The following is a 72089-nucleotide window of genomic DNA, read 5'->3' on the forward strand; positions in this document are numbered from 1 at the left end:
AACCAGATGGCTTGTAGCAACTGCCTCGGTACCCCATACTCCTGCAGTAACCCCCACAGAGTGCCCCGGTGTACACGGTCATAAGCCTTCTCCAAGTCCACAAAACACATGTAGACTGGCTGATCAAACTCCCATGCCACCCTCAGCACTTCTGCAAGGATAAAGAGTTGGTCCGTTGTTCCACGGCCAGGACGGAATCAGCATTGTTCCTCCTGAATCCGAGGTTTGACAATCGGTCGGAGCCTCCTTTCCAGCACTCTAGAGTAGACTTTCCCAGGGAGGCTGAGCAATGTGATGACCCAATAATTGTAGCACTCTCTCTGGTCACCATATGGATTAACATCATGCTAGTGATGTTAATACATATCGCCCAGCACTATTTGCTCCAGGTCTGAACCAGATGTACGACATCCAGTTTAACCGGGTTGCAGCTTTAAATTCTTAAGTGGTTCATGTGGCAAGTTTCACGCAAAGACATATCGACACGTAATTCATCCCAGACTGCCACACTGAGTCTATAAAGTTTATGTGCCATTTGTTTTACAACACCTCAGAATCAGATGATGGTGTCGATAAGGCTTAAAGGCCATTATAAGAATGGTCTATTCTGTTGCCTACCAACACAGCGATCGGCAGTTCAAATCCCCATGTTGCCTCCGGCTTGGTCGGGCGTCCCTACACACAATTGGCCATGTCTGCGGGTGGGAAGCCGGATGTGAGTATGTGTCCTGGTCGCTGCACTAGCACCTCCTCTGGTCGGTTGGGGCGCCTGTTCGGGGGTGGGGGAGACTGTGTGATGTAGTGTTATCCTCCCATTCGCTACATCCCCTTGGTGAAACGCCTCACTGTCAGGTGAAAAGAAGCGGCTGGCGACTCCTCGTGTATAGGAGGAGGCATGTGGTAGTCTGCAGCCCTCCCTGGATCGGCAGAGGGTGTGGAGCAGAGACAGGACAGCTCGGAAGAGTGGGGTAATTGGCCATGCACAGTTGGGGAGAAAAAGAGGGGAAAAAATTAGACCACTGTTAGTGTGTGTGTGTGTGTGTGAGAGAGAGAGAGAGAGAGAGAGAGAGAGAGAGAGAGAGAGAGAGAGAGAGAGAGAGAGAGAGAGAGAGAGAGAGAGAGAGAGAGAGAGAGAGAGAGAGAGAGAGAGAGAGAGAGAGAGAGAGAGAGAGAGAGAGAGAGAGAGAGAGAGAGAATGAGAGAATGAGAGAATGAGCATGGGGTTGAAGTTCACAGTGTTGTGCTGATGAGGGAGTTTCATGGTGTTGTCTGTCAGCCTTGTTGCCATCAACTGTCAACATCACACACCATTGGCCAATACTGTGTTCTGTTTCCACAGTCTTCTCAAATTTTCCAAATATAAGCAAAACAGATGGTCATTGCAAGAAATGGATGAGACATATGTAGGTCAAGGATACTCACCCAAATACTGTGTAATGCAAACCTTCAACCAGACAGGGGAGGACCAATAAGTGAAATCTGCTGGTTTAGTGTTGGGTTGGTAAGAAAACTTGCATACACATGGCCTTCTATAGCACATGGTTGAGTATCATTGATGTCGGTCCAGAGGTGAAGAATGTCCATGTGGACTGGCGGTCTCTTCCATTGCCTACTAACATGGGGATCGCCGGTTCGAATCCCCGCGTTACCTCCGGCTTAGTCGGGCGTCCCTACAGACACAATTGACTGTGTCTGCGGGTGGGAGGCTGGGTGTGGGTATGTGTTCTGGTCGCTGCACTAACACCTCCTCTGGTTGGTCGGGGCGCCTGTTCGGGGGAGAGGGGTAACTGGGGTGAATAGCGTGATCCTCCCACGCGCTACGTCCCTCTGGTGAAACTCCTCACTGCCAGGTGAAAAGAAGCGGCTGGTGACTCCACATGTATGGGAGGAGGCATGTGGTAGTCTGCAGCCCTCCCTGGATCAGCAGAGGAGGTGGAGCAGCGACCAGGACGGCTCGGAAGAGTGGGGTAATTGGCCAAATTCATTTGGGGAGAAAAAGGCGGGGGTTCGGTCCTCCTGGTTTCTGCAAGCGAATGATCAACATTTGAGGTGACGTACCCTGAGCTGCTGCATCATTTACACATCAGGTTCATGTTAGAAAAAGGGTCAGGGTGTCCTTTATCCAGTCAGATCAAGAAATAGAAATACGGCAGGGAAATAGGGTCAGGGCTGGCCGGGGGGAAGGTTAGCCCAAGGTCACTGTGTCAAATTTTGATCCAAGAACATCTCTCACTTGCAGAAACCGGGACGTGTGCGAAACTAATCAGGATTTTGCACCCTTGGGTAAATCATGACAGATCAGCACATTCATAAGCTCAAAATATAGGCACGCGTTTCATTTCTGCTTTCTTTTACTGCGAATCATAATCCTCTAATGCCAATGTAGTTATCAGTCACACATGCAGGCGTTGTACCAAAATGCAGTTCTTAGTTTGTGTCTTTTGAGAAAATATAGTATTTGAACAAAATGCTAATATCACAATCGATTAATATCAACATCAACACGAAGGCAGAAAAAACACTGCATTGAAGTCTTAGATTGCTATTCTCTCCTTCAGGAAACAAAGTGAAGAAAAGGGTTCATCTGAAATTGATTTTCACATTATTTGTCTCCTGGGCTTCCGCGGCGTTATCTGGGGCAGCCTGACAGTGATTAGATCAGTCACGGCCTCTCACACGGACGCCAGCCTGACGCCAGGCTTCACTTCTTAGGTACAAGTTCTCCCTGTTGCAAACTGAAGCGTGTTCAGCGAAGCGGCTTTCAACAGCCCACCTGAGTCATTATTACCAAGGGCTGCTGGGCACTCCGCCGTGGCTTTTCATCTCTGGGTGCTGCACACGGCTCCAGCGATTGTTACACAGGGTCACGTGTGGCCTGATGGGTAATCAGTCCCCTGCGTACTTACTTCCATGTCTCCTGCATCCACATTTAAGAAGATCATTGGCGTGATGCTACGTTCCCATTAAGAGTCTCCTGGAAATGGGGGTGTCCGGGTAGCGTAGTGGTCTATTCCATTGCCTACCAACACAGGGATCGCTGGTTTGAATCCCCATGTTACCTCAGGCTTGGTCGGGTACAGGCACAATTGGCCATGTCTGTGGGTGGGAAGCCAGATGTGGGTATGTGTCCTGGTCACTGCACTAGCGCCTCCTCTGGTCGGTTGGGGTGCCTGTTCAAGGGGGAGGGGGAACTGGGGGGAATAGCGTGATCCTCCCACGCGCTACGTCCCCCTGGTGAAACTCCTCACTGTCAGGTGAAAAGAAGCGACTGGCGACTCCACATGTATCGGAGGAGATGTGGTAGTCTGCAGCCTTCTCTGGATCAGCAGAGTGGGTGGAGCAGCAACCGGGACGACTCGGAAGAGTGGGGTAATAGGCTGGGTACAATTGGGGAGAAAAGGGGGGGCAACCCCCCCCCCCAAAAAAAACAGTACTTGTGTTAAACAAGGCGTTACCACACATTTCACTAAAATATAACCACACCTTTTAGTGTAACACATTGTCGTTACTGACATTTTAACATCCAGCTGCATGTTACGTCCCCTGCATGCAGGGTGTCTCTGGACGTGTCCTCTCGCGTCTGCAGCGTTTGCTGCAGAGTTGGTGGTTGATGTTTTCTGCTGCTGTTAGCAAACGCCTTGAACTCGGTGTCGTGTTGGTTCTTCAGTTGTTTCATCAAATTGCTTGTGTTGCAAGAGCTAGTTTTTTTAGTCCGCGGTGGTGTTGCGGTCTAAGCATCGGTTTTGTGTCGATGCGGTTGCCCACTGGGGACCGGGGTTCGCGCCTCGGTCTCGTCAGATCCGACTATGGCCGGACTCGATGTAGCAGCAATAACTGGTAGCGCTGTCTTCGGGAGGGGACGGAGTCGGCTTGTGTTCATCACATGAATGTGTCTTTGTGTGTGTGTGTGTGTGGGGGAAAAGCAGTGGTTCGGCCTGGATTCGCCTTGTCACGGAAGTGGCGAGGCGTCTCCTTCGAGACTGCCGGCCGGAGAGGTGCAGTTGGGGAACGCATGCAGTACGAGGGTGGGTGTTTGAACTAGAATAGGGAGCGATTGGCCACTAAATTGTGCTGAGCATAATTTGCAGTCAGCTTTACTTTTGTCACCATGGTTTACTTTGAAATATCTCCACACGGCTGACATTGCTCCTCCTCTACCACCTCCCTGCTCAACTGAGAGGTGAATGTCACGCTGCTGTAAAGTGGTATCGGGTGTTGTTGTATTGGAGTACACGTGCACCGTATCGGACCGATACCCGATGCTGGTATCGGTGCATCCTTAATTGCTGGTATCGGTATCGGTGCATCTTTGTTAAGCGTAGTCAGTGGCTACGCTTAACAAAGAGCGAGCTTTAAAGAGCGCTAGTGAACAGCTGACCTCTACATTCAAAATGGAGGAACGCAGACTCGACAAGTGGCCTCGCGTGGCACAGAGGAGGGGAATGAAATGTTCAGACGGGGTTTCCTCACCGTTTCATTAAGGCTAGCTCAGTGTTGATGCAGTAAAAAAACAATACAATCAAGTGAAGTGTTTGAAATGACCACAAGCGCAGTGTGTGTGTGTGTGTGTGTGTGTGTGTGTGTTGTACATCTTGTGAGGACCAAATTCCGTTTTTAACCATCACACACAGTGAGTGAGGACATTTTTTTTTATCCCCCACCCCGTTTCTCCCCAATTGTACACAGCCACTTACCCCACTCTTCCGAGCCGTCCCAGACGTCCCGGTCTCTGCTCTGCCCCCTCTGCTGATCCAGGGAGGGCTGCAGACTACCACATGCCTCCTCCCATACACGTGGAGTCACCAGCCACTTCTTATCACCTGACAGAGAGGAGTTTCAGCAGGGGGACGTAGCGTGTGGGAGGATCACGCTATTCCCCTCCCGAACAGGCGCCCTGGCCGATCAGAGGAGGCGCTAGTACAGCAACCAGGACACATACCCACATCCGGCTTCTCACCCGCAGACACGGCCAATTGTGTCTGTAGGGATGCGCGACCAAGCTGGAGGTAACACGAGGATTCGAACTGCCAATCCCTGTGTTGGTAGACAGTGGAATAGCCCACCATGCCACCTGGATGCCCTCCTAGAGTGAGGACATTTCTGCATAGTGAGGACATTTTGGCTCATCCTCACTTCTTACATGTCTATTTCAGTATTAGGACTTGGGGTTAGGATCAGGTTAGGGTTAGGATCAGGTCAGGGTAAGGGTTAGGGTTAGGATCAGGTTAGGGTAATGGTTAGGGTTAGGATCAGGTTAGGGTTGGGGTAAAGGTAAGGAATGAATGTGGTCAACAGGGTGTCCTCGCAATGCTAGAAGTACAAGAAGAACAGTGTGGCCAGCCTCATCCGTTTTAAAAAGCGTTGCTTTGTCTTACAGACATGATGCAACAAATTCAATGAGCTGTCACCTTATGATGTAAGAGTACATTTACAAAAGGTAGAAAATTGGAGATTTTATCTTTTTTTCCTGCAGACAGGAGGAGCTCCTTTATGGCACAACGGGCGCAGTGTTCTTTGCCAATCCAGAGAGATTCCAATTTCACGGGGGAACAAACACCAAACAAAACATTTTCTGTTCTTCGCTTACGTCTGCACCGTAAGGTATGGAGGCTCATGGATGCTACGCCGGCCTTGGCTCAGGGAAAAGCTGGAGCGGTGTGAAATGGGTCTTCTGGTTTCCTTGGGAACGAACAGGAGGGCTTTGTATCTCCAAGGCTTATCAGCAGCTGAGCGCCAGAGAAGAATGACACCGACCAATTAACAAGCGAGGGGCCTGGCGCCGCCGTGCCTCTTAACGGCCCGAGTGAATGACTTTCAAGAGCCTTTTTCAATCACACTGGTAAGGAAATGTAATTAAGAAGAGAAAAGGGTCCACGTACAGGAGGGGAGTGACATGTATGGGAGGGGGGCGACACGTACGGGAGGGGGCGACACGTACGGGAGGGGGGTCGACACGTACGGGAAGGGGGGCGACACGTCCGGGAGGGGAGCGACACATATGGGGGGGGGCGACACGTACGGGAGGGGGTGACACGTCCGGGAGGGGAGCGACACATATGGGGGGGGGGGGCGACACGTCCGGGAGGGGAGCGACTCGTACGGGAGGGGGGAGCGACACGTACAGGAGGGGAGGGGGGAGCGACACGTACAGGAGGGGGGGGGGGGGCGACACGTACGGGTGGGGGGGGCGACACGTCCGGGAGGGGGGGGGGCGACACGTACGGGAGGGGAGCGACACGTACAGGAGGGGGGGAGCGACACGTACAGGAGGGGGGGGGAGCGACACGTACGGGAGGGGGGGGAGCGACACGTACGGGAGGGGGGGAGCGACACGTACAGGAGGGGGGGGAGCGACACGTACAGGAGGGGGAGCGACACGTACAGGAGGGGGGGGAGCGACACGTACGGGAGGGGAGCGACACGTACAGGAGGGGGGGGGAGCGACACGTACAGGAGGGGGAGCGACACGTACAGGGGGGGGGGGAGCGACACGTACGGGAGGGGAGCGACACGTACAGGAGGCGACATACGGGAGGGGGGGCGACACGTATGGGAGGGGAGCGACACGTACAGGAGGGGGGGAGCGACACGTACAGGAGGGGGGGAGCGACACGTACGGGAGGGGAGCGACACGTACAGGAGGCGACATACGGGAGGGGGGGGCGACACGTATGGGAGGGGAGCGACACGTACAGGAGGGGGGGGGGCGACACGTCCGGGAGAGAGTGACATGTATGGGAGGGGGGGGGGCGACAGGAAGTAGTCGTCATGATATTGGGGGATTTGGGGTGGATGAAATGTGCGTTTGGGTGAAATAAGTGAAATGAATGTTCATGACAGTTGCTAACTGAAGGTTCATGTGGCGGCGACAAGTTGCACAAAAAAAACTACAAAAAGAAAACAAAAACTACAAAAAGAGCCCTGATGAAAACACAGTGGCATTGTCGGGGTAATAAGACAAGTGGCGTGTAAATCTTTAACCCTAAAACGGCAGGAAGAAAGTGGAGAAGGTTGTGTTGGAGAAAATTAGGAGGCTTTCTGCTTGAATTACACTGGAAATATTGAATTTCCTGCCAGTGTTCATTCCCAAGATGCAACATGAACACACAGACGTGGTGCGGTTTGATTTGATTGGTGTCGAGCGTGTTTACTCAACCCCCGTTCATGTCGGCTTGTCTTGGTGAAATAACGCTGCCAAAAAAGATCAAGAAGTGCCAACAGTGAGAAGGATGAAGAAAACGTCGAGCATCGAGGGTTTTTTGCAGTTTGGAGTCAAACTTTTCATAATGTGTTGATTTGGATTTCTAAAATGAATATGTGTAACTGAAGAAAACGACGTTTTAATCCATTTAATCCCAGGTGATGCTGCATTTTGAGCATTGTGCGTTAAGTCGTGTGATGTTTACAGTGCGGTTTAAAGTGTACTGTTACTGTAATGTGTACTGTTACTGTAATGTGTACTATCGCTGTAATGTGGACAGTCAGGATGTGTGTTTGGATGGTTGCAGATACTGGTGGATAGTAGCCCGTCACACTGAACGTCATGCATGTTGGTATGTAGTATGTGGCAGTACCTGCGTGTCTAAGCTGGATGTGTGTGTGTGTGTGTGTGTGTGTGTGCATATATATATATATATATATATATATATATATATATATGTATGTGTGTGTGTATATATATATATATAATATATGTATGTATATATATATATGTATGTAAGTATGTATGACGATGAGAGAAGGTTGACTCAGTTCATCTGGACAGGTTTATTAAGAGAAATGTTTCATCATCATCTAAGTGACCGCTTCAGTCTGACCTGGCTGCAGGTGTCCCACCCTTATAAACAGCAGGCGTCCTCCCGGAAGGATCCCACCTGAAGACCCACAAGGACCTAGAAGGAGGTCAGTCATACTCGACCCCGAGTGACCGCCAATGATGTGTGTATGTATGTACTGCTAGGACGTCGGTCCTCAAGTCACCTTGTAATGAGGAGTGGCAATTTTCTTGCGTCTAAGTAACAATCATGTCATTTTATATTGAACTATAGGTTCGTTTCTAATTCTAAATTTTGACGGTGTTGTTTTGGGGTGAGGTCATAAAAAACACAGGATTAGCAGATGCTTCAAATTCCCCCTTGTGAATGTGGTCCCATTATAATGAAACTAACAAAAACCAGACCCGGTCCACTGTTATTCCCCTTCAACTCCCGTTTAAAACAATGGTTGTAACACACTTCTAGCACCGTTGAAGAGTTGAACAATTCTTTGTTGTCAACATGTTTTAGTTGTATGCCATCAATAGGACCCCATCTCTGTCCCTGACTGGGAGACATGTCAAAGGACAGACATAACCCTGTAGATAAGAACTTGAATGGGGATGTTTCCATCAAAGAGCAGCATAGATAATTTTGGATATAGGAGAGGGGGCGTCCAAATCCTCCATCCAGTTGACTTATGAAACCTTGCCCCACACCGACGCATCAGACCTGTCTGGTCAATTCCACTTCATCATCTTGCACCTTTGCACCCACTGTGCTGTACATTGGAATTATTGATTAAATGACCGAGTTCAGACTTCACACACACCAGGCTGAGCCCTCGGCACTCGCTCCATACTTCCAAGGCCTCAGTGGCATAAACCCAAGAGATTGTTTTGATTTGTACTTCTGAGGTTTAATCAGAAGTGTCAAATATTTGTGAAATGGGCCAGAGGGAGACGTGTGATATTTGGGGTTGGCCAGCTGAACGCTGTGAGGTAGATCCAGAGTCAGGCTTTAATGTCCAATTGTGCTTTTACACTTATAAGGAATTTTCCTTCAGTTGTCAGAACTCACAATGGACTTTACATATAAATATACTACATACAAACATGCACACATACAGTGCATCCGGAAAGTATTCACAGCCCTTCACTTTCCCCACATTTTGTTATGTTACAGCCTTATTCCAAAAGGGATTAAATTCCTTTTTTCCCTCATCAATCTACACACAATACCCCATAATGACAAAGCGAAAAAGGTTTTGTAGAAATTTTTGCAAATTTATTAAAAATAAAAAACTGAATTATTGCATGTACATAAGTATTCACAGCCTTTACTCAGTACTTGGTTGAGGCCCCCTTGGCAGCGATTACAGCCTCAAGCCTTCTTGGGTATGAAGCTACAAGCTTGGCACACCTATATTTGGGGTATTTCTCCCATTCTTCTCTGCAGAGCCTCTCCAGCTTTGTAAGGTTAGATGGGGAGCGTCGCTGCACAGCTATTTTCAGGTCTTTCCAGAGACGTTCAATGGGGTTCAAGTCTGGGCTCTGGCTGGGCCACTCAAGGACATTCACAGACTTGTCCCGAAGCCACTCCTTCGTTATCTTGGCTGTGTGCTTAGGGTCGTTGTCGTGTTGAAAGGTAAACCTTCGCCCCAGTCTGAGGTCCTGAGCGTTCTGGAGCAGGTTTTCATCAAGGATCTCTCTGTACTTTGCTCCATTTATCTTTCCCTCGATCCTGACTAGTCTCCCAGTTCCTGCCGCTGAAGAACATCCCCACAGCATGATGCTGCCACCACCATACTTCACTGTAGGGATGGTATTAGCAAGGTGACAAGAGGTGCCTGGTTTCCTCCAGACGTGACGTTTGGCATTTCACAGATTATTAATCATCCTCACTTTAATTCTGATGCCTCTTTATAACCGAAATAACCCAATGAGACCATCAGCAAGAAGATGAGCTGCTTCGATACGATGATTCCATATGTTCCACATGTCTGCGGGTCGGAGTCCCTTCAAACCTAACAAAATGATTTATGGCAAACAGATGGGAGGCGTCACCACAGTGAGAGACACATCACTGCATATCTTTCTTTCACTCCTCGCTCCACAACGCATGCACCAGCAACGGGAGGGTGACTGTGGGTCTTCCCTACGAAAAAGCAACCACTTCTTTTTTTCCATTGTGTCACACAAATTCATCAACAGTCCAAAACACCTTGTAGCAGCTCTAAGCAGGCGTTCTTAGGGGCTAAAACCCCTTAAAAAGTTAAGACAAGGTGCTCATGGAGTATATTTGGGATGCACCGACATCACACACTGATCCGATCCATTACTGTTCCTGAACAGTGTGGACCTACTAGATCAGTAGTTTGGGTTCAATGGGCAATATGACTGAGATAGAATCTGTTTTTTCTTCACCATTTGGCAAAGAGGGAGTGGGTCAAGGTAATTTGTTGTTATTTATGATGCATTACTCGTGGCTTTTGGTGTTGGGTTTTGCTCCTGGGTAAAATCTCCGACACGATACTCCATGTTAACCTGGTATCGGCCCAACGTCCCATGCCAGTATTGGTAATAGGTGCATCCCTACATTGTAAATCTATCTCCAAAACCCACGCTTCTCATGTAGCATTAGCATCTATTTAGTCTTTAATTCAGAATCCAATGTGTTTTCTGTGAGGAAAGCTTCTCTTAGACTGGCAGGGTTGCTGCAGATACCCAGCTAAGACTGACACTTGGCCCTCTGACCTTTCGCCCACGTGCCAAACGAAGACTTTGCTCAACACCAGTCAATGATGTTAAATCATGCTAGGTATCCATCCATCCATTATCCGAACCGCTTATCCTGCTCTCAGGGTCGCGGGGATTCTGGAGCCTATCCTAGCAGTCATTGGGTGGCAGGCAGGGAGACACCCTGGACAGGCCGCCAGGCCATCACAGGGCCCGCACACACACACACACACACACACACACACACACACACACACACACACACACACACACATTCACACCTAGGGACAATTTAGTACGGCCGACTCACCTGACCTACATGTCTTTGGACTGTGGGAGGAAACCGGAGCACCCGGAGGAAACCCACACAGACACGGGGAGAACATGCAAACTCCACACAGAGGACGACCCGGGACGACCCCCAAGGCTGGACTACCCCGGGGCTCGAATCCAGGACCTTCTTGCTGTGAGGCGACCGCGCTAACCACTGTGCCACCGTGGCGCGTGCTAGGTATTCTTTAATTAAATGTTAAACGGGGCGGCACGGTGGCCCAGTGGTTAGCACTGTTACCTCACAGCAAGAAGGTCCTGGGTCCTGGGTTTGAACCCCAGGCTGTCCCAGGTCCTTTCTGTGTGGAGTTTGCATGTTCTCCCCGTGTCTGCGTGGGTTTCCTCCGGGTGCTCCAGTTTCCTCCCACCATCAAAAAAGATGTTAGGGTTAATACTCCTGCCTGTGCCCCTGAGCAAGGCAATGGAAAGAAGAAGTGGAGTTGGTCCCCGCGCGCTGCAGCCGCCCACTGCTCCTATACAGTAGATGGTTTAAATACAGAGAACACATGTCATTGTAAGAATACAACTCGTTGTGAGGTATAATGACAAAATAAAGTGGCTCCTGTTCTTCTGGTCCGCTGCTGCATTTGGTGTGGTGCAGTCTCTGTTCCTTACCCTGCGCTGCCACAGTTTGGACCCTGCTGGACTCTGATAAACGCTCTCGTGGTGCTGAGAATCAACGCCAACTGTCACCAAAGCAAATCAAGTGTGAGTTGGGGAGGAACCGTTGATGTTGTGTTGAAGTGCAGTCTCAGGTGTGAAGCCAACAAGGCTGGGCAGGTACAGCTGCACACATGGAAGGGATCCCACCGCTGTCACGGTGGCCACACACATCTTGCTTTGGTGCCCTGGTGGCTTTTCACCAGCAGTTTGAAGTCATGACTGGCTGTCATTTGTCAAACCGGCGAGTGAGCATCTTTCTCCCACGAGGGGGAATATTTCACTCCCCAGTGAAAAGCATTTTGCTCTCAATGACACCTTGCTGGACGTGAGATATATATGTATGTGTGTGTATGTATGTATGTATGTATGTATGTATGTATGTATGTATGTATGTGTGTGTGTATATATAACTTTGTTAAACGAAACAGTCACCGGTAGGGAAAGTGCTCAACAAATAAGGAGCAGAATAAGCCAGTGAGTCAAGTAAATTGTTTATGTGGCAGTGCAAGCTGTTTCATGCCATCAGCATCATGAGAGGTCAGTAAAGCTGCTCGGGAAAGGACACACCATCTACTGCCTCGTCCTGCACATCACGTACACAACGTCCAATGGGGAAGGGGGGGGGGTGCGACGTTCAAAAACACGTGATCGCTAACGGTCCAATGGGGGGAGGGGGTATTTGTCTATTGTCATGATTTATTTATAATTACGAAATAGGTGTTTATATCTATGTCTGCAACTGCTGGCCAGTTCAGTCCCGTTATATCTAAATATGGTGTAACGTGCATGGATAAGTAGACACGTTGGTCCTTGACTAACGGGTCGGACCCTTTAGTCGACTGGTTAACGTTGTCGCTTGCGGAGTGGGAGACACAGGTTCGAGTCCCGGCTGTGGCGACGGTCTCCCAAACTGCCCTCCGAATTTGCTACAATATGTCTGTGATGGCCTGGCAGCCTGTCCAGGGTGTCTCCCCGCCTGCCGCCCAGTGGCTGCTGGGATAGGCTCCCGCATCCCCGCCTCCCTGACAGCAGGATCAGCGGTTCGGATACTGGATGGATGAGGATGCCGAATCCACTGGATAAACTAAAACCAACTGCACGAACGCAACACGATAAAATAAGCGAACCCCCGAACCCTGACCTGGTTTTAAAAAGACAGGATAGCACAAGATGTGGGACGTCTTTTTTTCTCAATGAAAACGATAAAAGAAGGGGAAATGAAGAATCGTGATGAAATAGATTAGGCCCGATAAAATGCTGGGTCTCTAACCGTGCATGTTGTTTTTTTCATAGGATGGGGAAGTCGTGTCCCGCCCTACTCTGACTCTGATTGGCTCACGTTGATATTCTTGTCCTACTACTAACCAATCAGAAGCAGAGTAGGGCGGGTCATGCCGTCGCTATCCTAGGAAAAGAACTTACTGCGATGCAGGGATGGGAAACTATTCGTGTTATGTAATACCTTTAGCATTTACACTGGGGCTCGAACACTAACTCCCAGTTTATGAACTAAATATCGGTCCCTGTGACCGCTATTCTGTTCAGCTATTGGACAAAACTATGACTCAGGACTTTAGAATTTGGAAGAAGAGATTGAAATAGAAACATCAAATTAATTTCATCTCGTGTCTTCTAGAAGGCCTCGAGCGTTGTTAGTACGTCAAGTGAAGTTTATCAGATCGTTCGTGGTTAAAAATAGAGAAAACTGATTGATTTTTATCTGAGGTTGGCGATAATCCGAGATTCTGTGTAGTGCAAAGAAGATGCTCATAATGAGCTACTTCATAAAATTGTACATGTTTGCAGGCTCTGTGAGCAAGCCTGCAAAGGCGTAAAATGGGATGTAGGGCACCATTCAGAATGTATTGAGGATGCATTCATCACAGAGTAGAAAACCCAGAGAAAACATGCAAGACTTCAACACACATTTCATCATCCAGTCATTTCCATGAGAGTTCGTTTTAAATCAAAAGACATCTTCCTGCATTCCTGCAGTGGCTTAAAACTGGAATTCATCCGGAGAAAATAATTTCGGTGAAAATCATGGGAAATAGACGATTTTGATGACAGGGTGGCATCCCATATAAGTATAATATGTGCTGTGCAAGTTTAAAGGAACTGGAATGAACGAAAACAAACAAAACCAAACATCCTGAGTCTCTTCCAGACCTCATCCTAGTTCTTATTGTTGGTGACAATAGCGAGGTTTTCACACACTTGTCGGGTTCCCCTTTCAAGACGCGAGCGGCCCCAGCAGGAAACACATACCCTACTCTGCAGCCTGGAGGAACTGGAGCCAATGTAACAATGTAACAAAGTAACAATGTAACAACGGCTGCGGTCAACTGAAGGGTTTTACACCGCTCATGATGTGATGGGTGCTCCCAGTTTCTTCACGTTTCGCACCGACTTCAACATAAACCTCACCCTGTTCTTCACGACAAACGTAAACTGAAGCGCTGTTAAAGACACAAACGTGCACAGTCGAGTTTTATAGTAGTGTTTGTAATAAGAAATCACTTTTTTGAGGTAATTAATGCCTTTGACGTTTTCTCTACACTAACTTCTAACTACACTAACGACACTAACTTCTAACTACACTAACTTCTAACTACACTAACGACACTTACTTCTAACTACACTAACGACACTTACTTCTAACTACACTAACGACACTAACTCCGAACTACACTAACGACACTAACTCCTAACTACACTAGCTTCTAACTACACTAATGACACTAACTTCTAACTACACTAACTTCTAACTACACTAACGACACTAACTCCTAACGACACTAACTTCTAACTACACTAACGACACTAACTTCTAACTACGCTAACGACACTAACTCCTAACTACACTAACTTCTAACTACACTAACGACACTAACTTCTAACTACACTAACTTCTAACTACACTAACGACACTAACTCCTAACTACACTAACTCCTAACTACACTAACTTCTAACTACACTAATGACACTAACTTCTAACTACACTAACTTCTAACTACACTAACGACACTAACTTCTAACTACGCTAACGACACTAACTCCTAACTACACTAACTTCTAACTACACTAACTTCTAACTACACTAATGACACTAACTCCTAACTACACTAACTTCTAACAACACTAATGACACTAACTTCTAACGACACTAACTTCTAACTACACCAACTTCTAACTACACTAACGACACTAACTCCTAACTACACTAACTTCTAACTACACTAATGACACTAACTTCTAACTACACTAACTTCTAACTACACTAACGACACTAACTTCTAACTACACTAATGACACTAACTCCTAACTACACTAACTTCTAACTACACTAACGACACTAACTTCTAACTACACTAACGGCACTAACTCCTAACTACACTAACTTCTAACTACACTAATGACACTAACTTCTAACTACACTAACTTCTAACTACACTAACTTCTAACTACACTAATGACACTAACTTCTAACTACACTAACTTCTAACTACACTAACGACACTAACTCCTAACTACACTAACCTCTAACTACACTAACTTCTAACTACACTAACGACACTAACTTCTAACTACGCTAACGACACTAACTCCTAACTACACTAACTTCTAACTACACTAATGACACTAACTTCTAACTACACTAACTTCTAACTACACTAACGACACTAACTCCTAACTACACTAACTACACTAACTTCTAACTACACTAACGACACTAACTCCTAACTACACTAACTACACTAACTCCTAACTACACTAACTTCTAACTACACTAACTCCTAACTACAATAACTTCTAACTACACTAACTTCTAACTACACTAACGACACTAACTTTTAACTACGCTAACGACACTAACTCCTAACTACACTAACTTCTAACTACACTAATGACACTAACTTCTAACTACACTAACTTCTAACTACACTAACGACACTAACTCTTAACTACACTAACTACAATAACTTCTAACTACACTAACTTCTAACTACACGAACTTCTAACTACACTAACGACACTAACTTCTAACTACGCTAACGACACTAACTCCTAACTACACTAACTTCTAACTACACTAATGACACTAACTTCTAACTACACTAACTTCTAACTACACTAACGACACTAACTCCTAACTACACTAACTCCTAACTACACTAACTTCTAACTACACTAACGACACTAACTCCTAACTACACTAACTACACTAACTTCTAACTACACTAACAGCACTAACTCCTAACTACACTAACGACACTAACTTCTAACTACACTAACGACACTTACTTCTAACTACACTAACGACACTAACTCCTAACTACACTAACTTCTAACTGCACTAACGACACTAACTTCTAACGACACTAACTCCTAACTACACTAACTTCTAACTACACTAACGACACTAACTTCTAACGACACTAACTCCTAACTACACTAACTTCTAACTACACTAATGGCACTAACTTCTAACTACACTAACTTCTAACTACACTAACTTCTTGATCAAGATTACTTCAAAGGTGTTGGGCATGATGCTCTGTTCAGCTGACTGTCTCAGGTGTTTTTTGGTGATGGCCAACTTCCCCCGGCCAATCATGTTAAAACATCACTCTGATATAAAAGAAAAGAAAAGAAAACATAACTCTGATATAAAGAAAAAAAACAAAACATAACCGATATATAAGAAAAGAAAACATAACTCTGATATAAAGGGAAAGAAAACATAACTGATATATAAGAAAAAAACAACTCTGATATAAAGGAAAATAAAACATCACTCTACTCTGATATAAAAGAAAACATAACTGATATAAAGGAAAAGAAAACATAACTGATATATAAGAAAAGAAAACAACTGATATAAAGGAAAAGAAAACAACTGATATATAAGAAAAGAAAACATAAATGATATAAAGGAGAAGAAATCATAACTGATTGATATATAAGAAAAGAAAACATTACTGATATAAAAGAAAAGAAAACATAACTGATATATAAGAAAAGAAAACATAACTCATATAAAGGGAAAGAAAACAACTGATATAAAGGAAAAGAAAACAACTGATATATAAGAAAAGAAAACATTACTGATATAAAAGAAAAGAAATCATAACTGATATAAAGGAAAAGAAAACATAACTGATTTTAAACAAACGGCTTCTGCAGTCAGGGACACGAGCATTTTGCTCGGATGGACCAGGCGAGTATTTCAGAGCAGCGTTTCACCAAACCTCTTACTTTGACATAATGTCAGTAATCATGCACGCACGCACAGAGCCCTGTCGTTCAGCCGTCAATCACAGTCAACGTTTCTTCCTCCTACAGTCTTTATTTCTCTTCAACTTGGTTATCGTTTTCCCCAGATGGCCCACATCACACCTGAATATTGCCAGGCAGCACATAATGAGAGATGTAAATGTCTGGAGAAGACTGTGGCGAGTGTGTTATCGATGACTGAACGCAAAGGCCCTAGTTGCACAAGTACAAACTATTCAACAAGTATAAAAGTACAAGTACAGTTTAAGTACACTATTTTCAAGTTTACTTTTTGCAAGTAAAATAAAAGTGCACTTGCTTTTTTTTTTGTTTAAGAGAGAAATACTAAAGGTACACTAAAGTAAATATACTGATAATGTGCCATTTATGATGAGCGGGGGATGAGGAGCAATGCTTCTCAACATGACACAAGCATTTTTCTAGACAAACACGTGTTTCAATGTGCCACTACTGGCAGGGCTGCTGTTACAGTCTGACATGCAGCCATTGGCTAAAAGTCGGTCAAATTAAAATTCACATGATTTGCACTGGAGTGTTCCAGTGGTACTTTTCTTACCGCTGTATTCATCGCATCTATCGGTGATCCTGCCGACGACAACGGTGTCCGGGCAAACTGACCGGAAACTCACCACTGATGACCTCCCTGCCGGAGAGGTCATCATCAGTGGTATTATTGCTCATACCAGCAGTTTGTCTTAGTTTGGCTCACGTGGATCAACATTATGCATGATACGCAACAGCAGCAACAACAAACAGGTTGGTGGTGAGGGAGGATAAACAGTGAAGATGAAGTGTGGTGGGGATTAGGGCATACTGTAAATGATGAAACGCTATTATGTAGGCTCCAGGTTGCAGAGTATACTGGACATAAGGTTAAATACTCCCCTGTAGTGCACCAACACACACACACACACACACACACAGGGCTATGGGTATGGAGACAGATTAATACAGTGTGGGGCTGGCATTAAACAACTGAGGGAAGGGCTGACAATGGAGTTCTCATTTCATCATCATTTCATCATATTCCGAGTTAAAAGGGACAAACTCAGCCCCCCGTCAAGGATTCAGTCAGACAGTCAGTTCCTGTCACGTCTGAGAAGCAAATCTGTAGTTATGAATACCCGTCATCGAAAGTGAAGAGCTGTACAAAACTCAGGGACTCGTGATGCTGCACCGATTCATGTGCCAGAAGAGTGGAGCACTATCCCTAAAGACACCTTGGTTAGATGTCGTCATTGCTCCTCGCATTTTGACAGAGTCAAGTCAACTCAGTCTTATTTGTGTAGCCCAAGATCACAAATGACAAATTTGCCTCAGTGGGCTTTACAGCAACACAACACCCAGTCCTTAGACCCTCTGCCTGGCCACACCTTTTCATCGACATCACACCTGATGTTTTCCTTGCTGTCCAATGGGGGGAACATCTTACATGCTGCAGCCATCCCCTGCAATGTTCTGCTGCGATGTCAGCAGCAAGCAGAGACATTTGGTCTTGAGACCGATGATCATACACCTCCACCCCCATGCAGAAAAGAATTCCTTAATTGGATTCAGGAGGGGGGGAATATGGAGGAAGGAACACCGTCAGTGTCCTTTGGTGGTCAGCAAACCATTCCCTGGTGTCCTTTGCATGGTGGGAGCATACATCAAAAGGTGGTACGTCAGGCCTTCACGAGCCTTCATTCTCAGGGACAAGACGTGTGTAGAAGCTGTCCCGGGACGGCAGGACTCTCTGGCTGCTGAATGGGCCAGCATGGGTCCTCACACCATCCGCAGGTAAAGGAATTGTCAGGCCAGTTCAAAGATCAGCAAGAGTGGACAACATACTGAGCTTTACAGCAGGGGCGTTTCTAGGTATAGGACACCTAGACGGTTGCCTAGGCCGCCACCTGCGGGGGGACGATTTGGTATATATATTTTGGGGGCAATTCAATCTCTCTGTATTTTTTAGTGATTATAACAATAAAACGAATAACACATGCGCTAAGTCTTATTCATTTGAGGGAGATGATGAGAGATGCAGCTGTTGTTAAATAGTTGACTGCACAGCAAATATTTTGTGTTTTTATATTTTGTTTTTAATAGTTTGTTTTATTATTTATAAATATTATTATGTTTGTTTGTTTTTTTATTTTTGAACTGACCACAACATGTTGTCTCCTTTTTTGTTTACCTTTTTTGCACAACTGCTGTTGCATTTTTATTTATTTCCTGTTTAGGATAGTAAAATTAAGAAGTGTCATTTCCCCTGAAAATGGCTTTATTGAGGGGGGAGGAGGAGGGGGGCTCTCGCCTAGGGCACCAGAATGGCCGGGAACGCCACTGCTCTACGGCAAGGTGTGGTGACAGGATCTTGTTTGGTGTCTGTGTCTGGATATGAGAGCAGTAAAGTGAACACCTGAGTGTATGACTGATGACATGGATGACCGAGTGAGTTTATTAATGTTGTTATTTGTGGTGCTGCAGAGTGTTGAGCTAGTTTAGCCTGGTTGTCAGCGATGTGTGTTTCCACCTCGCTGCCCCTTGTGGTGAACTACATGTTGTGGTGGAAGAAATTCTAAATATTAAAAACGCGCAGTTTGGATATTGTTTGTGGGGTTTTTTCTTTACTCTGCCACACTGCTTTAATAATGCCAACACTCTGGATGTCCACTTTGTTTTATGTTGGATTGCTTGTGAATAATAAAAAGAGGTTCTTGAGTAAAAAAAAAAAACAACAAATAAAAAACAGCGCTTTTTTATTTTAATTCAGTGCAAATAGAATATAGAAAGCATCAATGAACAACAAGCTTCCAGTATGTCTGGAGGAGTAGTAACACATGAACCACTGACAGCAGGGCCAGGACCGGGGCCACCGGGGCCACCGGGGCCAGGAGCAGGGCTGGGGCCGGGACCGGGGCCAGGGTCAGGAGCAGGGCCGGGGCCAGGAGCAGGGTCAGGAGCAGGGCCGGGGCCAGGAGCAGGGTCAGGAGCAGGGCCAGGGGTAACAGCTTTTTTGTTGTTAGCTTTACATTAGGTAGTGCTGTACTGTCTGAATTTTTGAAAAATTAATATTTCTCCCGCCTTTTCTGCATTTTCGTGTGTGTGAAAATAAATAATTGTTTTGAATATGTCACATTATTTTCCGTCACATGTCTTGTTCAGTATAGTCAAATACATTGAGGGGGTTCAGCTCTGCAACTACTCCGGATGGTTTCAGTATGTATGTAGTATGTATGTATGCATGCATATGTAACCCACATGATTACATGTACCCTGTGACGTATGTAAGTTCCACGAGTAGCCTCTAGGAGGCACACGAGCTACAGAGTTTAAACCATGCAAACAACCGTCGACAATAGAGAAGAGAAATACGGATATTTAGAAATACGGACAACTTTGACTATGGATACCTGAATTATTGATATTTGAACTACGGATATTTGAGCTACAGGACATTTGAACTACGACAAAAAAGATCCCTCCCATGAAGCTTCCTTGGTGAGCCGCTAGCCAAAGCTAAAAAGTAAACAGCTTTCTGTGTTCCATGTAATCATAGCCATTTACGTAGGATATCTTGATTTTATCCAAAGACAGATGATCTCCCGTTGAAGGAAGAAGGAAGACTCTTTTCTCTTGTGTTTTGTACGCTGCTGGAATCCTGGTGAGATAAGAGTTTAAAATCTTGAAATCTAAAGACTGACAATTTTCCATTGGTTGCTAAGCTAAGCTAACCCAGCTAAAACGTATATCTATGATCCTTAGCAGTTCCCATATGATTCAGAGCTTTAAAACCAGTCAGGACACCCGGTCCATAGGGTTTATTTGATGTAGGAATGTTAGACATTTTAATATAATAATATGCTTGTTGTTAAAAAAAAAAACTGTAAGCCCCAGTCGCCACTAGCCACCGAGCCAACTCGGGCTACATGGCATGCATGGAACCCATAGCAGCCAGCTAGACGTGAATTCACGTTGATAGTGCCGCAGCCTGGCTGCGATGACATTGTTTTTAACTGTTCTTACAGCAATAGGCTGTTGTCATTCAGCCGCATATTAGTTATATGTAGGAAATGATTTAATTCTGAGAATTGACTCTAGATTTGGGTATTTTTATTTTGTTTGTAATTGTTTGATAGAGATTGCAATTAATAAGGAATCTGTACAATTTTGTGCAGACTGGTTTTTTAGTACCCCGAACAACCCCCCTTGCTACACCCTTTTGGAACCCTTGGATACCCCCTTTGGATTGCCCCCATCATCGCCCTGGATTTGGATTCATCATCATCGCCTCTACATTAACTTGCCCCTGTGATTGTGGTAGGATCTGGACATTGCACCTTGCACAGATTGGAAGACTGAATCATTCCCCCTTTTCTTTTCTTTATTATTTTCTTTGAGTGCACTCATACTTTATTTTGGATTATTTTCTTTAATTTGTTAGTGTAGAATATGGCTGCATGAGTAATATATTAGAAGGGTATAAAATAGAATATAGATAGATATAGACAATAAATAGAATATTAGGAAGAACTTTTAAAAAGTATAATAGAGTAAAATATATATATATATATATATATATATATATATAACACATCTAATTTAGTATTGATATTGAAATAACTTGACTTTGAACTGTTGAAATAAATTGGTTTTTTTATTGTAAACTATACCCACGAGTGTGTGTGTTGTCTTTGGGGTGAGTACTAGAATCCGGTCTAGAAAAAAACCTACACCAATCTCCACTGAACTTAGACATTAGACTGGAAACTGTCCCTGCGCAAGCATAGGCCCATTCCCCTGTCGTGCAGGTTACACATACATACATACATGCATGTAAGTATGTATGAATGTATGTGTTATGACCTGCTGACATCTATTTCAGCAGGTCTGGTATATTCTCTGCACCACTGCACTTTATCACCTCTTATTTCACCTGTACAAGTCAGTCCTTGTGTGTATGTAAGTGAAGATTGTTGTGTTGTTGTGTTGTGTTGTGTTGTTATTCTATGGTAAGTACACTGAGAGAGCCACGACACCAGGGTCACGTTCCACGTAGCGCAGGCCTACATGGCCAGTAGCCCTGATTGGGACGTATGCACGTTTGTGTGTATGTATTGTGTGTGCGTCTGTGTGTACGTGCCCGGTGACGAATAAGATCTCCCCCCTCCCCGCAGCCGCTCCGCGATGTGACGTCACGCACCTCGGCACATGGGGGGGTCAGGTCCTGCACAGGCTCCGCCGTACAGACGGTTCCCCGCCCTCCCTGCGCCTCCTGCCAGTGAGCAGTCGACGAGAGCTGGTCCGCGCTGGTCTACACTGCCATCAGTTTCTCCCGGTCCGCGCTGGTCTTACGCCGCTGCCGGTTTCTCCTGGACGGGTCGGAGAGCGCTCAAAGCCAGTTGGATTTGTCGCCGGAGCAACTCGGTCCCGCAGCCTTGGAAAGCCCATTAAGTCCCGTCAGCCCGGAGAGAGAGATGGAGAAAATGGCCAGACCTCTCCCCATAAACCCAACTTTCCTGCCGCCGACGCACGGCGTGCTGAAGTCGCTCCTGGAGAACCCGCTCAAGCTGCCCTTTCACCACGACCAAGGTAAAGCCCGCCTGCCCGCCTGCCTGCGGGGGGCATGTCGGGGTTTGGGGGGGGGGGGTTTGGTCCTTAATGTTTAGTTGTTCTAATTTGCGGGCTGTCGCGTGGGAAGTGGCCGGTATGACAGCTCGGGGGCGCGTGAAGGGACGGGGTCTGCGCGTGAAGGGACGGGGTCTGTGTTGCGCACACGTTGCTTCGCTTTTGTGAGACGCCAAACAACAAGTGTGTGTGTGTGTGTGTGTGTGTGTAGCTCAGCCTGGCGGGCTGAGCTTAGCTGACAGAACACGCCGATCCCTTTAACCCGCTGGGCTGAGAGACAAGAACTCAGAGCCGTCAGCCAGAACCCCCCTCCCTCCTCCCCCCCTCCCCTCCGCGCCTCGCTGCTGGGCAGGTTGTGTTTGGTTTCACTGGATTCTTTGCTGCATGTTTTGTTTGAGTGACAGCTTTTCTGACACGACTGCTCCGAGTTTCTACTCGGAGCAACCTCTGCACCCTCTCTGCCTTGGACGTGTTTTTTTTTTCTTCTTTTCTCCCTCCCCATAAATGTATTCCAAGAGTTGTCGACAGAGGGCGCTGTTCTCGCCAGGGTAGAGGAGCGCCGCTGATGTCCATACTCAGCATTTAGCCCAGCTATTTATTTTTGGTCATGTCATTTAATGTGTTGAGCGAATTTCATTCATCACACAAACGCTGCACATGTCGCTGCCTGCTCTCTGCACCCTGCACTCTGCAGACCATGTTGTGACTGTCTGTAAACGTTCGCAGGGTTCGGAAAAGACAAAGAGAAAGAGAAAAAGTTGGAAGATGAGAGCAGCACGGCCAGCCATCCGCAGTCCGCCTTCCTCGGGCCGACCCTGTGGGACAAGACCTTGCCTTACGACGGCAACAACTTCCAGCTGGAGTACATGGACCTGGAGGAGTTCCTGTCGGAGAACGGCATCCCTGCAAACCCACCTCAGAGCGACCAGAGGCCTCAGACGCCCCAGACGCCCCAGGCCCCTCTGCAGCAGCAGCAGCAGCCGCCGCCGCCTGCTCCCCCGACACCCTCTGTTGTTGACCTCAGCAGCAGAGCCACCACCTCGGTGCACACGGGCACGGTGCCCCAAAACTGCCACCACAGTCCCAGCATGACAAGTAAGAGTGCACACAGATGAGTCAAGTATGCAAGCATTGTTGTTACACACACACACACACACACACACACGACTACATTCATTCCCTAACCCTTAACCTTAACCGTCAGAACTACATGCCTAACCTCAACACGTACCCTAACTCCTAACTCTAATCTAATCCCAATTCCAACCCTAACCCCAAACCCACTAAACCCAAGTCCTAATCCGACAACAGATCCTCGAAGGAGTGACTGGCCTAAATGCCCTCGCTTTGCAAAGAATGTCCTCACCGTTATGCTTAAAAACTCAAACAGGTCCTCACAAATATAGCCTGACGAGAACACACACACACACACACACACACACACACACACACACACACACACACACACATGCACAGGGGCTATATTGTATTGTTTGTACTGTTGCACCAGTGGGCTGTTTGCTCACCTGCCACACACACACACAGACACACACACATGTACATGCACATGACAGCTTATCACCTTTCAGGAACATATTAATTGCCCGCCTCGGGGGAGTAGTGGGGGGAGGGGCTGTGGGAGCCTGTGTGATGCACAGCGAAGGCGAGCTGTGTGCGTGGCCCTGTAATCAGTGTCCCGTCAGGCGGCGTCTGTGAGCGCGGCTCTGATGCCGCTGCCGCTTCTCTGCAAGCTGTTTCCCATTACATTAAAGCGCCGTTGTGCCCCACAGACGGAGGGTTCCGGAAAGTTTCCGAAACTCGCGTCCTCCCGTGTTGATGCACTCGCCACAAAGACCAGTACGAGATAAGAGTCCGCCCCAGGGACCTCTTCCTGGCGGCGGGGGGGAGTCGCTGTAGATTAAATGCTGAGTAGCGTCTACATGGTACATATGGAGATAATGGCGGTGAGAGTCACCCCTGTTGATAGAGGGGCCTCATCCGTCCTCTAAGAGGGGTCATTACCGGTGTATTAAATGATGCCGAAATTTAACTATTTCTCGCTCTTGCCCCTCGTAACACCAGGGGTGTAAGAAAATATCAATACACTTGAGTATCATCATATTATTTTTTGTGATACTGTATCGAGTCTCAAAACCGCTGTATCGATTTTAAATTGTTTACATGTAAAAGTTCGTGACAAACATGTTGAGTTGTGTGTAACCCCACGACCGCTAGATAACAGTGTTGTAATCCATCTTCAGCCATTTGACTCTTCCACTCCAACCCAACAACGTAAACTGAGAGAGGAAGTAGCATAAGCTCAAAGAACACAGGCCAGTGAAACCACAATATATCACCTTTCTTACAGTATCACAATATGTCGCCTTTCTTACAGTAACACAATATATCACCTTTCTTACAGTATCACAGCATATCACCTTTCTTACAGTATCACAATATATCACCTTTCTTACAGTATCACAATATATCACTTTTCTTACAGTATCACAATATATCACCTTTCTAACAGTATCACAATATATCACCTTTCTTACAGTATCACAATATATCACCTTTCTTACAATATCATAATGTATCACCTCTCTTACAGTATCACATTATTTCACCTTATAGTATCACAATGTATCACCTTTCTTACAGTATCACAATGTATCACCTTTCTTACAGTATCACAATATATCACCTTTCTTACAGTATCACAATATATCACCTTTCTTACAATATCATAATGTATCACCTGTGGGAGGGCTCAAACTGACATTTTGGAGCCGACAGTGTAGGGTTGTACTCTTCTTTGCTGTTTAGAGCTGCTTAGTACGGGTTTGATAGACACACATACACACACACCTCTGCTGTGATTGGCTACTGGACTTTGGAGTCGTAAGGAACAGGTTCAAGTCCAAGGATGCCCTCGTCCAGATTGTTAAACTTTGCTAAGCTAAACCAACGAGACGTGTGCGTCCTCTTGTTACGAAGGTGTGTCGTCGCAGCTGTTGTGTTTTTAGTAAATATTCATTTGTGTGTTGTTGTTTTTTTGTGCAGCGTTTGATTTGGCACCGCCTTTGGCGGAAGTGTCTGTGTGTTTCTGTCCTGAACAGTCCACTCCAAGCACCAAATCTACAACATGTTATGGTAGTTGTTGTAGTTGTATTGAAGTTTTATTGTCGTTCATTTCAAACAGTCTTGTGTAGAGGGCATTTGCTGCACGACAGTGTTGCTGTAGTCGGTGCAGGCCCAGGTTTTTGGCCGTGTCTGGTGATCCGTCGTGCATCAGTGCTACACGCTTTGGTGTTCAGCTGCTGGCCGCAGAACAGATTCCCTCCCGCTGTCTTGCCCCTTGTTTTACGTTCAGGAAAGACGACAAAGCTAAGATGTGGAGTCGCCTCGACCCGTAAAGCTCAGTCTGTCATCCGTCCTGTGGCGGGTACAGGTGGAGCCGGAGAACCACCCCGAGGCGCAGGAGGTGCAGGAGGTGCTAGTGTGTGCGAGCTGTGTTTTAGTCTGTGGGTGTTTGTCTGCGTGTGTGGACGTGTGCATGTGTGCATGCATGTGTGCATGCATGAGCGCTGGTGTGTGTGTGTGTGTGTGTGTTCTGTAAGGTCCCCCCCCCCCGTGTTTTTTTTCTCCACATTACCTCTCACGTGAAAACAGCGGAGGCTTCTGGGCCATGTGACGGACACATGTGGGTGCCGTGTGCAGCGCTCTGTGCTGTAAACAGGAGCTTGTCACGGCATGAGCCTCTCCGGCCCCTCCCTCCCTCCCTCCCTCAATCACTCTCCCTTTAACACTCTCTGTTCCCCATTGACTCGTCCTGGCCCTCCCTCCCTCCGCTCTTGTTCTGCCAGAGCCTGGATTTGGAGACTCGGCTGAGGCACAGCCTGTACCTTGCTGAGATCACATGGCCTTGGGTGTGCTGGGATCACGTGGGCGCAGTATTGTTCCAGCTAGTCTGGCCTAGTCGAGCGGCCACAGACACCGTCCACAACATCCAGCGTCCCTACCCAGCGCTCCGCTCGCAACCGACACAGCGGGGCGCCGGGAGCTTTGTTACCACAGCGGATAGGTTATCCAGCGACTCGGGCAAACGGACTACGGGCGCTGAAGGGTGTTAGGGGCCGTCCTAATGTTGGCAGGGGCCAAAGGGGAAGTTGGATGTAGGTGAGGATGAGGTCAAAGGGTGTGTTCTGTGTGATGCACTTGAACACAAAGGAAGTTTAGTTAGTTTAGAAAATGCATAAACAAGGGGCGTCCGGGTGGCGTCACGGTCGATTTCGTTGCCTACCAACATGGGGATCGCCGGTTCGAATCCCCACATTGCCTCCGGCTTGGTCGGGGCGTCCCTACGGACAAAATTGGCCATGTATGCGGGTGGGAAGCTGGATGTGGGTATGTGTCCTGGTTGCTGCACTAGCACCTCCTCTGGTTGGTGGGGGCGCCTGTTTGGGGGGGGAGGGGGAATTGGGCGGAATAGCGTGATCCTCCCACGTGCTACGTCCCCCTGGTGAAACTCCTCACTGTCAGGTGAAAAGAAGCGGCTGGTGACTCCACTTGTATGGGAGGAGGCGTGTGGTAGTCTGCGGCCCTCCCCGGATCAGCAGAGGGGGTGGAGCAGAGACCGGCACGGCTCGGAAGAGTGGGGTCATTGGCCAAGTACAACTGGGGAGGAAAGGGGGGGGGTAGATTTGAAAAAAGATGCATAAGCAAAGTGCAGAGATGTGAGCATGAAGCACACGACAGCTCCGTCTCGTGGGACGGCGCTGCAGCGGTTCTGAGCAAACCCGTTGAAATGATCCAACGTGTTTGGATGAGCACACAGCGGCGTCGGAGCACGCTCCGTAAACGGACTTGTCAGTGTTGCTCTCGTTAACGTTTGCCTACTCTCACATGTTTTTAGGCTGTTCTGTACGTATAACACTTGTGTTTCCTGAATGAGGGTCACGGTCACTTCCTTATCAACAAAAAGAGTCCTCTCTTGGCATTTTCATGTGTCGCGGTGTGGCCTCGTGGGCAGGATCGGTATGTTCTGCCCAAACAGTTTTGTGTAACGAAGCCCTCTTGGCTCATGTACCATGTCAGCATCTGACAAAACAGTGTGATGCTTATGGGAATCCTGCAGGCTGTGATTCGAGTCTGGCGTACTGATATTTTAGGATTTAACTAAGTACGCCGTTTCTGCAAGCCTCCTGATTTTGCAGCGATTAACTTCATGGGCCCAAGATAAGCGAACAAGTGAGACATTCTGCAAATACAGAAACCTCTTTGAACGGTCCTGGGTTACTTAATGCCACTTATAGAGAAAATCCCTTTATTTTATTTTAGCTCTCCAGAAGTGTCCAGTGAGAGGAGGAACAACAAACCTTTTTTTTTTTTTGTTTCCAGGGTCACACCCGGGTCAGAGTTCTGCAGCTTTCTTTGTGATCTTCCACAATGTCAACAACCGATCCCAAACCTGAATCCCGTTATCGCTGTGATATTTAAATCCGGACCGCCTCCGACACAAATCCAAATCCACTGATGCAAAACCCACTGGATTAGTCATCTGGACAAATGCAAATGTCATACTGAGTGTGCGTCCGGGGTACGACGTTAAACCGCAACCGCCGGGTCGTCAGCGACTAAACCGGCCCCCCCACTTCCCCCCTTGGGTTGTTGTGAGGAGGGTACGTGGACACCCAGCAGGACTAAAATCAAAACCTGTCAAAGGGCAGATGAGTTCCTCTGTGAACCAGCGGCCATCCATACCTGGAGAGGAGATGGGGACCACCAGGTACTGCCCCCTACTGACACACAGTGATGACTCAACCCTGTTGAGGCATCAGCTGTGCTCCTGTGACCTCCATAGGTTACGGAACTGATGATAATGATGATGATGATGATGATGATGATGATGGCGGCATTGAGTGTAAAGTGAATTTCACCGACAGTGCCACGTTTGGCACACGGTTTTCAACAGAATTTCGGTTTGCGTATCAGGGTCCTGTTTATCTGGGTTTGTGCACGGTCCCAGCCAGCTCGGCCATTCGTGGGTGGCTTCCTTGCTACCGTGTTGGGCTTGTTAAATTTGGACTTCCTGCCGGGCGGTGGAACGATTTTGCAGTCATCGAGCCCACGTTTGACAACTACTTCCTTTACTGCTCTAAATGAGCTGCGGCGAGGCGGAGGCCGCCGCGGGTCAGGGAGCTGGTTGTCGCTCAGTCTCGGGTCACCGCTCGGACCCTGTGACCATCGGCGGTGCAGCGTGTCGCTGTATTTTTAGTGCCTTAATGAGGAGTTCAAGATGGAACTGTAAGGTGATTAGGCGAGTGGAGCTATTTCCGGAGGAACGGTTCGGCTCATCTGCTCGTTGTGCGGACGGCTCGTTTAAACCCGACACGTCGTCTTAAGACGGTGTCTAATTTAAATTATTAAGCCGCTTTCTGTCTCTTGCAGTACCCACGAGTATTTTACGACTGGCTGGTGAGCCCGTGTATTACTGCAGTTTAATTTTAGACCACTGGGATATGAAAAGCAGGTAAATCCCACAAAACGGCCCCTTCGTGAGGTGCAAACAGGTGAAACGAAGCCACGAGGAAGTCTTTATTTAAACACCCATAAGAAGGCATCCACTTCCTGCTAGAAAGCTACGATTTGCACTTTTTGTTGGCATTTGCCTCCTGTCCGAGTGTCTCTCAGATCGTTTCTGTTTCCAGCACGGACAGGAAACACCTCGCGCCAACCCGCGACCACGAACCAACGCACCGGCGTGTGTTTCTGTCGCCGCGGCTGCACTAACGGGCCCTGTCAGTTACCTCGGCAACACTTGCGGTCTGCTGGTGTTTGGGCCGCCGTCTGACGTTTACCTCACATCACAACAAGAGCCAAAAGCAGCTTTGGCCCGACGCTGCTCCATCAGGTCAAAGGTCAGCGGTGTTGACCGGCAGTCATGGCAAGCTTGTACTGAAAAATCTGGGTCACAGCGTTTGTGCTGACAGCACATGGACAACATGCGTAGCGGTTTGTTGAGCCTTGTCTTGTTTTGTGTTGTTTCTGCTGTATTTTCGTAGTGGCCCGGGTGCTGCGTTGCTTGTCAGGTGTTTAGTTAAAGAGCGAGTGTTGAAAACAGCTGTTCCACTTGTCTGCACCACAAACGCATCGCCACTTATGTCACGAACCACTCGGTCATAACGCCATTGTAAGGACGGAAAATTAACTCACAGGGAGTCAAATCATCGTCCACTGTCGACCTAAGCCATCCATCCACCCATCCTTCCATCTATCCATCCACCCATCCTTCCATCTATCCATCCACCCATCCTTCCATCCATCCACCCATCCTTCCATCTATCCATCCATTATCCGAACTGCTACCCCTGCTCTCGGGCTCACGGGGATGCTGGAGGCTTTCCCAGCAGTCACTGGGCAACATGGGGGAGACACCCTGGACAGGCTGCCAGACCATCACACACACACACACACACACACACACACACACACACACACACACACACACACACACACACACACACACACACACACACACACACACAGAGTAATGCCAATTCACCTGACCCACGGTGGCGCAGTGGTTAGCGTGGTCACCTCACTGCAAGGAGGTCCATGGTTCGAGCCCCGGGGTGGTCCAACCTTCGGGGTCATCCCGGGTCGTCCTCTGTGTGGAGTTTGCATGTTCTCCCCGTGTCTGCGTGGGTTTCCTCCGGGTGCTCCGGTTTCCTCCACAGACCTAAGCTATATAAAACTCAAACCAGTGGGACAAACCTTGCACAGCAGAGGCTGTAAAGGCACAGGATGAATCTTTCTGATGTGCCTTCATTCAGTTCAAACATGAAACCTGGTTGTCTGAAATCAGTTTTTACCAGGGTGTTGGGGGGCTTTTTTGTACGTTTATTTTTAGCGGCTGTGTGACATCACCACCTGGTGGTTGGACCGTGTAACTACACGTGCCCTTCTGACGCAGCCCAGCCTTGTTAAATGTTGTTTACCATCCTGGAAAGGCTCCCACAGCTCATAGCTGTCATCAAGAGTTGCTCGCATCATGTTTTATAGCATGATCAGATGATGAGAACCGACATTCCCTCTCAAGGATCAGCCCCACAAAAACAAAACACAACAAACAAACAAAACAAGCGCAGGCAAAGAGAAAAGAAACGGAGACTTCTAAGGAAATCACGTCAGCTCCCCCTCAAAGGGCCCCTCACTCCTTTTTCTCCTCTCCGTGCTTGGCCCCTGCCCCCCTGGACCCTGCTGCCCGGCAGTGGGGCAGTACGGGGAAAACACGTGCTGCTCCGTGACGCCTTCAGCCGTCCACTTTCCACTGAAGTGGCAGGTGTCACTGTAACGGTGTTATTCCTGTATGTTTTCCTGTCATTTTAGCTGGAAGAAGCACTTCCGGTGTTGTGGAAGTGCAGCCATGCTGACTTCTGCTGACAATCAATCAAGCAATCAAATCTTACTTTATTCAGACACATCGGACAACAACACAAAAATACAGCTAACAGCAGTTCACAAGTCCACAATGATTAAGACCTAGACAGACATTTGTTCCAGTGTTTCCAGAAACAAGAGGAGTAGCTTGTGTCTCTTTGTGCAGGCTCAGTTAACAGCATTATAATTACATTATTGGAGTCAATTAATCGACACATATAAAATTCCTCAGCACAGCATGAAAAGTGGGAACATTACTAATCACACACATGTGACTTGCACTTGTCCATCTTGGAAGCTTGAGCAAGACTCTGGATGCATCATTATATGCTACCTGCAGCGTTTTCATTGTTGCTTTGCTATATAGTCGCACCACAGGTGGGCTGTATAGAGTGGAGTACGGTAGGCCCTAAAAAGAGCAGTTTTAACATCATCTGTACACACATGATGTTTGCGTGCCACCATATTGGTTTGTGCATAAAGTCTGCAACACTGGCGCTGCACATCATCGTCATCACATAGATCATTCCTGATCGTGTGAGCCAGACGTTCTACTGTGTTCACCACATCTACTGCTTGGTCTGCCAAGAAGAATGGAGGACCATGTTGCTTCTGATCCTCCTTGGTTTTAGCAGTCATGACAACACTCTTTTCAGAGTTAAATGTGATGTCATGCTGCACACCATAACTTGAGCAGACCCTGAGCGGTGCTGTAGGCCAGCACTACGAGGAGACAGGAGGACTAAGTCATCAGCGTACATCAGATGGTTAGTAAGACTACTCCCGCCACACAGCTCCCATGAAATCAAAAGTGTGTTTTCATTCTTGTCACCTCGTTTATCAGCGTCACATTTGGTGTTGAACCGATCCAAAACAGTGTTGAACAAATGTTTCACTGAAAGGAAATTGTTTTATATTCGTGTTTATAAGAATAATTTTTTTTTTGTCTTCCTGCACTTGAAGATGTACGTTAACAAAAACCTAATGAGTGAACGGGAGCGAGATTGAGACGAGACCCGTGATCGTCATTCATTTATTATCCAGTTGAAACTAGCCAATAGCATACCAATATCCACATTTTTCTAAAAATACTCACCCATGATTGGCTGTCACTCAATTTAACCCCCCCCCCACACACACACAAATCCCACCTGACTGTGCAGTTTTAATTCAGCTATACATCAAATGGCAGAAGTTTGTGGTGATACAAATGCTGTTTCCTGTGTCCCTTATTTACTACTAATTACTATGAAGTCGTTACTCCCACATAGCAAACCTGCTGTGGCCTGGACCCGTCCCACACCGACACTTCATCCGGCCCACATACTGCGTAGAATGATGGCACTTGGGCGGTCCGCTCCTGTTTGCCAGATTTGGGCCAGAACCAAGCCATAGCAATGCCGCATGTGCCACATATTTGCCAAAGGTGGCCCATATCTGTTTTGTGATATTTGGACCATATTCACCATTTACCACACGGACCACTTCAGGGTCACATCCAGATCACATGTTGCTCAGAGCAACGCAGCTTTGCCAAAAAAGGCCCACATTTGATTTGGCATATTTGGGCCACATTTGCTATTATACATGTGGGCCACTTCAGGCTCACATCCAGTTTGTCAGGGCCAGAAGAAGGCCATCAGTGCTGCATCACTGCCTGCAATGGCCCACATCCGCATGCTGTCTGGGCTGTGATTCATGCTGCTGTGTACATCCAGTTCATTCCAGCAGATTACAAAAGTTGGAAACAAGCTTGGAAATGTCTAAAAAAAGATGCCCAAATTTGGGAACTCGCTGGTGATAAGTTTGTAATTTGTAATTTTTTTTTTCTGTCAGCGCTGCCCTCAGCCCGAGACACCCCGAGCCCCATCGACCCAGAGTCCATTCAGGTGCCGATGAGTTACGAGCCCGACCCGGCTGACCTGGCGCTATCCAGCGTGCCCGGCCAGGAAATCTTTGACCCAAGAAAACGCAAATTCTCGGCGGAGGAGCTGAAACCACAGCCCATGATCAAGAAAGCGCGCAAGGTTTTCATCCCTGAAGACCTCAAGGTAAACACCTCCTCCTCCTCCTGTTGTCATTCTTACCATGCAACTTACTGTCACGTTTGTTGGCGGTGTTAGGTAAGATCTCTTGTTTTGGCAGAGACATGAGAACTTCCAGTTTTTAATTGTTACGTCGGAGAGAAGGAGGACACATTCTGCACCAGGGAACACAAGGTGGTTTTAAGCACACAGTGTAAGCCCAGATAGCAAAACTGCTGTGGCCCGGACCCGTCCCACACCTGACACTTCATCCGGCCCACATACTGCGTGGAATGATGGCACTTGGGCAGTCCGCTCCTGTTTGCCATAGCGATGCTGCATGTGCCACATATTTGCCAAAGGTGGCCCATATTTGTTTTGTGATATTTGGGCCATATTCACCATTTACCACACGGGCCACTTCAGGCTCACATCCAGATCACATGTTGCCCAGAGCACTGCAGCTTTGCCAAAAAAGGCCCACATTTGATTTGGCATATTTGGGCCATATTTGCTATTATACATGTGGGCCACTTCAGGCTCACATCCAGTTTGTCAGGGCCAGAAGAAGGCCATCAGTGCTGCATCACTGCCTGCAATGGCCCACATCCGGATACTATCTGGGAGAGGGCCGCTGGCTCGATGCCAAACCCAATTACATTCTCCAACATGCAGGCAGTAAAAACGGTACTCTGACTGATCAAGCCATTCATATGATTACCATTTCCTCATAGTCTGAATAGCAATTTGAAAGGATATAAAAGAGCCACACACAGGTGAATACGCATGTAGACAACACGCATGTAGACAACACACAGAGGCAAAGTCGGAAATGTTTATCTGATTTCTTTTTAACGTGACGCTGTGGCCTCATGCAAAAATATCCCAGTGCAAAAAGGAAGGTTGGATAGATGTTTCAGTTGTCAAACCGTCACCAGTGTCCTCATCCAGCCAGGGGCAGCAGTGCGGTGCAGGGCAGGAAATACCCAAGAGAAGCCAGCATTTGTTCAGGACACTGACGGTGGTTTGATAACCAAAATGTTTGTCCTGTTTCACGTTTTGCACTTGATCACTTGATCATTTGTGCACCAGACTTAAGCTCAGTGTGAAGATAAATTAAATAAAAAAGTGACACTAAAGATTTGATAACAGGGGGCGTCCGGATAGCATAGCGGTCTATTCTGTTGCCTACCAACCACGGGGATCGCCGGTTCGAATCCCCGTGTTACCTCCGGCTTGGTCGGGCGTCCCTACAGACACAATTGGCCGTGTCCAGGTGGGGAGCCGGATGTGGGTATGCGTCCTGGTCGCTACACTAGCGCCTCCTCTGGTCGGTCGGGGCACCTGTTCGGGGGGGGACTGGGGGGAATAGTGTGATCCTCCCACGTGCTACGTCCCCCTGGTGAAACTCCTCACTGTCAGGTGAAAAGAAGCGGCTGGTGACTCCACATGTATGGGAGGAGGCATGTGGTAGTCTGCAGCCCTGCCCGGATCAGCAGAGGGTTCGGAGCAGAGACCGGGACGGCTCGGAAGAGTGGGGTAATTGGCCGGATACAATTTGGGAGCAGAAGGGAGAGAAAAAAAAAGAAAAAGATTCAATAACAGTTTTTAAAAAAATTTATCCAAGCCAGAAAAATATAAATGAATCCCTCTTACAAAAAATAACGAGCAAATAAAATCTTTTGACAGCAAAAATGTTTGCAAAATTTGCCGAGGCCACGGTGCAGGGAGCAGGCTACAGTGCTGCAGTACACCAAGATCAGTAGTACAGTGATCATAAGAGTATTATTTTGTGGTACAGTGATCATAAGAGTATTATTTAGTAGTACAGTGATCATAAGAGTATTATTTAGTATTACAGTGATAATAAGAGTATTATTTAGTAGTACAGTGATCATAACAGTATTATTTAGTAGTACAGTGATAATAAGAGTATTATTTAGTAGTACAGTGATCATAACAGTATTATTTAGTAGTACAGTGATCATAACAGTATTATTTAGTAGTACATTGATAATAAGAGTATTATTTAGTAGTACAGTGATCATAAGAGTATTATTTAGTAGTACAGTGATCATAAGAGTATTATTTAGTAGTACAGTGATCTTAAGAGTATTATTTAGTAGTACATTGATAATTAGTGTTATTTAGTAGTACAGAAGAAAAGTCAGAGGGAACCAACAGACTTGAACACAGGTCCTAACCCATGTTTTGGTTCTGCCTGGTTATGGTGCAGGATGACAAGTACTGGGCCCGGCGCAGAAAGAACAATGTGGCGGCCAAGAGGTCACGAGATGCTCGGCGGCTGAAGGAAAACCAGATCGCCATCCGGGCCGGGTTTCTGGAGAAGGAGAACTGCGCGCTTCGCCTGGAGGTAGCAGACTTGAGGAAGGAGCTGGGCCGCTGCAAGAACGTTTTGGCTAAATACGAGGCCCGGCACGGGCCCTTGTGAGCCCCCTCCTCTCCACGGAGACGTCCCTGCAGAACCCCCCCCTTTTAATCCCACCTACCCGGCTCTACCATGAGTTTGAAGGACAATGTGTCTCTTTTGGTGGCAATGACCCCCCCACCCCTACCTCCAACCATGCCCCCATCACCATCTCTCGCTCTCCCTCACTCTGTTTCTCCAGCAGCATCCTGTATGATTCTGGTATTACAACAGTCATCATCACATCACAATTTTATCATGAGTGTCTGTCCATCAGTACGTTAACCTGTAAACGTCAGTCGACACATACACACGGATACTCAACCCCTCCCCAACACACACACACACACACACACGTATATATACATGCATTGCCCTCACCTATAAATGAGGAGTTTTAATGAGCCAACCTATCAGCTGAGTTCCTGCCCAGCCGCCCCTTTTTCCTTCATCGGTTCAAGTTGCAGACGATGCCATGCTGTTCGTCACTGACTTTCGTATCCCTTTTATACGTATGACGAGGACTGAGAACTGTAATTGTACTATTTGTGTTCCCACCATTCCCTCCTGTGTGTTCATCCAGCGCTGCGCCACCATCTTGACTCTTCACTCCGCTTCCTCTTTACTCTAAGCGTCCCACATGTGAAGATTCTCTCTGTCCCGTGATTTGTACTCTCGCCTTTCTTCTCAACAGAGGTATGCTGCATCTTCTTCTTTTGACAATTTTTAAAATCGGCGACGTTCATGTTGTATTTTAATTGTTACTCCGTGGCTCCATTTCCCCACAAACGTAGTGCTAAAAGACGAGGGACATGATCAGCGCAGGCCTCTAGCTTCATACCTAGCATCGCCATGCTACTACTACTACTCCTATTACTACTACTACTATTTTTTGCTGCTCCCGTTAGGGGGCGCCACCGCGGATCATCCGTTTCCATCTCTTCCTGCCCTCTGCATCTTCCTCTGTCACACCAGCCACCTGCATCCCAGATAGCAGACACATTTGGGCCTAATCTGGGGCACTTTTGGTACTTAGGGCTCAGTTACGGCACTGGCAAGTCTTGTGTGGGCCAGACGTGGCCCAAATGTAATGAACCGGGCTTGACTTGGGATACAGCACATACTGTGTTGGCCAGATGTGGCCAAAATGTGGCTGAGTTGAGGCAGCCACACTCACCCTGAGTCAACGCCGTCATTCAGGCCAAATGTGGGCCGTAGGAGAACTGCAGATGTGGGCCATATGTGGGCCAAAGATCCTTTGCTATCTGGGATGCCCTCTCTCACCACATCCATACCTCTTCAGCCTTCCTCTTTCCTCTTCCCTGGCAGCTCCATATTAGCATCTCCATATTAGCACTTAATCAACCGTTCCTCTCTGAACGCAGAATGGCAAGGCAGAATTGTATTGCCATGGAAAGCCAACGTTTCCTGGACCAGTACCCTGACGATAAGCAATAACTACTGAAAGGAAGCAACTCTCAACTACCCCTTCGCACCCTGGTCGGCGGACCTCTGCCGGTCTTGATGCGAGGCCATGTAGGCACCCAATATGGCGGCCATGTTCCCCTCCTGCTTTCACTGCTGTTCTCTCCCTCTCTCTCTCTGTCTCTCTGTCTCTCTCTCTCGCTCTCTCTCTCTCTCTCTCGCTGTCTCTCTCTCTGCACTAATGCGTTTCCCACAATCTGACCTGGTGCAATTTTTCCACTTGCTCACTCAAATCTACTCTGCCTGATGTTTATCTCTCTTTCTTTTTTTTAATATAAATTGCTATAATTGTTATTATTAATACTACTCTTGACATCGGTATTGTTTATCTTTTATCACCCTCCATGTTTAAATCAGATTCCAGCATGATATTTGTTTGTTTTGGGTTTTTTTTTCCAGAGAACACGTTAAAACTAAACCGTTTGCAAGTCATCTGGCAAAGCTGTTGACCATGTTGTTGTTTTCTGTTGTTGTTTTTCTCCTGCCCTTCTCTTAGCATGGCTAACGTGTGTGTTTCTTTTAGAAATCGATACAGATATCTGCAGTCTCTATTTGTAGCGAGATGTGTGCTTTCTTTTGAGATGGCTGTATGAATGTAAAAGATGTTGACGGGGGATAAAGGTTGGATGGTGTTGTCCAATACTGTGGTTCATTAACCCAATCAATTTGTTTACGACAGACCAAACCATTCAGAGCAGAGATATGATATATTGGTTATGATAGATGTTTATATAACGCTATTCTATAAGCTGTTCTTTTGTAAAGTGTTTTTCCTATACATAACTGTGTATTTTAAAGGCACAACAGATTCGGAGTATCATTAAAGAATACATCTATATTGCTTAAAGACAAACCAATATCCTGGTATTTTGATATTCTCTATATGCTAGCTAGGATGTGGTAGTTTTGCAGGGACCCGTGGTTTGTTTTAGCAGCACCCGGCTGCCCGGGCATCCCGACCAACACTGCCCAGCCGCTGCAGAGGCCTCCTTTCCACCTGTCCTCGTTCGTGGAGGGGCCGGGGTGCAGTTAAGTCAACAGATGGGGCAACTTAAAATGTAGTTACATCCAGAGGTGAGGCTGCAATTGAATACTCCTTAATAGGTGAACGCCGGAGTGAATTTCTAATCATCACACGCAAGAACTCCACTTGCAGTTGGAGTCAAGATGGGCGTCCGGGTGGCGTGGCGGTCTATTCCGTTGCCAACGAACATGGGGATCGCTGGTTCGAATCCCTGTTTTACCTCCGGCTTGGTCGGGCGTCTCTACAGACACAGTTGGCCGTGTCTGCGGGTGGGAAGCCGGATGTGAAGAGTAGGGTAATTGGCCAAGTACAGTTGGGGGGGGGGGGGTTTCAACTGCGCCAATACGCGTCTTGGCATCGTTGACTTTATATGTAATCTCGTCGCGCGAAGAAAATTGCTTTGCTTTCGGTGTGAACACAACATAAGGCTCCGCAGTGACACATCTCCCACACGTGGTCGGTTGTAATGTTGTGTGGCGTGCAAGCGTTTGCTGATCCTGGCTCAGTTTGCTGATCCTGGCTCAGAGTTTGCTGATCCTGCCTCAGTTTGCTGATCCTGGCTCAGAGTTTGTTCGATGTTATTGATGCAATCCAAAGTTGGATGCGATGTAAAATGAATATTTTCCTAACACAATATGGTATCAATTAGTGTTGTGTTTCTTTTTTTTCTTCTTTTCCCTTCCCCAGGGCAGTACCCTTATGCTTGTGTCTGCTAAGCTTATCTGCACAAATATATATATATATATATATATATATATATATATATATATATATATATATATATATACAATGTGAGCAGGGTTTGTAGTAGTGAACCCCCAGAAAATGTTTCTAGATCTCTTGGAGCGCGTCTCTGATTATCTATTTGTATGAAATCATAGGAGAAAGCCAATATTAAATACATACGTATCCCAGATTTACCTCACTGTATAGTGAATTCACTACCTCACCCGCAAATGGATGAAAGAAAGCGTAATTCTGAGTCTATTCCAGTGCCTTGAATACACCGACTGTTCCCCAGTCGCTTCAGCAATGTACCGCCTCATCACAGCATCACTCGGGTAGTAGGTTCAGATCTGCACTGAAGGGCTTCGTAGTGCGTTCAAGAAAACATGTCTCTTCTTATTTTGGACACTACAATGGACTTATAACCGTTGTATTCATGGCAACACCATAGACTGTTTCAGAGTGTATAGAAACAAAAAGGAATATGTTGTCTCGTGTGTCACGGAATGGATGCATAGCATTGATGTGTGCTGCTGTTCAGCCCTTGGCCTCTTGCTGTCTCTGTAACTTGTAGTGTCGAATAAACTCTTTACTGATCCTCCTTCTCAGCCTCTCTTCTTTTGCCTCAGCTCCACCCACGCTTGTTCTTTCAAGATTGGGCGGCAGGGGGCGTCCTGGGTGGCGCGGCGGTCTATTCCGTTGCCTACCAACACGGGGATCACCGGTTCGAATCCCCCTGTTACCTCCGGCCTGGTCGGGCGTCCCTACAGACACAATTGGCCGTGTCTGCGGGTGGAAAGCCGGATGCGGGTATGTTTCCTGGTCGCTGCACTAGCGCCCCCTCTGGTCGGTCGAGGCACCTGTTCGGGGGGGGGAACTGGGGAGGATAGCGTGATCCTCCCACGTGCTATATCCCCCTGGAGAAACCACGTGTATGGGAGGAGGCATGTGGTAGTCTGCAGCCCTCCCCGGGTCAGCAGAGGGGGTGGAGCAGAGACCAGGACGGCTCGGAAGAGTGGGGCAGTTGGTCGAATACACTGGGGAGGAAAAAGGGGGGGAGGGCACAAAAGAAGAAGAAGAAGATTGGACGGCAACTGCTCAGGAGGCAGAGCAGGTGGTCTGGTGAACGGAGGGTTGCTGGTTCAATCCTCGGCACCTCCTGGGAAGAATTGTGGCGGTGTCCCTGAGGAAGACGCCTGACCCCCACTGCTCCCGACCAGCTGCTTGTGACCTTGCCTGTGTAGGGTACGCGACTACTCTGAGTATAGTCGTATGTGATTGGGTTAGTATCCGGCAAGCCTCCTCCGTTGTGGCCAATCAGAGTGAGGTTCTCTAACACGCCGGGGGGGGGAGAAGAAGAGAGGCGGTGCGCGGGTCGCTGAACAAATAGAAGAGAGAGACACGTACTGCACGTGTTGCCGTCTCCCAGAATCCTTTGGGGCGAATCCGTGTTTCCCGGGGTGCGTCGGAGAAGGCGCCCTGCCTGGAGGCTGCGAGTGACCGCCAGCTAGCATGAATCCCCCCCGACTAGCCGTGGAGTGTTTGACCCGGTCCTGGACTGAGGACTGGGACGTCGGTGCCGTGAGTTTGAGAGCAACGTCTGCCATTGTTGTAGTGCGCATGAGGGACGAAGAGGATTGTGGACACGTTACTAGTAGACATTAGTGTTTAGTGATGGACTCTCTCCAGCGCTAGTTTAGCACCGCACTGGATTAGCCTACAGTGCTAACGTTAGCCTATGTGTCGGTGGAGCTAGCTAGCTCCCGGGTCGCAGTGGCTCGTTAGCTCTCAGTGTGTCCGGATGAGGTGTGGGGTGCTGAGAAGAGGACTCGGAGGACAGTCGTGTTGTCTGGTTGTGTGGCGGGAGATTTGCTGCCTGAGTGAACGTTATTTCAACAGCGGTGTGAACATTGGACGCGTTGCATCGCTGGTGGCGCCATCTAACGTCCACAGGGAGTCACGTAGACTACAGGCACGTCACGTGGTTTGCCCTGCCCTACAGGCGTCTATCCAGCGGCTCGTCTCGTGTGCCCAGGACCCATCAGACTGGTATTTGGGTCAGTTCCGTTATCACTCATTACTAGCCTGTGTTAACAAACCACCTGAACTGTTTGTGTTTGAACATTCATTGGCTTTGATGCTCAACATTTAGAGTGAGTTTCTCATCTGAGGTTGTGTTGATATTGTGTGTACCAAGAGACACTGTGTATACAATGAAAGTCAAACTCTTGTTTTGTTTTGTGCATTTTATTTTGTGCCATCGTCATCCTATAGTGTTACATCCAATTCATGCTAAACTGTTGCTGCCTATTGGTTCATCTTCCCTGTGTTTGGAGTTTAGGGCTTATTACAATACTTACCTGAGGGTTTAGCAGTATTCTGGGGTTGTGTACTTACCTTGGAGTAGGGGCGTCTCAGCTGTCCTGCTGGTTCTGGGGAGGGAGGGTTATGCTGAGTTGGACCCACAGCACAGCATCTACACGTCAGGGGCTGCCGTGTGAGATACCTTAGCCTGAAGCCCACCCCACCATATCTTATAGGGTGTAACGCACTAACCACTCTGGACTGAGACTAACTGCATTGGGAATGGGGACCCAGATCCCTTCATTAGCCTAATCTGTCAAAGTAAATAAGTACTGTTACTACCCCTACAAGGCGTGGCTTATTATGCCCATGGCTGACACCTTCACTAGTGTACGAGTGTGCGTTGCTGAATGTGAGGCCTTAATTAACTGAAAAGGCCTTTGAGTGGCGTTGCAGTTAGAGCGGTGCAATATAAAATGCAGTCCAAGATAGTGGAGGCTACTAATAACAAAACCATGACAAAGTAAATGCTATAAGATAGTGTGCTGCCTCCACTTATCTGGAGTGTTCTCGTTTCCCACCGCAAGCATCCGAATGCCCGCTTTAGCCCAGGAGGGCTCTAGAACGTAATCCTAGCTCCTGCCATCTGTAAGCAGAAGGGCCACCTTCTGAATGCCCCTGGCTTTGGGCCTGGCCCCGTTCCTCTCGGTGAAGATGTTTTCAGCCGTGTAGCCAATAGCCCCCCTGTCATTGTATTTCCCCCCGGGTAGCAAATGTTGTGAGCGGCTCGCTTCACGCCCTCCGCGGCTCCCTAGGTTGAACTCAGTAGTGGGGCGGTCACTATAGCAGACCACGGCCACCCGTGTCTTTTCGGGTCCCACGTCAAGACTCCACCAGGTTGGCCATCAGCATGCTGCCTCCACTTATCCGGAGTGTTTTTGTTTCAGCTCCAGATGTGCCGAGGAAAGACTCTAGTCCCCCCAACAGTAAAAGGCCATCTCACACAAACCTAATCAACATTCAACAGCTGTTGTGGTGTTTTCCCCCTCACACTGATCGCCTTGGACTAACTCAGATCCTGAAACAAAGGAATTCGTCTGCTCACAGTAAATGATTAGCTGATTGCCTGTGTGTGTCTGTGGGGTGGGAATTAAAACTGGGAAATGCTTCTAAAAGAATTGATCTGACTTCTGGAAATGACTTTTATTGTCATATTAGAAAGGTAGTATTCAATGTGGTGGAAGAGCATTCATGTATTTGCAGCACCATTAACAGCCAATGGAATAAACAAAGAAAGACCCCCCCTCCCACCCAGCCCCCCCAACTACAAAGACAAAGACAGTATAAGAATATGATCATCTGAAACAACATTACAAACATTACAAAACAGAGTGGTCAAGGTATCGATGAAACATTTCAGAATTGCCACAGTTACAAAAAAAAACAAAAAAAGTCAGATTTATATGCAGATCCACATTAAGGGAAAGTATCAAGACATGATTTTCGAATCAGTAAAGGCTTTTACAAGGAGCCACGAGAGCGAGTCGGAAGTCCTCGTCGTCATCACCACAAGATGGCGTTACTGGATCTAAACTTTCTTGGCCGACGGGATCTAACTTGTGCAGAACACTCAACAACCGGTCTTCCTAGTGGTACAATGTGTGGCAAATACTCACAGAACCCATGGAAATGGTAGTGTTCCTGAACTATACAGAGCACTCACACACACACACACTGCGTTACTGTCCATCCCTCATGAAACCAGAAGAAGAACCAGTATGGTTTTTACTGAGCTTCCCCCTCTAACCATCACTGTTCACCCCAACCTGCATTACCTGCTGTGGTGGCCATGTGCACAGGAGAGTCCCGTCTCTGTGGCTCAGATCATCGTGCTTCAGTCTAGACAGCACAAGATCACAAGGGCAACACTGACGATCCCCAGGCGGACCTACACTTCCTCTGAAATGCACTGAAAGTCAATTCATTCTCATCCACAGAACGGTCGCCGGTGCTATTTACAGAAACAGGAAAAAGCAAATGGTTGTGGTTCTGCGCTTACCGGAGCATTGCAGGAAAATGAAGACTGCATTTGGATACTGAGCAAAAGGAAAAAAAACAAAAACAAAAAAAAACGAGAATCCACATTTGAACACGTACAAAGCAAAATGAGTTCAAAGTGAAAATCTGACATTTTAAGATCAAGCTGGTCCCTCGTAAAAACAACAACAACTCAAGTGCCAAACATCGTGCTGCACAAACTTCCACCCATGCAAGCGCTTGAAGTCACATGAGAAGCCTGTCCTCTCCATCTGACTCGCTGTACAAGAGAAGCGCTTACCAGCCTCCAGGGGGCACAAACTGACTCCACGGGCATCAAACTCATTAACAACGGCTGATCAGAGCCTCTCTTCAGCACCCCCTCTAGCACAGCCTGCATCAAACCACCCACTGCAATGGGTGAAAGAGAACCACCACAGAATAAAATTACCACAGCATGACGGCGAGCATGGAATGTCAAGTGATACAAAATGCTGTTATCAAATACTTCAAATATTCACCAACGTGCAGGGTTTTTTTTTCCTCTTTTCTGTTTTTTTTTTTCTTTTTAAACTGCGAGTCAAAATTTGCTCTTTGTTAAGAATGTTGCCATTTGGTTCCAATTGAACAAAAGTTCTACAAAACAACTTTGTAGGTAGCTTCTGACTGAGGTTTGTATTTAGTTGGAGAGGACAGCACAAAAAAACAAACAACAACAAAAACCTAACTGTCCTCCGTCCACATTAGAAAACGGTAAACAATGTGTGTTCATCTTTCGTAAACTTTTCGGCGTTTGCCGCAGCCTCTTCGGGCAGTTGAAGGGAGTCTTATGTGCAGAGGTGCCTTAGCTAAGAAAGCACTGTGCCGTGGAAAGGGGGGGGGGGGCAGGGGGCTGACGAGGGTTGGGTACACTTGGTGCAGCACCGCTTTTTGCTGAGCAACCAGCTCTCCTGGCTGGTCCCCATTGGTCAGGAGCCGAGGAGGGTCTCCGCACTGGGGTTCCTGTACAGGTATTTCCAGATGGCATAGTAGTGCACAGCAGCGGCCAGCGCGACAAACACATGCCAGATGGCGTGGGCAAAGGGTATGATGCCATCCGACTTGAAGAAGAAGACACCCAGGCAGTAGATGAGTCCCCCATAGGCCAGCTCATGAAGCCCCTCAGTGTTGCTCTGAAAAACACAAAGAGGGGAGAAAACAGAATGAGTGCTACACTAGAAACAATGACAAGACTCTCAGCATTTGTATATTTGATGCCCGACTTTCTGCAGCCTCTCTGTCATCCACGTGATCAATACTTTCCTGAAAAACCTGTCGTATACAATCTGATACATGGGTATCTGCCCCCTGGTGGATTATCCATTCCCTGAAGGCAGTAGAGGTCCTTTGAATACGAAATAAAAAAAATGGTCCTCGCTCACTGAGCTGCAGATTTTTTGCACGGAAATCTGTTCATTTTGAAAAAGTTACGGTTAGAATAACATTTATATCCATCCATCCATCCATCATCTTAACCGCTTATCCTGCTCTCAGGGTCGCAGGGATGCTGGAGCCTATCCCAGCAGTCACTGGCCAGCAGGCAGGGAAACACCCTGGACAGGCCACCAGGCCATCACAGGGCCAACACACACATGCGCGCGCGCACACACACACACACACACACACACAAACACACATTCATTCCTACGGACAATTTTAGCACAGCCGAGTCACCGGACCTACATGTCTTTGGACTGTGGGGGGAAACCGGAGCCCCCTGGAGGAAACCCACGCAGACACGGGGAGAACATGCAAACTCCACACAGAGGACGACCCGAGATGACCCCCAAGGTCGGACTACCCCGGGGCTCGAACCCAGGACCTTCTTGCTGTGAGGCGACCGTGCTAACCACTGCGCCACCATGCCGCCCAACATTTATATTGTTAGTAATAATTCAATATGCATATTTACTGGGTGGAAGAAACTTATATTTTGTAGCTTATTTTATTGTAAAATTGTGCTGACAATCAGTTATCAAATGTGATACTGCACGGTAATTCATCTGTAAATCACTCAAACATGTTATTGCATATTATGATGCAATATGTATTATGCCTACCATAATGCCACATACACGTTTTTAATTATTTAATAAAACGGATTAAAGATTGAAATGTCCTATATATTTATTTATGCAACCTGCTACATCATGAAAATTATTGCAATGGCTCACTCGCCAGTAACTTTCTTTTTTCTTGTTGATTTTCCCTCTAAAAACCACTTGGCTATAAAAAGACGGTAAAAATGGGTCCCGTTTGGAAAAAAACGAACCAAACCAACTGAAATGTTCCAAATGCAATGAAAAATGTTATGTCTTTACTTCTAAAAATACAAAACATGTTTTGTGATCAATTAATTGCATAAATGCCTGACGTTAATAACCATACATGCAAATTACTTTTTTTATTTATTTTTTTTACATTTTTTCAAAAAGTCCAATACATCAGTGTCAAAAAATGTTGAATTTTCTGGCTATTATTTGATGGTTCAAGCTTTACAGGGTTAAAGAGGTACTGGTCACATTAAACCACAAGGGGGCGCCACAGCCTGACAAACGATTGACCAGGATGCTGCAGTAAACAGTCGTGACATGGAGTAAGAATTCAAAACCTAAGAAGGGTCTTTTAGACTTTTGTTTTTAACAAATAAAACAAGTGCTCGTTTGTGTAAATTCAGGGTTTGTATGACATTTCAAATGGAAATGATGTTATACATAAAGTGGGCATAAGTTGTACCACTTCTAAAACAGTAACTGAACAATGTGAAATAAAGGAATACTAGGCTATGGCGTCTGACATATCACAGAGTGAAAATACAACAGCGGGACCAGCCAACAACTCAACACCGCAGCGGTAAAACACGTTTATGTAAATGTATTACCATTGACGTCACAACTGATGCAGGGAAAAAACCCATCGTCAAGTAGAAGGCCAGCTCGACAAGTTTATACCTGGACAAACACACGAAAACAAAACATTACATTACACAGAATTACACACAAAATCAACTCTTTTCAGGCCTGCAATACTTTCCCAAAGTCAACATCGATGCAAAGCGTGTTTCGAGTATTTACGATGTGGATGTGAGCTACGTCGTCAGTTTCACAGCGCCACATTTTCAACTTCATTGTTGAAAGTCACTGCGCAAGTATATTTATCTTGAGATTAGGACAACAGTGCTTCTGGTGCTGCACCACCTTAGGTGACGATGACACTTCAGTTACACACCGGCCGGCCGGGTGCTGTAGGACTGACCCACAGCAGAGTGAACCAGCCGGTCCCTTTATTTATTTGGATGTTTGGATAATGCCATGGCACAAGTTATTTGTTAGCTAAGAGATTATTATTATTTTTTGTAAAGCAAGGTTTTACAAGAATGTCTTTTCTTTTGTATGTCTGGTGTGAAACTGGAAGCAAATACAGGGCATTACTGAACAATCTCATGCCAAGACACACTGCTCACCAAACATTAAGGTTTACGCCACCAAGCAACACAACAAAGTTACAGAGAACAAACAAAAAAAAACTCACTAAAACTGCACGCGAACAAGGAGGGACCCAAGGGAGAGAGTGACAGAAACAAGGTAAGATGTGTATTTAGCCAAGGAAAGTCAGCTGAGCATGCACACTCTTCTTCAACATCACCCTGCTATACTCGCACATGGGAGCCAACCAGTACACCACAGTCATCAACTGGTGGCCACTGAATTGCTCTAATAGTGGTAAGCACTGAAGAACAAACTGTTCTTTCACTCTCTCAAATACTTTTTCCAAAAACAGTCCAGAGATCTGACATCAAAAACATAACCAGTATAACTGGTTCTCCAGTACCACATTTCTCACAACAGCAAGATCTGTCTACTATTGCCAATTAACAATCACGACTGAAGGAAATCCACCCATCCATTATACAAACCGCTCCTGTTGTGGGGATGCCAGAGCCTATCCCAGCAGTCATTGGGCAGCAGGGGGGGGAGACACCCTGGACAGGCCGCCAGGCCATCACAGGGCCCCTGCCCCCACCCCCCCACACACACCTACCTAGGGACAATTTAGTACGGCTGATTCACCTGACCTACACGTCTCTGGACTGTGGGAGGAAACCGGAGCACCCGGAGGAAATCCACACAGACACGGAGAGAACATGCAAACTCCACACAGAGGACGACCCGGGACGACCCCCAAGGTTGGACTACCCCGGGGCTCGAACCCAGGACCTTCTTGCTGTGAGGCAACTGCGCTAATCACTGCGCCATCGTGCCGCCTGACTGATGGAAATACCTACCTTAATTCCCTGATCAGAATACTTTTTATGCACACATTCTTCAAGTCAGGATTCTGCTACTATCATTTAGCAGCATATGCAACAACATGCATATGCTGAAGAGCAGCAGTGAAAGAACCTGAAGGTAATGTGAATGTAAATCTTACTTTTCATGGTAGTTGAAAACGTATATGGTCCCAGCAGCAGCCATTAGCCACACAAACCAGCGCATGTGTGCGGCCAGAGGGCCAAGTTCACGTAGATTCAACCTGATTAGAAAGAAATAGATATTTACTCAATTTGTTCTCAATCTGTTTGATAGCATTTTGTCTTAGCTTGTCCATTTTCTAGGATATTACTTCTCAACTCCGGTCCTCTTGCACACAGTACTGCTGGTTTTGTATGCTACCAGGTCGATAATTACATTCACCTGTAGTGCCAACTCTCTGATTAGACAGGTGGACTATCTGGCAGAATAGAAAAGCAGCAGAAACCGGTGAGCCCTGAGCACCAGATTTGAGAATCACCGGTTTAGGACTCACCAAGGTGTGTAGGAGGCAGCAATGAAGAAGTAGATGACGACTCTGTCACACATATGGAAGCATTGCTCGACAGACCTACAAAAAGTCAACAAGTATGTACAAAGTCAACAGGTGGTGTACTGATAGCAGGTACTTTCTTACATCATGTTTTCTCAATTTGCCTACTACACAAAGATGCAACAGTATTTGAATAAACTTCCACTCTGTTCTCCTCCAAACTTCCAGTCAGAGTCAGTGATTGTAATGAACTAAAAATAGAGAACACTGCCAGGAAATGCCCCAGTGTTGTTATGTGGAGCCCTTCTGGAGGCGTCTTAAGCCAAATTCAATGACAAATAGGAGGGAAGCACTTCCTTGATAACAACTATGATTTACTGGCTCTCAACCACCCATTCTTCCCATCTAAAATTGTTTGCTTTCTTTTTTTTTTCAAACATGTATAGGTGCTGACTCTACACAACACAAGGTTTTGTCGAATCAGATCCTGCGATTTGATAAATTCCTTCAAACGGGCTCTCTACCACTTCATTTCAATTGCATTTCTCACCTCATGTGGCTCTTTTTCCAGGTGATGATATGAAACACAGTGGAGACCGAGAAGAGGCCACACAGGCCCATGCCATACACCCAGGCTGTGATCCGCTCCCAGCGGTCATCAGACAAACGGTACAGCAGTGCCATACCCACAAAGGCTGGCACAATGAGCAGCTGCATGGAGACAGTCACGGTAAGGGAAAAAATGACACTGTCACTTAAGTTCACCAGTGGACAAATGGATTTTTTGAGATGGATATAAATGTGTTTTAATTGTCAAATCAGAACTGAAGCAAATGAGATGATTACTCTGGGAATCAACCAATGCGAGTGCACAAAGTAAAGCTCTAACTAACCGCATGAGTGTAGCAGTTTGCAGCATGCTCATAGCAGGTGGGCTGGTAGCGACAGTTAGCAGAGGCACGCCTGTTCATAAACCTGAAACACAAACACACAACACGTAAAGCAGCTGGATGTGCAAATACACACATGCCAGGTCAAGCCCGAAGAGGCAAAATAAAGTAGCATGGAAAAATATGAATTTTGAAACAACTTAAAAATGGCATAACTTGGTTTAATAAATTCTTTATCGTCCTGCTTGAGGACATTTGTTGCAATAGTCTGTACATAAAAAAAAATACAAGTATGCCTCCATAGCTATTCATGGGTACACAGGTACTACTCATGGTACATACACATGTATAACATTCAATGAGAATCAATCAATCAAGTTGCATCTATAAATTCATTTTGTACTGACTGATACATTGGTTTGTCACAGACTGGGATCTGTAAAGGATATATGAAATAATTCTACTGTGTAAGACACTGTTTTGTGGATCGGTTGATAGAACATCCTAAATCAAAACGATGATTTGCCTGTTCATGAAGGGATACGTCCCCTGTTTTTACTTTGTCACCCTATCAGGCCACCCAAACACATCTGGACAACAGCTGTACCTTCCAGTGGGAGGTAATATTACACCCATAACCACGAGCAACTGCAAGTACACATCAGCGAGGTAAAGGCCAAAGCTTGACACAAACAAAAATTGAGCAAATGAATGTTGAAAGGATTTAGACCCTGGCTTAAACTGGTCACTGCAACAGACCCGAGTCCATTAGAGGAAGTAGTATTGACAAGACACGATGTAGTTCTGCAGACCAGCAGCACGTCACTCCGAGCGCCGGCTGGCACGACAACGTCCTAAATCAGGGAGACGGTTCCTGTTGACATGGTTTTCATTTTGCCAACACATCAACCCATCGGAACCGGTTCGGACAAGAGACCGACTTGGAGGTAGCAGTGAACCCATACGAACGATACCTTAGTGCCGCTCTCGCAGAAGACAACTACAGATGTGACCTGGAGAGGAATGGCAGCCTTGCTAGCCCGTTATTCTGACAGACAGACAGCTAGTTAGCTAGCTAGTTAGTTAGCTAGCTAGTTAGTTAGTTTTCCACCCACCTCTGGAGGCTGTTCACCCTCTTCATTTCAGCGCCCTGCCCGCCCGTCAGTCAGCACAGCGAGGGAGCCTCCAGGCACCGCCAAGCGAGGCTCGTCCGCGGTGGTGTGTAGGGAATGGGGACCGATGCCAGCAACTATCCTGATAAAGCAACGGGAAGCCTAGCCGTTAGCTAGCTAGCTAGCTAGCTAGCCGCTACCACCAAGCTAACTACAGCGGCAACTTTCGCTTCACATCTAAACGTTACACAGGCCGCTGGCCGGCCATCCCAAAACGGGCGCAAAGGCACAGTTTTAGTCTTTTTCTTAACGCCATTCTGTCACCAAATACCGACAAACATCAACTTCTCCGGTTTAAAATGTCCATGTGTGAGCGACGGAGGTACCCAGCCCCGCCGAGACGACCCCGGCACTTAGACGCCCCCCATGACCCACGCGCTTCATTGAAAGAGAAAATATAGATTTCATGCGCATTCGTCACCGTGGGAAGACGTCGAGTGACTGCTGCTTCAGCCAATGATATGGCTAGACGAGTGGGGCGTTACGCTGACGGACCAATCAGCGACCACTTGGGCGTGGTACCGAGCAGCGTGAACATGACGCTCCTATTAAATGGCCGGGCACAATGTGATGGTGAAAGAGATCCTCCAGGGCAGGGCAGGGCTGGGCTGGGCTGGGCTGGGCTGCCTTACCCAGAAGGGGCCGGTGTGGGTGACGGTGTTTGTTCCAACCGAGCAGTTACACACCCGTGTCTCCTCATCAAGTTCCTCAGCAAGGACTCTGCTGGCTGATCAGGGGGATCAGGTGTGGAACTGCTTGGCTGGAACAAAAACCTGCACCCACACCGGACCTTTCTGGATCAGACTGCCCACCCCTGCTCCAGAGCCGTTTCAATACAAAACGACTCATTGAATGCATGTAGAGGTGTCATTTACTTCAGTTTGCCACGTTTTTTTAAGAACAGTGGCTCTTTTATTGCATACATGGCGTAACCCCCCCCCCCCAAGTTGTCCTCTGCCTTCTACGACTTACATGGAATGCTTTTGTAATTGTTCCCAATCTTGTGTGATATAACTGAATCAATAGAAGTGAACAAATATACAGCCATTCTATTCAGTAAACGGGGCCATACTCTGTACTTGCACTTGGCTATCTCAGGTTTTGCTGACCTTTTTAAGCTGTCCCTGTTACTGTGTGTGGTTCCACTGTGTTTTAAGAAAACCATCATTGTACCTGTACTTAAGAAAACACCTGTCTCTTACCTTAATGAGTACTGACCTGTTATTACGAGGTGTATGGACAGATTGGTTGTATAAATGTAACATTCCTGTTATTGTTGACCCATTACAGTTTGCTTACTGTTCCAACACGTTGTAGATGATGCTATCTCACGTGCTCTGCCTACTGCTGCGGTACACCGGGGAAAAGAAAAATACCCATGTCAGAAAGGTGCTTATTGATTACAGCTCTGCTTTTAATACAGTTGGACCATCCAAAGTGGTCTTGGTCTGGGCAACCCTATCTGTAAATGGCTATTTGCTTTCCTGACAGGCAGGCCCCAGACTGTGAGAATAAGTAAAACATACCCATCAACATTAGTTCTTAGGACCGGCGCACCTCAGGGCTGCTGTCTCAGTCCCCTATTGTACAGTGTGTTTACGCATGACTGTGTCGCCACATATGACAACAACAGCGTCATTATATTCGCAGATGACACCACAGTGATTGGACTAATGAGCGGCAGTGATGAGAGGGCCTATAGGAGGGAAGTGGAAGGTTTAACCATATGGTGCCGTGAGAACAACATCTCTCTAAATGTCAACAAGACAAAAGTAATCATTGTTGACTTTAGAAAGATGAGAGGAAATCCCATTCCTATTTCCATCAATAGGTCCTCTGTTGAAGTTGTGGACAGTTTTAGAATTCTCAGTTTACACATCACAGACACCCTCACATGGTCTCTCAACACCTATTACATCCTCAAGGAGGCCCAGCCGAGACTGTGTTTTCTGAGGCGTCTCAAGCGTTTTGGTACGCGTACCAAAACTCTTCTGAACTTGTATCGCAGTACCATGGAGAGTGTGTTGTCAGGCTGTATCACCGTGTGGTTTGGCAACCTGACTGCTCAGGACTGCAAAAAACTGTAAAGACGGCAGCAAAAACCACTGGTATGGAACTACCACAACTTCATCATATTTACACCACTCGCTGCAAAAGGAAAGCCCAAAACACCGTTACGGACACCAGCCACCCCGCTCATGTTCTGTTCTTGCTCCTTCCATCTAAAAGACGTTACCGGAGCGTCAAATCACACACCACCCGTCTCAGTTTCTTTCCACAATCGGTCAGGTTGCGGAACAGCTGACACACCCATATGCACCTTACACTGCTGTGTCATCCTGTACTGTATATGGTGTACATACTGTAAGAATTCATCCGTACATAGTCGATGTAGGTCTGTAGTGTTGTCTTGGTTTTTTGGGACAGTGTGTCCTTTGTGTTAAGGCAGAGAGAGCCAGAGCACAGGAATGTCGTTGTGTTCCATACACTTGACAATAAGTTGAACTTGAACTTACATCCACACACATCTTGTCACAGGATCAATCGGTCACACTGAAAAGGGCTTGTCAATAAGAACCGTTTCCTCAGAACTGTATACCCAGTGATGGTATCGACCCTTAGATAGAGTTGTATAACTAGGAGCGGTACCTGATACCCAGCTGTAACCATAACCAGTGAACACAAGTAAGCTGAGGCGTCCGGGTGGCGTGGCAGTCTACTCCGTCGCCTACCAACACGAGGAACGGCAGTTCAAATCCCCGCGTTGCCTCCAGCTTGGTCGGGCGTCCCTACAGACACAATTGGCTGTGTCTGCGGGTGGGAAGCCGGATGTGGGTATGTGTCCTGGTCACTACACTAGCGCCTCCTCTGGTCGGTCGGGGCATCTGTTCCGGGGGGAGGGGGAACTGGGGGGAACAGCGTGATCCTGCCATGCGCTACGTCCCCCTGGTGAAACTCCTCGCTCCACATTAAACGGGTCATTCTGAAAGACGTTCTGACGTGTTGTGTAGGGGTACACAAAGCGTGCAGGCCAGCGGTGCGACACAGCTGTAATGGCGCCCATGTGGAGCATCTAGTGTCTAATGAACCTCACAACAGCTGCTGCGTTGCATAACGCCACTGCAACATGGCCAGAAGCCATTAGATAACACAGTGTTTATGTAAGCCCTAGGTGAAATCCCCAGGCCTTTTTAATATTCGACAATACATGTTTGTGCGTTCCCTCGGTTGTCTGCCATCGTCAGATGGCAGCCGCTGTATCCAAACCGATCAGGCAGCCAGCTGTTGAGCTGATCCGTCTTTGCTCTTCGCAGGAAAAGCAGAAAGCCTCGGACGAGCGCTCACCGCCGTGCACGCCGTCTGTCCGCTGTGAACGGCGGGTCGGACCGGAACATCTTTTTTTCCTCGCTCATATCTGTCGACCGAATAATTCACCTTGTAAAGCTAACGCAACCCCTCTCAGAAGAAATCCCCTCTCAACAGGGCCTGGCCGCTCTCTTCAGTCGCTGATCTGGGTAGGCAGCATGTAAGCTGCCAGTAATGTCTGTCAGGGTTTAAAAGGTTGTGCAGACAAAGGATTAAAAAAATAGGTCTAGTATATCTTCTGAAGGCATAAATGGGCAGCACAGCCCTGGACATATTGCGTAACGGACCCAGAGACTCTTTGTGTTGCACAACGACAAGTTCTGTGCGAGAACAAAGAGCAGGTTTGATTCTAAGTAGAGAAAGGGCTTGTTGTTTTTTGAGCTGCGGGTGTATAGCTGATGTGTGGGGCATAAGACTTTTAAAAACACCACTGACGCAGACTACAGGCGAATGCCAGAGACCGTGTTTCAGGGTTTAGCATCTCCTTGCTTCTGGCTGGGCGGCATGCTGGTGCAGTGGTTAGTGCGGTCATCTCACAGTGAGAAGGTTCTGGGTTCGAGCCCCGGGGTAGCCCAACCTTGGGGGTCGTCCCGGGTCGTCCTCTGTGTGGACTGCATGTTCTCCCCGTGTCTGTGGGGGTTTCCTCCGGGTGCTCCAGTTTCCTCCCACAGTCCAAAGACATCTAGGTCAGGTGACTGTGTGTGTGTGTGTGTGTCTCGGTCCTGTGTGACGGCCTGGCAGCCTGTCCAGGGTGTCTCCCCACCTGCCGCCCAGTGACTGCTGGGATGGGCTCCAGCATCCCCGTGACCCTGAGAGCAGGAAGCGGTCCGGATGACGGATGGATGGCTGGATGTTTCTGGCTGCAGGCTATAGGTCTCCCCACGATGCCCTGCTACCGCCACTAATGCCATACAGCCCTGAGACCTGCAGGTTGGCAAAGTGTTGGCCAAAAATCCCTGTGGCTCAGGACAGTTTCCCTCTCTCCTCTCACAGTGCAACGTCCAACTTCAACCGTCAGTCTGAACCAGATCGGATCATTGCTGGTGTTTCTCCCGTGCACGAGTGACAAATTCGCAAATAGCTTCATCCGTTTCCAGTCCTGCGACCCTGTCACGCTGAGAAGATGACAGATTTAGTAACATGCAGACCTGCGTGTCCTCAACGATGTGATGAGCTGAGGCCTCCGTCGTGTTCATTGACCATCTCAGAGTCGCAACGAGAGACAGACGGTGTTGCAGGGCCTGCTGACCTACTTCCAGTGTCTTAAGCTTCGTCCCCACTCTAAGCTCATTCAGTGACACCCCCACCCCCCCACCCCCAGTCAGGAAAAATTCCTACGAAGGCACAGTTCATGTATTTTCCAGCACAAAGTGAGAGAAAGGGTTTCGTAGACCTGTGTGCCAAGGTTGTGTGAGTTGTGTAAGACACATTTCGCTCTGTGGACGTGAGAACCTCCGCTGCTGCTGTGGGACAGACACTGGTAGGAGCACCCATGGGATGAAAGAGGCTTTTCGTCCACACGTGACACGGGGTTAAACAGCTCTGTAATTGGTTTACCATTTCATGCTAGAATGCAGTGGACCCTACTGAACCTCTGACAGTAAAAGAAAAAAGGATTTGTAGTGGACGAGGTCTTTCCGAGAACACGGCTATTAATGGATGACGGGGAGAAAGTGTGAGAATGTTGACGATCCTTCAACCACAAACCTCAGACATCAACATCATCGTTGCGATTAGGGCAACGCAACGAAAGAAAAATAATTGGTCTACAAACTAAATGGAAGATAGAAGACATTTCCATACATAGTATATAGCAGGCAACATGTCTATCTAGGATGATTTATAGATCACAGCCATCTTTTTCTGCATGTATACATCTGCAATTAGTGAGATTTGTGCTGGATGATATGCCATATGAAATGAAACGAAGACGCTGCTGGTAGCATATACTGATGCACCCAGAGTCTTGCTCAGGCTTCCAAGATGGACAAGTGCAAGTCACATGTGTGTGACTAGTACTGGTCCCACTTTTCATGCTGTGCTGAGGAATTTTATGTGCAAATTTATGTGTCTGCTAATTGATTCCAGTAATGTAATCATAATGCTGTTAACTGAGCCTGCACAAAGTGACACCAGGTACTCCTCTTGTTTCCGGAAACGCTGGAACAAATGTCCGTAAGGTCTTACTCATTGTAGACTTGTGAACTGCTGTTAGCTGTATGTTTGTGTTGTTGTCCTGTGTTGTATCTTTCTCTTTAATATGGACCTACCTATGTGTCTGAATAAGGTAAGATTTGATTGATTGATATATCATCCATCCATACGTCCACTCTTTATGGATAGACAATGGTCCACCCACTTCATCCCATTCAGGAATGTGGATGATGTGATGTTATGATACGATACAATATTAGCGACATATTGACTACGTATTAACTGCGCCGGCAATGACGTCTAAGTGATGAAACTGCAATGGCGACGATATGACAGTGATGACCGGACTCTGCAAACAAAGCGCTGTGACTTACAATGGGCCTGCAGTCTGCTGCGTGCCTCTCCCATGCACACGGGTTAATCAGTCTAGTCTGCAAGAAGCCGAGCATGGCGTGTTGTTGTAAGAAGCACACTGGTGCTTTTGGCAGAGGATTACACAGGCGGTGTGTGCATAGCGGCATGGCATCTGGCCTCCGCTCACTTTGCACTTGGGTACAGTAGTCTACCTGTGCTGTTATACTATGACAAGCCCAATTCCAAAAGAAGAAGAAAAAAGAAGGTTGGGACAGTGTGGAATACGCTGATTAAAAACCCAAAGGGAGTGATTTGTAAATTCTGTTCACCCTAAAACACTACAACAACATGATATTTGTGAAACGAATTCTTTGTTTGAGTTTTTTTTTAAATATACATGACTGCAACCCGCTCCAAAAAGCTGTGCCAGTCGAGTGTTTATCCCTGTGCAACACCACCGCTTCTTTTATTCACACTTATTAAGAGTTTGGGCATGGACGACACCAGTTGGAGGAGTTCAGCAGGCGGGATTTCCCCCCAGTCGTCTATCATGCAGGTCTCCGGCTCCGCACTTGTACGGGGCCTTCGTTGCCATATTATATTTATTTAGTTATTTTTTTGTTTATTTATTTGACCCCCCCCCTTTTCTCCCAATTGTACTTGGTCAATCATCCCACTCTTCCGAGCCATCCCGGTCTCTGCTCCACCCCCTCTGCTGATCCGGGGAGGCTGCAGACTACCACATGCCTCCTCCCATACATACCCGACAGTGAGGAGTTTCACCAGGGGGACATGGCACGTGGGAGGATCACACTATTCCCCCCAGTTCCCCCTCCCCCCTGGACAAGCGCCCCGACCGACCAGAGGTGGCAGTAGTGCAGCGACCAGGACACATACCCACATCCGGCTTCCCACCGGCACACACGGCCAATTGTGTCTGTAGGGACATCCGACCAAGCTGGAGGTAACACGGGGATTCGAACCGGTGATCCCCGTGTTGGTAGGCAACGGAATAGATCGCTGCACCACCCAGACACCCCCTTGTTGCCATATTTTGCACTTCATTATGTGCCAGACATTCCTAGTTGGAGACAGGTCAGGACTGCAGGCAGGCCCAGCTCGCGCCCGCACTCCCTGCTAACGCAGCCATGCACTTGTGACCTGGGCAGGATGTGGTCCAGGGTCGTCCTGCTGGAAAATGCATGGACATCCCTGGAAGAGACGGCGTCTGGATGACAGCATATCTATGTTGCTGCAAAATTTGTACATATCTTTCTGCATTAACGGTGCCCTCACAGATGGGCAAGCTACCCATACCGCGGGCACGCTGAGAACAGCTTGGATGGTCCTATTCCTCCTCGGCCCGGAGAACACAATGGCTATTTCTTCCAAAACCTCGTTAGACCAGTAAACACGATTCCACCGTGCTACTTCCCATGCCAGGGGACCGCGAACCCGGAGGGGCGGTCTTGATGCATGGCTTCTACTTTGCATCATAATGCCTGAACTTTGGTCTGTGGCTGCAGCAGTGAACGGTGTTGACTGACAGAGCATTACCCAAGTATCTGCGAGCCCATATCATGATATCCGTTACAGACGCATGGCGGTTTTTAAGACAGTGACGTCTGAGGGATCGGAGGACACGTGCATTCAGAAGGGGATTTCGGCCTCGCCCTTTATGCACAGAGATTTGACCGGATTCCTTGAATCTTTAAATTATATTGTGGACCGTAGAGGGGGAAATGCCCCAAACCCCACCCATTTGTCTTTTGGGGGACAGGTTGTCAACGTGCTGGATTATTTGCTGACGCATCTGTTGGCAAATTGGCGAGCCTCGACCCACCCTCGCTCTTGAAGGACTCTGCTTTTTTTGGAGACTCCTTATATAATGTGGCAGGATGGTGTCCCCTGTTTAACATATCCTGTTCCACTTCACCTTTTTATTTCCACCTGCCACATCATCATTCGTCCCAAACTGTCCCGTCCTCGTGTTTTTTGGAACATGTTGCTGCCGTCAATTTCAGAATAAACGCGTGTCCTCAAAAAGCCATGCCGCTGATGAGGTAAAACATGAAATACCTGGTCCTTATTTTGCTTTTGTTTGAACACAAGTCAAACTTGAATTTACAAATCACTCCTTTTTGTTTTTATCAGCATTTCCCAAACTGTCCCAACTGTTTTGGCAACTTTTTGGGGCTGGAGGTTTGCCTGTCTGTTTGTTGGTCTATCTGTCTGTCTGTGTTTTGGCATTCTTTACCGGCCGTCGGTTTTCTGTTGCATTGTGGGAGGTTGCAGTGTTTAACAGATACTTTGAGCCACATACGAAAATGATCGATAAATCAATACGGTGATAATAAGTCTTTCATGTTTCCCAAGAAGGACAACGTGAGAGACGGAGTCGTGGTAGAATGATGTGCTGCTGGATGTGATGATGATCCAGATGTTCCAGACCGCCAGCCACGTCCACCATGTAGCCACATGTTCAGCTGAGGCTCGGGCTTGGTGTCGTGCTCTCGGACACTGGAAGCCAGGTTTTGCTGTTGACAGTTTGCAAAGCTGTGTCAACATGTAGGGGATGATTTATTATGGGCAATATTCCTCCCAACTCGACTGGAAACCTGCACCTTAATAATAGTGTGTGAGGAGCAGTGCTGGGTAATAATTCAATATCAGTGTTTATTGTCTGTCGGTGATGGTGTACCAGGATGAAATTCAGATGTCGTGTCATGAAGCACAACATTGCTGTCTAAAGTCATGATGACGAGACTCTCGCACTACCAAAGCTGTGCAGAAGCACTGCTTTCATAATTTGGTGAAAATGAAGTGAATTATCACAATAATAATGTGCCGAGGTCATGCACACTACGCTTTGGTCAAGATTTATGTTGTTGCTCATTGTGTGCCGAGGTGGTTTTAATGTCAGGAGTGATGTGTGTTGTCATTTCTATGACCAGTTCCCCGTGACCCTGATAAGGACGAGCGGCTTGGATAATGGATGTCTATGTCATTTTTTCAAGGTGGTAAAACAGGCTTTGGAGACGACACGTTCTGCCTGCTTTAGACCACACGGTGGTCTGGATTGCTCAGCTCTGCATCAGAGACAAACATGAGCATCCCAACTTTGAAAAGGTGACCCATTGGGGCCAAAGAGGAGCTAAACGGCTGTTTTTCCTCTCTGAGTGCTGTGATAAAATGGCCTAGAACAGGAAATGCACAAAGAAAGTGTTATTAATTTGTCTAGGGAGGGATTTCTCCGTTAAATCAAGCGTTAGAACCGCACTATTTGTCTCTCGTTTTTCAGAGACATGCTTAGTAGTCTGTTGCCCTGTGATGGCCTGGCGGCCTGTCCAGGCTGTCTCCCCGCCTGCCGCCCAGTGACTGCTGGGACAGGCTCCAGCACCCCCGCCACCATGACAGCAGGATAAGCGGCTTTGATAATGGATGGACGGATGTCTACGTCATTTTTCTCCCTCTGAATTGGTGTGCCCAAGACTTTGACAGCAATAATTTTAGGCCAGCCGGCGGTTGGCTGAAACCAAATCGATTCTCGTGTTTGTAGTTTTCATCGAGATGAAATACGCTACGTTTTTGGGAACGTTTCTTCCGGTGACGTCATGTTGATAGAGGGTTGAGTAAATTCAGAAATCCCTTCGACACAGCGGATAAATGGTAAATATCAATTAAGATTTTGCACCATCCAAGTTTGATAGGCAACCTGTTCATTTCTAACGATAGCCCACTCTCCATCATAGCAACACAGTACTGTTCATGAAAAATGCATGCCGCGAGCCTATCCAAGACGCGGCTGGAAGTGGGGGACAGAGGAGAGAATAGCACAGGACGTGTAATGTAAATGTCATGTTTTTATATTTGACAAGCGGAAACAGTCTCAACCTGTCTACATGGACAGTCGGGCTGATTACTTCAGCCAGATCCTTACCAGGATGCTGTCCATAAATGGCTCTTTTCTCAGTAGTCGCACGATTACGACAGGTTTAGAAACTATTCAGATACCCGTCCTCTGAGATTAGACGGCTCAGAGCTGCAGAATCTATTTCAGTCAAGTTTTGGCAGTGCAAACCACTGTCTTAAATCACACTGTGTTGAATGGATCTAGTGACAATCGGGCTGGATCCGTCCACCCACCTGACTACCACCACTCTCAAAACAGGACCCTTCACATGTAATGGAAAAACACAAGCTTCTACAGCGTCTGCTGTAACCTTCGTACTGAGACAAGCAGAGCCACTAGTTTCTAGTTAGACCTCACGTACTGCTCACGTGTTTCTGCATACGACTTGTGTTGTGCCTACAACTGACCCTTCCACCGCTGTCGGCGTGTCCTTGGTGCTGAGACGGTGGCTGCTTTCTCCATGTTTACCTTAGTCTAGAAGTGCTCTTCCCCACAACAAAGATGGCTGGTATGTGGCCTTCCCATGGTAGAAGGGGGAGTAGCGTGCACCTGCAGATGGGGGGGCTGCTCCCTTTGTCTGGTGTCAGCAGAAAACCACATTCCATCCTGATATGCAAGTCGTCTGTCTGACCCTATAAAATATCACGTATCTACTGCTCTGGGCTCTATCTGGCCTTGGCGAGACTGAGACCACCTACATGCGAGTTTCTGTGAATTCAACTTACTCAGAGAGACAAGACTGACTGTTTTCTTTTTATCACAAAGCTTGCCACCACACACACCAAACAGACTGGCCTCTCAGCTGATGGAAACGTGACCCGCCGGGTCAATAGATCAAACGTGTGCTGCAGTGTTCCTCTGACCGATGTTTGTAGTGACTGACTCGTGTTTAACAGGACGACAAGTTCGGGTACATTTGTCAAAGTGCATGATCTGTTTTTAGCGGGTGGTGGAAGTGAAAGAAAACAGATAAGCACAGAAACACAGGCACACAACTGATGTTATTAATAGACTTTGTGTTCAACTGCTGAACACGTCTGGACAGCGTTAGCTAACGGAAAGTTGTTCGTGCAAGCCTCCTTTCATACAGTCTATGTCGTGCTAAAGTTAATCGGGCTATTTTAGTGCATTAGTGCCACCAAAGCAAAACTCGGAGAGATTTCAGGCAGCTGCAGAGAGGAAACAGCCATGTTTGCAGACAGGAGCGTGTCTATGTTCCCTCATCCTCACCCTAACCCTAAGTCTAACCAAACCTAACCTAACCTAACCCTAACCTTAACCCCAACCCCAACCATAACCTTAACCCTAGCCCTCACCCTAACCTAACCCTCACCCTAATCCTAACCTAAACCTAACTCTAACCTAACCTAACTCTAAACTAACGCTAACCCTAACCTAACCTCACCCTAATCCTAACCTAAACCTAACTCTAACCTAACCTAACTCTAAACTAACCCTAACGCTAACCCTAACCTAACCCTAAACTAACCTAACCTTAACCCCAGCCCTTAACCCTAACCTTAACCCTCACCCTAATCCTAACCTAACCCTAACTCTAACCTAACGCTAACCCAACCTAACCCTAACCTAACCCTCACCCTACCCTAACCCTAACCCGAACCTCAGTTTATGAGGGAACATAGGGCTGACCCCTTTGTAGACATTACAGTTGGTGCCTTGGTTGAACAATGTTTGCAGTTTGCGCAAATGCAATCATCAAGTGCTGCTTGTTGCTGTCGACCATCCTGCCTTTTTTATTCGCCAAGAACTTTGTTGACATATTTCAGTGTACTTAGTGTACCGTATCTGTACGCCAGTGATATGGTCGATAATGTGTGACATAATGTGATAACTTTCTTGCCCAGTCCTTCGGACCGGTTCTGTGCATTGAATGGGTTATCTGCCCGCCAACTTTATCCAAGTATTATCAGTTCAACAACCATTAAATAACACTTACTTCCGTCTTGATGTTTAACGTTCTTGCAATCACTTTCTCATGATCGCTTTCATGCTCGTGCCTCTGTTTTTGTTAAATAGCTGACCAGAGGAGCGAACATGACCTGAACTTCCCGTCTCTAGATAGCGTACAGGACAACATGCAACAACTCCTGGCACGGACCAGCCACACCGCTAAACAACAACAGCAGTAAATAAATGAAAGAGTTAACACCGGATCTGTTGGCGGACTGTAAATACCCTTCCTGTTGTGGGGGTTGGGGTGATTAAAAACGCACGTCTCAAAATGGGAATCAAGGCCTTGCAGGTCAAGACCTTGATTGGAATATGCCTCGCCATGGCCTGAAACGTATCCTTGTGCTGCACGCTAATGCAACGCATCCACACAGCACTTCCCAAGTTATGTAAGGGGTTGCAACCCCTGCAGACTCAATCAAACGATGAACACTAATCTCCACATGGCAGCTAGTGTAAAGCAATATGCATTTGATTTCGGCGGTGTAATTAATGCCACCCAGACCAAACTCGCCGGTATAATCACTTACTGTTATATTACTGTGTCTGCTGTTATCTGCACAGCCTCAGGCACAAGTACCGACCGAGTACAAGGTGCAATGACCTCGCAAGCCGACAAATAGATATCTGGCTAAAGAGTAGTTGTACACTTTAAATGATAATATAGTAATAGCTGATGCTCACAGTAGGTATGATGAAGTTAATAAGGGTATGGCTGTACTCCCCCCCCCCCCCCCCGCTCTGTCGGTCTGAGCAGTTTTCCAAAAGTTGTTCCTTGCAGTTTATCCGTTGTGACAGTTGTGACATTTTCTCCCTTCCCAGCTTCCCAGAGCCGGCTGCATACTGCTGGCCTTGGCGGTCCATGAGATAAAAAAGGATTTCACCTGCACAAACACAGTTCTTAAGGACACTGACGTGCCATTCTTCCTTACCGTTTAAGTCTGGTGCTGTGTAAGTCAATCCCGAGCATTGTCCCAGCCGAAGGAATAGCAAAAACAAAAACAGAAAAACAAAAACAGAAAAACAAAAAAAAACAACAACACAGAACAAAAAGTGAGTGGAAAAAAAGTATTTATGTACAAAAAGTTCAGTATATACAAAGTTTAGTCCATTGCGATGGATTTGGGAGTCCTGAAAGTCCGCTCTCAGACCATAGTGCTCTTCTTGTTTCTGAAGTCTGAATGGGGCGTTTCGTGGTAGGTGGTAATCATGTTGGCAGTGTCCCACCGGGCCGGGGCAGGGGAGCTCTGCATGACAACTAGTCTGATAGGAGACTGGGTAGGCTGAGGGTCCGGGGCGTATTCCTTGGTTGGATCTTTGCCTCGGCAGTCGTACATGATACACGATATCAGGAAGACCAGGAGCAAGATAACGTAGCTGGCGATAAGGATGCAAAGGTTCAAAGTCACAGGGTCAATTTCCTGGTAGTTTTCCAGAAAGCCCATGGTGCCTGCTTCATGCTGCGTGGCCCGCGGGGGCCTGAAAGAACAGGTGGTGGCCACAGAGGAAGGTAAGACGCTTGCTGCAGAAAGAGAGAGAGAGACTAAACGAGCTGGTGACAGAAGGCTTGTTCTCTCTATCCTCTACAATCTCTCTCTCACTCGCTCTCTCTCTCTCTCTCACCCTCCCTCACTCTCTCTCTCTCCCTTACTCTCTCTCTCCCTCCCTGCCTCCCTTACTCTCGCTCTCTCCCCCTCCCTTACTCTCTCTCTCTCTCTCTCTCTCTCTCTCTCTCCGTCTCTGTGTCTGTCTCTCTCTCAGAAACGGTGGCTACACAGCTTTGTGGTCAACATACTGTTTAATCCCTGCCTCTCCTCCAGCCTTGATTTTCTGCGGTCAAGCATCGATCTGTTTGACACCCAAAGTTAAAATGCACTCCCAACTCAGCAAAAAGGGTGAAAAGAACACCGCCCCCTTCCCGAACAACATTACGGTTTTCCCAAATCTCAAACCCATCAGTTCCCATATGACACTGTGTTCCCGTAACCAAGCAGCCTGTGTGGTCAGTCATCACCGGGATCTGCCGGGCTCGTCATCTTTCTATCAGTACAGCTGCAAAGCGTTAGGGGCAGAGACAGGATTTGGTCTAAACAAAACGTTGGACACTAAAGTGTGTGTGTGTGTGTGTGTCTGTGTGTAATCTTAATCTTGATTGTGAGCGGGGATTGAGAGAGAGAGCCAGCTGGCTAAATAGAGACCAGAGTGGGCGACTAAAAAGCTACTCAGAAATGTTGCTACGCGGAGGCTTAAGCAGACATAGATTTATCTATTTATCTTTACGGCCACACAAATAGTATGTGTCTTTAGGATAAGATCCAAAACACATCACTGTTGGGACTCATCATTTTCTGTTGCCCACTGATGGATGGTCCGATTGACTCTTTACGGGCGATCGAGGCCCTCGCCTCTCACCGTGGTAATCTGGCGTCCGTCCTTATAGTCTCTTGTGACACACGACCCTGCAGGCCATGTGCGCGAGTATCTACCAGCATTTGTGTTTTTGCACATCTGCGTGTGTTGTGTGAGTGTGCATCAGTATGCAAAAGTTTGTGTACATGCGTGCATGTGTGTGTGCGCGCGCACGCGCTCCTTTCACAACCAGAAGCACGTGTGTGCTTTATCTTAAAACGAGAGTCAGCTGCAGTTTGTGTTTTTGCATTTCAGTCAAACTGCGAGACAGACGAGCAGCAGAGGGCAGCAGAGGGCAGCAGAGAGCGGCAGAGGGCGGCAGAGAGCAGCAGAGAGCAGCAAATGGCAGCAGAGGGCAGCTGCGGTAAGAAATGCGTCGATTTCCTCAGAAGGCCTAAAGATTATGCAGGATTTCGTTCCAGTCCAAATATCCATCAGGTGCTTCTCAGCAAGTGATTAGTTGGGGTGACAGCCAACATGTACATGACTATTTGTTAGAAAAGATGAAAGGATCATATGCAATATGGTGACTTGCTCTATCAGCATCTTTCACATCACATCAATACAAAAAGCTTTTTTTTTTTTGCTCCGTCTGCATTTTGCAATGTCCATGCCCAACTTTAAACTGTATGCTTTCCTGGTTCAAATCCCCGCGTTACCTCCGGCCTGGTCGGGTGTCCCTACAGACACAATTGGCTGTGTCTGCGGGTGGGAGGACAGATGAGGGTGTATGTCCTGGTCACTGCACTAGCGCCTCCTCTGGTCCATTGAGGTGCCTGTTCGGGGGGGAGGGGGAACTGGGGGCAATAGCGTGATCCTCCCACGCGCTACGTCCCCCTGGTGAAACTCCTCACTGTCAGGTGAAAAGAAGCGGCTGCCCAGATAGCAAACCCGCTGTGGCCCGGACCCGTCTCACACCCAACACTTCATCCGGCCCACATACTGTGTGGAATGATGGCACTTGGGCGGTCCCCTCCTGTTTGCCAGATCTGGGCCAGAACCAAGCCATAGCAGTGCCACATGTGCCACATATTTGCCAAAGGTGGCTCATATTTGTTTTGTGATATTTGGGCCATATTCACCATTTACCACACGGACCACTTCAGGGTCACATCCAGATCACATGTTGCTGAGAGCACTGCATCTATCCCACAAAAAGGCCCACATGTGATTTGGCATATTTGGGCCATATTTGCTATTATACATGTGGGCCACTTCAGGCTCACATCCATTTTGTCGGGGCCAGAAGAAGGCCATCAGTGCCGCTTCACTGCCTGAAGTGGCCCACATCCGGAGGCTATCTGGGTGGTGACTCCATATGTACCCAGCAAACATGCCTCTTTGGGGCCCATGTGGGGCCACTGCGGGCAGGAACCCGGCATGAAATGCTGGGCACGTGTGGGCCCCACATTAAAGGCCCCTGGTGGGGCCCCAGTGGGCAGCCCACACTAAGCCGAGTGGGCCCTCAGTGGGACCCATTGTGGGCCCGCAGCATGCCCATAGTATGCCCACACTTTGGGCTGGGAGCAGTGGTCCCACGCGGGCCCATAGTGCCCCATGTGTACCTGGTATGCTAGTGACATTGACAGCCAGCTCAAACAAAAAAATGAAGAAAATATAAATCATACAAAGAATTTATTGAAAATTGGAAACAATTGGAATTGGAAAAACAAAACTATATACCAAATTAAATGCTTTTATAAAACAGAACAACAAACAGAACCACATTTGAACACAATAAGAACATTAAATCTAAAAAAACCCCCAAACATTAAATCTATTTATTTTTTGCTCCTTCTGCCTCTTCTTCCGTCTCTATCCCTGGCATTTCTGAGCCACATTTTAATGGCAGCTTCCACCTCGGATGCTGTGGCGCGACTGCTTTTTGTCACAGCATCTGAAGAAAACAACAATTGAAATGTAAGTGCTCAGTGTGAGTTAGCCACATGTGGAGCATTTAGTCTAGCCTGGGATTCCATTCACCTGTTGGGGTGGAGGCAAATCTCAAGCAGAGATGTCTCGAAACCTGGGCAAGTAAAGCCAAAATTACCTGTATGTGACCGTGTTTCTTTATTTAGGTAAACTGACACTTGGATTGTTCCGTGGACAAAATTCAAATTAAACTACTCAAATCCAACTTCTTGGAGTATTTAAAGTAATGAGGATTGGCACCAGCTCGTGACCAAGCCCAAACTGAACCAGGGCTGTAGGCTATATTTACTTGTGTACTGCTAGAGTGATGGAGTGTGTCAAGTTTATTACTGCACACATGCACAACATGTCAGATGTATTGCAGACTATTTGAGACTACAATAAGCTGCTGTGTGTGTATGTTCGCTAAATTTCTGATGGTTCAAAATTATTAAAATTGTAAAGTTATGAGTAATAGTTAATCTGTAATTAAGTTGGTTAAAAAAACAGCATGAGCTGCTCTATGGGAACATTTAAGGGACAAAAAATTAACAAAAAAACTAGTGATCTTTCTCTTAACTATAATACGAAACAGCTGCGACAAACCAAAAAGTTGAGACGGTACCTGTCTTGTTGGATGGGCAGTTTTAGTTAAGTATGGGATGGAGCGGTTATACCTTGGACAACTTGTTTACATGTTACTGTCATTTTTGCAGAGGTCTGACTATATGCAGCATTGGGCATGGGCGGTAAATAAAAAATTTGAGTATTGCTTACCTTAAAGCAGTTGTAATCTTAAAACGATTTAACTGTACTGTCAACAGGGGGTTGACCTCAAAGGTCAAAACTGCTGTGGGCCCCACATGGGCTAACCCACAGAGGACCCATGTGGGCTTACTGTGGGCAAGACCACAGTGGGTTGCCCACAGAAAACCCTCATGGGGGCCTCAAAGGGCAAAACTGGTGTGGGCCCCGCATGGGCTGACCCAAATGGGGCCCATATGGGCTTACTGTGGGCAAGAGCACAGTTGGGCTTGCCCACAATAAGCCCATATAGGGGCCTCAAAGGGCAAAACTACTGTGGGCCCCGCATGGGCTAACCACATGGGGCCCATGTGGGATTAGTGTGGGTTTGCCCCTGCCCACATTGCCCCACAGTAAACCCACACCTACCCACAGTGGGCCTGCACGAGCATGTTTGCTGGGTATCAGAGGAAGCATGTGGTAGTCTGCAGCCCTCCCCAGATCGGCAGAGGGGGTGGAGCAGAGACCGGGATGGCTCAGAGAGCGGGGTGATTGGCCAGGTACAATTGGGGAGAAAAAAGGACGGGGGATAAATAAACAAAAAACAACAAAACCTGGGCATGCTTTTGTTATAGGTACCCTTTCTACCGTCCACGTTAGGGCGACTGGATGGCCTGTGGAAAACAAAGTCACCCCCGAAAAGGAGAGCCCAGGTTCACTCCCTGAGTCCACTTGAGTTGAGACAAATTTTGGAGGCGGAGAAGTGCAGCAAATATAGGGACACTGGATTTTATCGATGCCCTGCAACAAAGTCCAGTATTGTATTTGTAGCCACATTCATGATATAGAGAAATAGACCTTTAAAGCCCTTTCAGCCACTGCTCTTCCCCGGCCCCCCCACAGGATGAGCCGAACACCAGCTGAGCTGTAAGTCATGCTATGAAAAAGAAAAGAAAAAAGACAAAAGAAAAAGGATGTTTCAAGCTTCCTGGGAACAGTCAGCATATGTAGCGTATGTAGCGGATGCATGCGGGGTCATAGTATATACCTCACTCCAGCACTTAACGTTAAGGCCGGTAATCCCCCTTCATGTTCAGGAAGCTGAAGTCAAAGGTCACGAGGTTGACCCCGATTCTGCCTGACCTGAACAGGGCTTGTTTTGGCCTGGCGTAATAAGCAACAGCATGGCTGTCAGGCCGGCGAACAGAGAACAGCACCCCTTCCTGATTAATCATCTCCCATTGAACAACTTCTGGCCTCTCTGCTTCACTTGACTTGGTCCGGATCCAAGAAGCAGCATCTGGAAACATCAAAGAGAGCAGCAGCGAGCTTCATGCCTGTGAGAGCGAAGGAGGCCTCGGCGAGCGATTGCATCAGCATGTCTTCTCGGTTTTGATTTGGGGTTACTTTCACAAAACATGCCCTCGACTCCATGGGGCATATTTCATAGGGTCTGACAACACACGCATGCGGAACGATCATCGGTTTGGGTATCGATGAGATGGTTTTCGTCTCCATTTTTAACCCCTTTGCACCAAAGAGATCAAAAAACATGACTTGCATTAGGTGGAAGGACGAAGCTGATCCTGTCCTGGGGATTGTTGTGTGTGTGCAAGGGGAGGAATTGGGAAAGAGCTGTCAGATTGTCTGTGCTTGTGCCAATGTGCAGTGTGTGTGTGTGTGTGTGTGTGTGTGTGTGTGTGTGTGTGTGTGTGTGAAATAGGTGTAGTCTCTTCTGCTCGTATCTCAGAGTTAAATCTTCCCTAGGCTGCAGGCCTGGTGCCAGGGAGTCCGGCTGGCTCGGCGGGACCCCACAGAGAGAGACAGACGGGAGGGAGAGACAGGAGGGTTGGGGGGGGGAGGGCATTTAGACAAAAACCCGCAGGAGGCCCACCAGGAGCTTTATTGGTACCGGAGCCTCCATGCCAAGGCTGTTTAAGGGGGAAGTTTGTCTCCACTTTTTAACTCTCGAGTAACTTAAAAGAGGCCGTTTCCCTCTCTGGCGTGTTCAGACAAAGCTCCACAGCTTGTTTATTTTCGCAGCAAGTCGCTGATTCCCTGCAATGACCCTCCCTCCATTGGATATATCCTGACCACTCCCCCCCCCCACCTCCCTCTCCCTTGCCATTCTAATAAATGGAGAACAGACCAAGTTCTCTGTTCCTTGGCTGCTTAAAGCTACATGATGCAAGATTGGCACAGTAGTGGCCCTTCTACAGAGGACTTGATGCCAAAAGATCTTTTTTGTTTTTGGTCTCCCACCATGTATTAACTTGAGTTAACACATGAGTGTATACAGAGCAAACTGGAATAGTGCCATTGTGTCATCAGTAGTTTTGAATAAGGTAATATATGGGAGTAGAAAAAGAATAGACGTTTCACCATCAAGCCTTCATTGCTGTATGCCACTGCAACCGCTGCAGCCAACAGTCATCACTGTTGTGCAAAACTAGTGTCGTTTTAACCCGGACAGCATCCGCATGTGGCCCACTTCAGGCAGTGGTGCGGCACTGCTGGCCTTCTTCTGGCCCTGACAAACTGGATGTGAGCCTGAAGTGGCCCACATGTATAACAGCAAATATGGCCCAAATATGCCAAATCACATGTGGGCCTTTTTTGGCAAAGCTGCGGTGCTCTGGGCAACATGTGGTCTGGATGTGAGCCTGAAGTGGCCCGTGTGGTAAATGGTGAATATGGCCCAAATATCACAAAACACATATGGGCCACCTTTGGCAACTATGTGGCACATGCGGCATTGCTATGGCTTGGTTCTGGCCTAGATCTGGCCAACAGGAGGGGACCGCCCAAGTGCCATCATTCTATGGTGGGCGGGATGCAAGGTTCGGGTGTGGGACGGGTCCGGGCCACAGCAGTTTTGCTGTCTGGGAAAGGTGCTGGGTAGTGTTTCATGAAGCACAACAGGACCAGTAGAGATCACATGACCTCACGGCACTGCTTAGTTTAGTCTAGTTTAGTTTGAACAGGGACAGTGGACATTAATCAACATTCAAAACAAATGGAAATGTACCCGAGTTCGCTAACGGGCTAGTCTTCATCGGCAGGCCCTCTGCCTGATGTTGTTCGGCATCCCAGGACAATAACACAGCACACAAAAATAAACAAATAAACACACAACATAGTTAATATACAAGTAGGTGACTAATGCCTCCCTCACCTCTCAGGAAGTAGACCGCCACGCCTGTTTGTTGTCATCTGATGCCTCGCCCCCCTCGCACCATTCAGGGACCACAATGAAGGATATCTACCGGTGACGTTAACATACTACGTTGTGTATCCGCCGCCTTTCTATTTCAGTTTGTCTATTATTTGTTTATTCGGTTGTTGTTTGTAATTCACATGGCTGACCAATAGGGGTCAGTATTCCAGTAGAATCACCACGGTACTTTTAACGTGCCGTTGAAAAGCCCCAACACCCCTGGGAAGGCTTCATTAGCACGTCGCCACACTCTGATGACTCCTGACCAAAGATGCTTTTTCTTTTTACTCATTTCCTCCGAATTTGGATGACAAACACGAACCCGGCCTCCTTTTCGTTCTATCGCCAGGACTTGATTTGTGTAGACGTATCCTATGTGAATCACATCCTTCCAACAAGTCATGGAGCTGAGCCTCCCTCCGAATGTGGGAAAGGTTTGGGTTTCCTGATGACGTGAGTGAGGTGGCGTCTTGTCCTCTGGGCCCGCTCGGCGTCTTACCAAATGCTCAGTGATGACCGTTTTCCATCCACGCAACACTTAGGCGACCCCCCACGTCATAGCCTCGGCCATCTTTCTTCCTAGCGTTTGTCCTTCACTTGAATTTGAACTGAAAGCAGTCATTATGTTTAACTTTTCACGTCTAGAAACTCTGCACACAACATAATACCAATATTCAGGAACACGTTTGTGTCTATAAGGACTGATATTGTGTTTGTAGGCCTTTATCCATAACTGTGTGTGACATTGTTGTGTAAGAAGTGGGGTTGTTGTGAAGCGTCTAGTGTGTTGGTGTAGTGTTGTGTGTCCGTCACGTCTCACTCTCAACCTTCACCGCTGGCTAGCAGACATGCCAGCAGGAGAACCGAGCCCGTGAGTCTCTCCCTGCCAGTCCATAGCCTCTCCAACAGCGAGCCCTATGTAGCGCCCCCTCGTGGCGACACACGGTAACTGGGTACACCTTGGACCCTGGCTGAACCACAAGGGACTCGGAGGAGGTCTGGCCCCTAGACGTGCGGTAGGCAGGCCCACCGGTGTGTGGCTAGTCTCTGATGCCCACGAACCACCCCCAGCTATGGGTTAGATAGTGCCACCTAGTGGTTACCTCGGGAGAGGAATAGGCTACGGGAGTAAACCCCTACACAACATCAACGTCCACAGTGCTGTTGTTTCTTGTTTTTCTTGCCCTTTTGTGTGTGTCTAAGTGGGAGAGTCCTGCTGGCGTGGTGTGTGGCTGCTGCTTCTCCCTCTCGGAGCCCCCCTTCCCATCCACCCTATGTTTGTCTGTGTTGTGTTTATCTGTTGTCTTGTTTCGACCTGTTTATTGTAAAGTCACTTTGACTGTTAGAAAAGTGCTGTATAAGAGGGATTTATTATTATTATTATAACTGTTCTCAGCCGTGAGGGCGTGGTCTGGTTGTCATTAATATTCATGAGCTGTCTTGAATGACAAGTACAAGCAACAGTTTGCGGTTATGGTGGGCGGGGTTTCATATTTTGATGCTTCAATCTGATTGGCTGTATGACGTGTGTGATGACATGAGTATCAGAAAAAACATGGGTTGACAGAGGCTACACTAGGGGGCGCTTCTTTCAAACGAGTAAAAGGAAGAAAAACAAAACAAAACAAAACAAAAAAATCAATTTCAGCCCAGCCCTTACAAAAAAGTATACTTGAAGTTAATTTTATTAAATAAACTTCAAGTAAAGTTCAAGTTCAAGTAAGGTTGAAGTATATGTACTAGTAGCATACTTGTTACTAGTAAGTATACTTAAGTATAATTTAATTTAGTATATCTCTGATAAGTACTTACAAAGTAAACTGAAAGCACACTCACTGATTTTTAGTTTAAAGTAAGTATACTGAAACGTACACGAATAAGTAGACATGCTAGCCCTTGGCTAACGGGTCGGGCCCTTTAGTCGACTGGTTAACATAGAGACACGGGTTCGCGTCCCGGCTGTGGCGGTTCCCGGACCGACCCCCTGAATTCACTGCAATACTTTAGCACATTTGAATAAACCACTTTTTGGTCATTAAAGATCCAATGCTGAATTCAGATGTAAACGAAAGGTCGCCCCACTAGCAAAATGCCAAACACAGGATCAGAACCTGCTGCCGCTCCTCGATTGATTGACAGGTCTCTTAATGCAAGGACTAACACTAAACACAACTAAATCTGAATTTCTAATGTTTTCTGATGCTGTAAAATGTTGGTTCACATCCGTAATGGTTGTAAAAAATTGGAGTAAAACAGGCCCGTATTTTCAATGACGGCCCGTT

The 72089-nt window shown here is 47.3% G+C and overlaps 4 protein-coding genes across 4 annotated transcripts in view; 2 read left to right on the top strand and 2 right to left on the bottom strand.

Moving 5' to 3' along the window:
* The first annotated feature begins 21979 nt into the window (after positions 1-21979).
* Positions 21980-37626, top strand: hlfa (HLF transcription factor, PAR bZIP family member a). Its single transcript, XM_056287381.1, has 4 exons — positions 21980-22358; positions 23121-23489; positions 32673-32887; positions 35097-37626. Exons 1-4 carry the CDS (start codon positions 22244-22246, stop codon positions 35310-35312), a joined length of 915 nt encoding a protein of 304 aa, XP_056143356.1. The 5' UTR covers positions 21980-22243; the 3' UTR covers positions 35313-37626.
* A 4523-nt stretch (positions 37627-42149) lies between these two features.
* Positions 42150-50332, bottom strand: mmd (monocyte to macrophage differentiation-associated). Its single transcript, XM_056287813.1, has 7 exons — positions 49712-50332; positions 48600-48681; positions 48257-48417; positions 47710-47784; positions 47335-47436; positions 45785-45854; positions 42150-44036 (listed from the first exon to the last, which is right to left on the bottom strand). The coding sequence occupies exons 1-7, from the start codon at positions 49735-49737 to the stop codon at positions 43833-43835; spliced, it is 720 nt and encodes a 239-aa protein (XP_056143788.1). The 5' UTR covers positions 49738-50332; the 3' UTR covers positions 42150-43832.
* A 12257-nt stretch (positions 50333-62589) lies between these two features.
* On the bottom strand, positions 62590-63165 carry LOC130119581 (small integral membrane protein 36-like). Its single transcript, XM_056288122.1, has one exon. It carries the CDS (start codon positions 62969-62971, stop codon positions 62672-62674), a length of 300 nt encoding a protein of 99 aa, XP_056144097.1. The 5' UTR covers positions 62972-63165; the 3' UTR covers positions 62590-62671.
* Positions 63166-64210: 1045 nt separating this feature from the next.
* Positions 64211-72089, top strand: part of tmem100a (transmembrane protein 100a) — a 21947-nt gene continuing 14068 nt past the window's right edge. The window contains exon 1 of the mRNA XM_056288121.1: positions 64211-64299. The gene's annotated coding sequence lies outside the window, so the exon portion shown is untranslated. The remainder of the gene's footprint in view (positions 64300-72089) is intronic.

The sequence above is a fragment of the Lampris incognitus genome, chromosome 10 (genome assembly GCF_029633865.1).
Source record: "Lampris incognitus isolate fLamInc1 chromosome 10, fLamInc1.hap2, whole genome shotgun sequence".
In the NCBI taxonomy this organism is placed as follows: Eukaryota; Metazoa; Chordata; class Actinopteri; order Lampriformes; family Lampridae; genus Lampris; species Lampris incognitus.

Excerpts from the sequence above, each read along its gene's own strand:
- hlfa (XM_056287381.1), top strand. The coding sequence starts at position 22,244 with ATGGAGAAAATGGCCAGACCTCTCCCCATAAACCCAACTTTCCTGCCG. Across the intron at positions 23,490-32,672 it reads CCACAGTCCCAGCATGACAA|CGCTGCCCTCAGCCCGAGAC; the intron begins GTAAGAGTGCAC and ends TTTTTCTGTCAG. Across the intron at positions 32,888-35,096 it reads TCATCCCTGAAGACCTCAAG|GATGACAAGTACTGGGCCCG; the intron begins GTAAACACCTCC and ends GTTATGGTGCAG.
- mmd (XM_056287813.1), bottom strand. The coding sequence starts at position 49,737 with ATGAAGAGGGTGAACAGCCTCCAGAG. Across the intron at positions 48,682-49,711 it reads AGGGTGAACAGCCTCCAGAG|GTTTATGAACAGGCGTGCCT; the intron begins GTGGGTGGAAAA and ends TTTGTGTTTCAG. Across the intron at positions 48,418-48,599 it reads CAAACTGCTACACTCATGCG|CTGCTCATTGTGCCAGCCTT; the intron begins GTTAGTTAGAGC and ends GTCTCCATGCAG.
- LOC130119581 (XM_056288122.1), bottom strand. The coding sequence starts at position 62,971 with ATGGGCTTTCTGGAAAACTACCAGGAAATTGACCCTGTGACTTTGAAC.